Consider the following 71,809-nt stretch of genomic DNA (forward strand, 5'->3'; position numbering starts at 1 on the left):
CAGTGCTTTCCTTTGAAGCAGTGTTAGCAAAATAGAGAATTCTGTTGAGATTTTTTTTTTTTTTCCCCAATTTCTTCCCAAACCAGACTTTTCCATTTTTTTGGAGGTGATGTGCTTATGCCAGACCTTCTTCCCTGCAAGAACTTGAGGCAGAGAAGGACCTGGGAGTGATGGTGGATAGTCGGCTGAATATGAGCCAGCAGTGTGCTCAGGTGGCCAAGAAGGCCAACGGCATCCTGGCTTGTATCAGGAACAGTGTGACCAGCAGGGCTAGGGAGGTGATCGTCCCCCTGTACTCAGCTCTGGTGAGGCCGCACCTCGAGTACTGTGTTCAGTTTTGGGCCCCTCGCTACAAGAAGGACATCGAGGTGCTTGAGCGGGTGCAGAGAAGGGCGACGAAGCTGGTGAGGGGCCTGGAGAACAAGTCCTACGAGGAGCGGCTGAGGGAGCTGGGCTTGTTCAGCCTGGAGAAGAGGAGGCTCAGGGGTGACCTTATCGCTCTCTATGGGTACCTCAAGGGAGGCTGTAGCGAGGTGGGGGTTGGTCTGTTCTCCCACGTGCCTGGTGACAGGACGAGGGGGAATGGGCTTAAGTTGAGCCAGGGAAGTTTTAGGTTAGATGTTAGGAAGAACTTCTTCACTGAAAGGGTTGTGAGGCACTGGAACAGGCTGCCCAGGGAAGTGGTGGAGTCACCATCCCTGGAAGTCTTCAAAAGACGTTTAGATGTAGAGCTTAGGGATATAGTTTAGTGGGGACTGTTAGCGTTAGGTCAGAGGTTGGACTCGATGATCTTGAGGTCTCTTCCAACCTAGAAATTCTGTGATTCTGTGAACTTGGCTTTGCCAAGGAGGAGGACCTGAGCTAGATATCCCAAGCTGTCATGCTGCAGGGATGTACCCCAGCCATGGAAGTGGCTGCTCCGGGGGCAGTGTGAGGGGCTCAGAGTGCTTTGTCCCTCCTAGGACAATTTGTAGCTGTGAAATGTGGCATATGATCCAACACAGCTTGCCACAGGAATAATGACTGCATGAAAATACACTGAAATTGCATTCATTTTATTCACTTCTGATTTTTTTTCATCCTTTCTTTCTCGGTCTTTTTTTTTTTTTTTTTTTTTTTTTTTTTTTTTTTTTTTTTTTCCTGTGGGGTTCTTACTCCATATTACCAGTGCCTGGCCATATTCTAGTGCCACCAATTTCCCTCGGGTCTCTCCCTGTGCAGGGGTGACTGTGCCACCATCCCCATCCACTCCAAAGGCGGAGGGAAATACCCTGCTCACCACAGCACCCCAGGGAATGCCAAACACCTATATTTTGAAGCTTTCCTGTAAATAAGCTGGTGCCTTAATTAATTTGTTGAATTTGTTGCATATTTCCATGCGCACACTTTGCTCCCTGACCACAGCAGGGTGTTCCACACAGCAGGAGGTGGGACAGAGGCAGGAAAAAGAAATATTTCACTGTGCGTGGCGGTGACCACTGCCTTGCTGTGGTTGATAGATATGATATACACCAGATAAACAGATATATACCAGAGGGCCCCAAGGACAAGAGCTTGGTCACATTTATCCCAGGTCAGATTTGGTGCCAGAAATTGTGTCTGTAAGTGATGCTGAGTCACAGTGTTGGACAAATCTTTGGATTGTCTCTGCAGGCCATTGGTGGTAGCTGATCTATCTCAGTATTCAGTGTAAACTCTCTCTTCTGGTGCTAGGAAAATTGGGCTACCAGTGTGACACTTTTAGCAACCTCAGGCCTGCAGATGCCACTTCCAGCATTCAGCTGAGATGACTGTGTTATGGAGAGGTTCAGCCTTCCTGCTATTTTTCCTTATTTATAGCTTTTTTATTTTATTTATTTATTTATTTTTTTTGGTGTCCTTTATGCTAATATTCAACATCCTATGCCAGATTTTTCTGTCCGGTTGTAATTGTTTAACACACACGCTTCTTTTTATTCTTGCTTATTTTGCACTTGGGTTCTGTCAGGCAGGAGTCTCCACGCCGAGGTGTCTGCCCCAGTAATTGCCTGGGCTGCATTCCAGGTTTGGATCATAATTTTGGAAGCACTTCAGGAATCACAGTGCCCACAGAGGAGTTTTGCCGTGTCTTCACATCCAGCGTGTGCCTGGGTTTTTGGGGACTGTGCTCCTATCTCACCACCTGACGTGTGGTTGCCATTTCCATGGCTCAGCCCCAAAGCTGCAGTGCGGTTCCCTGGATTTGGGACCAGGCTGCTAAGGACAGAGGGTGTGTGGCTCCCAGCGAGTGATTTCTGGCTGCTGCCATTCAACTTGCTTGTCTGCTCTTGCTCCAGCAGAGACCCAAGTGATGGTGATGGATTTTCTCACTGAGCTGCTGTCTTCAGAGCACATTGACTAGGTTGTACACTCATGGTGCTTCTCAAAAATTTCATTTTTTATTTCATCTGCTTTTTGTTGCTTGAGGTAGGTATCACTGGGGTTTCAAACTGCTTTTTAAGTCACTGGCTCATTTCAGGGATGCTTGTTTTACTTGGTTCTGTTGAATGGTGCCATACACAGCCTCCCACCCGATCCCTCCACACCGAGTCCTGGTGATGCTGATGCAGAAGGCAGCACCCACCTGGGAGGTGGCCCAGGAGAGGAGGATGGGACAGGAGGGTGTCAGGAGCAGGAGCATCCCCATTTGTTCTATTTATGATGTAGACTATGAAATTTCTTTCTTGCTGTCAGCCACAATACATCTGTAGCCTTCTATTTAGAGAATTATTTTATTCCAGTCTTTGCTCCCATTCCTTTTCATCAGTGCCAGGTGAAAAATGTCCTTTTTTGGGTGTTCTTGAGATCCATGCATACGACAGAATTGCCCACTGCCTTTTGGCTTTCATCATAAATGAACCTGTGCAGCAAGTCCTTGATCCATTATTTCAGCACTATTTTCTGATGTTCGGTTCAACTCCTTTTTCAGACCTTTTATAATTTAATAAGTAACCAGAAGCCTTAGCACTCAGCGGGTTTCTGAGTCTGGCATCACAGCAGATAAAACTAATGCACTCCAAGAGGTTAGGCTGGGTCTGTTTTTTTCCTGTATCCATTCACAATGCCAGCAGTGTTTTCTAAATACGTGTTTATTTCTGGTACTGCATCTTACATTGTTTTCACATCCACCCTTATCTATAGAAACATAGAACACAAACCCAGAGTGAGAACAGCCCGCTGCAGGCTTTCTAGCAGATGCAGCAAACCTGTAGGTGCGTCCTCCTGAAATCTGCCGTGAATATTGAAAACAAACCAAACGAAGAATTTAAAATGCAACACTGAACGTGCACTGAAGCTGCAGGGTGTGACAGGGTTTCCGCATCCTGCTCTGCACTACTGCAGCTGTGATCGAGGTCCCAGCCCCACTGAACCCCATGCTTATAGAGCATGATGGAGGTATCCCAAGCTGATGTTAAGCACTCCAATTCAGCATCCAGAAATATGTTTTATATATAGAAATGTCTATAATGGGTCAGATAAAAACCCAGCACCCCACTCCTGCCAGGGGCCAGGAGGAAGGGTGGGCACAGCCACTGGTGGTCCCGTGCTACAGGACGTGGGGTGGTTGTGTTGTGAGGGAAAGGCAGAGCCCTATTTTTGAAGAAGATCCAACAGGTCTTGCAAACTCTTTTCTGTGCACTCCTTGTTCCCTCCAGCTGCACCCTTGCAGCTGCTCTGTAGTTTCACAGAAAAAAGGAGAAAAACTGACACAAGACTTACGTGGAACAGCTCTTTCTGAGCCATATATTTACTGGTGCACTGAGTGAGGTCATGCCAGAGACACCCCTGGGAATGAAGCTCATCACATCTGCTGCTGTAGGGACCTGCAATAAAGCCGACCCCGAGAGAGGTTACAGCTCCTGCAAGCCCTGCATAAAACATATCTCATGCATGCTGTTGTTCAGAAATGCTGAACTTCCAATCAAGATCATGTCTGTTGGGCCAGACGAGGTAGGAATATTCATTCCAGCCCCACCAGTCATTAAGAAATTGGGGAATTGCACCAGGAGTCAAGAACAAAGTTTGTTGCATTGTCTTTACAAAACAGGAGCTTGATCTTCATGAAGAAATATGATCAGAGCCTATCAAGTTTTTTTTCCAAGATACTTTGAACAAAATAATTGAGCAGGAAAACCTCTCGGGCCTTCATTTCTCAAAATATTAAAATTGTAATGTAAATTATCTTATGCCTGGAGCAAAAAAGCGTATAAAATGTCAGGGTTGTCATGGTTTTAAATATACAAGCAGTCAATCCTTTGTCAACTCATATTGGAATTTTAGTCATCCAGATAAATTGTTCCTTCACATAGACACACACATATAGACACAAACATAAGGCTTTTTTTTTTTGAAAAATAATGAACCTGCTCCTCAAAAGGTGTTATAGAGACCCGCAGTTCACAGCTTCCAGAAACATCTGTGAAAGGAGCTGGCTAATATCTTCAGAGCAAATCCACCTGGGTGTGGGGAACATGTTTATGTAAAAAGATTTGACTGTGTAAAATGATTTCTGCTACCGCATCCATTTATACTTTTGTCTTGGTGTAACTAATGGATACAGCAGCCGAGCGTGGTGGAGAAACATTAAAGAAGCACCGACTGGCTTGATCCAAATAATAGATCTTAAAAAAAAAATCCAGTTGTGAGCAAATCTTTGAATACAAAACTTGTCTCGGGGTGGATTGTGATTCAAACGAGGCACCCCGTGCAGACAAATGAAACATGTCCGCCTCCTCCCAAGGACACGCTGGGTGCAGGCGTGAAGGTGGTGGTGCATGGAGCAGTGCCGGAGAGCCCCGGGTGGCTGGGTGGGCCGCTCAGCCCCACAGTGCTGTGTATAGTGCCAGCATAGGGAGCCTTGCTGCTGCTGCACCTGCCTGTTGTGTCCCGAGGGAGAATGGGGAAAACAAGAACTGCGTCTGGGTACAGCTGGGATGGGGGTTTCTTAATTAATTTATATGATATATAAATATATTTCAATATAATATATATTATTAAATATATTATATAAATCATATTATTAACATGGTATAATATAACATAACACAATGTAACATAACATAACATGACAATATAATATAAATTATTTTATTATATATATACACTATATACTATATGTTACATAAATATATAATATATTTAAATATAATTCATTTAATGTAGATTGAAGGTCTCTACAAGTACTTTATCCCCACCAACAGAGTTTTCTTAGGATCTGATTCATGTGCATGCAGGTAGACGTAATGGAAGTGAAGGCATCCCATACACTGAGTGTGGGATGATTTGTAGTTTGTTCATTGTGTTTTTGTGAGTCATTTTTGGGGACTAAATATCTGTTCAAGTATGAAGTGAAGATGCCTACAAACAAATCAGTGTGTATGCAGAGTCAGTCTTGCATGGGTATGCAGTGCCTGGGCTCAGGAGGTGTGGGTGGAGAAAATTTAAAAATTTTGCAGGAGGCTTCTTGTAGCTCTGTTGGACATTAAGGCAAAGGTGGATGAGATCCCTGGGACTCTTAACCAGCACTGGTCTGATAAGGATAGAGCAATGGTGCAATTCATATCTAACAAAAACTGACATGGGGGCAGCTTATATTTCACCTTATTTTAGGGGAACACTCTTTTGATATCATGTCTGCATTGCTCATTTGGGATCTCCAGTAGGAGAAGGTGCAATGACTCCTGCAAAAGTGGTTCCTTCCACCTCACTGCTGTACCAGCAACTGGAGATGCACGCACAGAAAACACTCCTAGGAGCCCTGATCATGTTGGTTGTATGGGACACACTGCTTTACAGCTGGGTTAAGTCAAATTCACACAGCATAGACAGCTCCTTGTCCCTGATGTCCTGGCTAGGCTCCCAGTTTCCAGACAAGGGGCATTCCTGCTGTGGCTGGGATGGTTTGGCTTGCTTGTGCTCAGCTTCTTATTCTGTTTTTCTTTTCTTTTTCATTCCAAAGTACAATATCATTAACACTGACCACATGCAAATATCTTTATTGTGTAGGGTTCCAATTAAAGCTAGTTTATGTTTCCTCTTGTGTTTAACTTCTCCTTTGACGAAATTCTGCATCTGGATCTCCTGTGTCTCTTGCTTGGCAGTGTATGCATCACAGCAGTATTTGGCCCTGCTTTGCACTTGTTTGTTTACAGTATCCCATCCACAGTAATCAAAGGTCTGATTTAATCTACCTTTCTTTGTGTTGCTGATTAAATGGGAGAGTAAGAGAGAGAGACCACAGCGCATGACCTTCTCATGAAAATGGAGTTGTTAAGCACAAAATGGTGTTATTTTAGTTGCACTCAAGCCCAATGATATTAATATTTTCCTGTGCTAAGAGGCATCTTGGAAAAATTATAATTTTTTGGAGGTATCTCAAAAGTTTGACCACAGAGGAAATGGACACAGGTGGTTTGGCTTAAAAGTCAGCCTTTAGGTGTGTAAGGTAGCATATGAGCAAACCCATCCCTGAAATGCTTCAGCAGCGGGTTGCTGTCCCTGCATCGTGTGCCCTGACCAATGCAGCCCCTAATCCAGGGGACCAGTCCCAGAGCAAGCACAACCCAAACCATCCTGCCACGGCACTTTTCTGCCAGCATGGGCAGTTTAAACCTTCAAAGCCACTAGGTAAATTTGCTCCTTAGCAAAGCAGTACGAGCAATGACAACAGAAATCACCGGAGTTTTTCTAAACAGGACGATCCTGAGCAGGGCAGTGTTGACCTGTGCTCAACACACCATTTGCTAGCCTGTGTTGATGCGTTATTGAACCGGTTGTAATTATCGTGTCAAAGAAAGCCAATTTGTACCCTGGCAGATTGACATCTGGTGCTAGATGGCAGCAGCCTTTCCGTCAGTAATTGAAATGATTGTTCTTAGTGTGCATTGTCAGAAAATGACATTCTTGCTGATATCCATGAAGTGACTTATATTCACTCTGGAACTAAACAGATATTGTCAGGCCCAAGCTGACAAGTCATTTTCCTCTCTTGGGAAGAAATCTCTTTACTCCAGCAATAACGGCCGGGTGCTGCTGGAGGGGGCTCTCAGATGAGGGTGTTTTGTTGCCCCCAGCTGCTGGCTTTGCCTGCATCTGCATGTGGCATCCAAGGAGCCTCCCATCCCTTTCCTGTGGCTCCATGGCTTGTTGAGAGCCCTCTTCTGGTGTCAGATTTTCCCTGGCCTGTGAACCCAGTGCCATGGCCCCCTTCAGAGCCATTGGGAGGGTCCTGGGAATGGTGGGACCAGGTCACGGTGTCCTTGGTTTGTTCTTCCTCAGACTTTATTGGTGAAGCAGCAGCGGTGAAGCACAGGCATGAGATCTACAGTCAAAGTCTCCTTCTAAGTTGCATATTCCCCCAGCTAATGATCAGAATACTTTGGCCTCAGTCACTTGAGGAAATTTGGAAAAACGTCAGACTTTTCTAATTACACACAAGTTGCTTTTTAAGGAACGCTTAAAGATTTTTTTAATTGCTCACAAGGTTTTATCAAAACGTCTGTCAGAAATATTGTTCTTTTTTATTTCCCTAGCAATTTGTTTGTGTGTTTTATTCTTAATTAATTATTTTATTTAACTATTTATTTTTTTACCCCTAAATAAATCAATTAGTTTGCAATGTTTGTGAAATTGAATGAATTTCAGCTTTTTTGACTCTTTGCTGTTACAGGTGTGACCATGTAGTGACGGGGAAAGCAGCACTCCCAGGGACTCCTCCATCACATGTCCATCAGTCAGCCTCTGAGGGCTGAAACTGATATTTCTGAACATGGTGTGGGCTTGTGAGTTTTTGAAAGCATCCAAAGCACAGAGAATTACTTTAAATTGTAGCCAGCCTACCTGAGTTTCTCCCTAATCCGGTCTTCCTAGATATTTGCACTCCTTTTTCTATCACCATTTGTGTCAGTCTGGTTTTAAGGAGGAGTATGCTGGATTGATGCAGTTGGCGTTCTTTTCTTAGGAAAGGCTAGGATATAATAAAAAAAAGAATTAAACACATAGTTTCCTCTTTGCTTTAATTAGCCCCACCTCCAGGCTTTTAAACCTAAGTTATCTGCATGTCTTCCTGCAGTTGTCAGGAACACAGGGAGAGCTCTGCCTCTCTTTTATGAAGTTGGACATACTAATTATTTAAATATAAGGTACAGGAATGATCCCCTTTTCTCAATGCAGATAGGTACTGACATATCTGCACCACGCAGCTGGTAAGTGCCAAGAGTTCATTATTGACACTTCGTATTTGTTCTAAAATATCAAAGCTTATTCTTGAGCACACCACTGAAAGTACAGGGGGAAAATCTCACACAAGACAAAATAATAAAAATGGTTCAATGATCTGCAGGACCTCCATGGTTTAACAAATTGAGAGGAGACAACGTGTCAGAAAGCGCCAATTGCCACAGGGCAGATATCTATATTTCATTAGTTATTATTAAATGCCGGAGAAGAAAGTCAAGAAGTAGGAGAGAGTGATGTAATTTGCCACCAATTACGATTTCTGTATTTCGCTACACGATGCATTTAAAACAACAGAGCTGCTTGGATGCTAAAATGTGCTATTTAAAACCAGCAAAATAATATATGAGGACAGGGCTAGTAGGAGTGAAGGGGCCACAAAGTGCAGAGAGCTTTCAGTATCATTACCAGCTTTCTCGCTTGAGCAGCACTAAATCCTGTAGTAGTGCTTTTTGGGCTGGAGTACTTATACTTCTTCGCTATTTTCTGTTCTCTGAGACTCTCTTTAGATATAACAGGGAATTAAGCATGGGAAAGCAGGGAAAAGAGCATCATCAGAGCACAAAAATCATGTTTAGCACTTCAGTAAGAAAAGAGCAGCCTGTAAAGAGAGAAAATGACAGAAATAAGCCTGTGGAATAAACCAGTTATGTGTTGTGTCATGGCCTGGGCAGAGCCAAAGTGCAGGCTGTTAGCTCAGGCTGCTAGCTTTAGAACCTGTTGTGCTTTATTTATTTATTTATTTATTATTATTAATTCATATTCTTTTACCTGGAACATGCACACCACACAGAAAAGTACACACGGGGGAAATCTGTATTCTTGTGATAAAAGACCAAAAAAGAAACACAAGTGCTGTATTACTCCAGTTTCTTGATGTCTATAGGTGATTGTGAACACGGATTATGATATAGCACACCCCGGATAAGCCCATAACACCACCTATTTGGTGATACCAGGGGAAAATGTCCTACAGGGCATTTGCAGCTATGGTACGAGCTCATAATGGCTCATAGCAGCCCCCTGGGAACCTATAAATTGGTTTCAGGGCTTTCCTCTTTGATGGGAGTTTGTTGCAGCTGGGATGTGTCCTGCCAGGCTGCAGGTGTGGGCTTTCCTCCCTGGGCTTTTTTGTGTTGTCTCAGGGCAGGTGGGTGAGCTATCAGCTCTTGTTGATTGCTGGGAGTGGGAACGTACCCACTGTTTGGGGAAAGTTATGTCTGAGCAGGCTTTGTTACATCTTGGGGACCTGCAGAGATGGTGGGACCCAACCTACAAGCAAGAATCTCCCCTGCATGTGGTAGGAAAATACAGCTTTATAAACCCTTTGTGTGTGTGTGTTGTGGTTGACTCAGTGGCTTAGTGCTTCTTGGTTTTAAGTGATACTTATCAGTACTAATATTCTGATAAATCCATTTTGGGATTGTCTATTAAGGGGTGCTTGTAGCTTCAATGCTGTTGTCCTGGAACACTGCTGTGGGCTCTGTGCGGAGATACTGGATGCTGCACTGATAAGGGTGGGATGCAGGGGTTATCCCTGTATTATTTGGCGATGCCTCTGCTCTGGGTGTTTTCTATCCTTGCAGGAAGAGCAAAAGTCCCCCTCTGTGACCGCAGACAATTTTGTTGTGGGTGCTGTGCTGTGCTTTCCTTGAGCTGTGGTGTAGTTTCAGAGTTTTTGAATGCAGACCAGGGTCTGACTGTGATAATAACTTCATTGCATCTCTTTGAGTCTGTTAGCTGGGGGATAATGTTGTCTTGTGGCTCCACACGGTAATGTCTTTATTGGTTGCTGCTTGAAGTCAAGCTTTTGCAAGTTGTCTGAAGGCTCCTCTTCAAGTGTTGTTTCAAGTGACTTGGTACAGAAGCACAAGATGCCAGTATATGGGTTAAATGTGGACAAGTGTAATATTGTCAGGAGTATGAAGATGTCTTGTGAAAGAGGATTTGATAAGCACATTCAAGGGGATCTATTTTTTTCCTACCGTATCTGTTCTATTTTGCCTTGTAACAGGGCTGCAATTGTAGGCTTGAACGAGAACATAGATTTTCTTGCCAAACAAATCCCAGCAATTTTCTCAATGTTGCTTTTTATCTGAGGACAAGATAAAATTAGATGTTCGATCCCCATGTGAACTTGCTGTGTCTTCTTAGATATCTCTTGTATGACTGTGGGAATCATCTAAGCCCCAAATTCCCTGGCATAGTAGGAGCTCCCCATCTATTGGGAAGTGCTGCTTGGTGCTGAGAGCTGCTGTCCCTCCCTTTCAGCATCGTTTTAACTGCCACAGCTTAGATCTTGACTGGCTATGAACACGTTCTGGTTTTGTCAGTGATGATTCCTGCCTAGTCCCTTTTCATCTGTCATTGCCTGAGCACTTGACAAAGGATGCCAGCTTTATTATCCTTATTTACAGCTGGGAAGACCTAGGCAGAGGGCTGGAACATCATGAGCAGCCGTGAAACTTTTTCTGCTGCCAGAATAAAGATACCAGGGTTTGGCTTCTGCTCTAATCAATCCCATGTCAAACATACCTGAGAGCAGCCCTCCTGTTTCAGGGGAAAATACATCCTGGTGTTCTTGTTTGTGTATAAACTATGGCCGTCAGTAAGATCTCCCACCAAGATGTTTTGATGTTTCTTTTGGAGAGTGTTTATAAAAATATGTGGCAGTCTGACTCCAGCTGCTGTGGTTAAGGGCAAGTCCATGCCCCCCAGGTGGGCCTCAATTATTTAGAAGGATGCTTGCCTGTTCTGGGTGATGGTGAGTTATGGAGATAGATTGGCGACTCACAGATAAGCATTTGTTACAGATAGACCTTATCGCTAGGATAGTACTGGATATATTACCAGGTAACGAATGAGGGAGAGGTGTACCAGAGAGCTGATGATAGCAGAAGGCAGGGGAAGAGTTTATAGGAACTTACACAAGGTAAGTGTTTGCTGAAAGGAAGAGATTTGTTTAAAGAACAATGTGCCAAGCTCTCCATCCTATGATGGAGCAAAAATCAGAAAGCACAGCTTAGGCAAGGCAACCTTAAATCAGCGTAGGGGATGGCACTGAATTTCATCCCCTTCTCAGTGATGTTTTTGCACTGCTTGGTTGCAGATAGGTGTCTGGGCCAGTGTACTAGGAGAGAAGTCTTGGGCTGAGATGAGAAGTAGTCACCTCTTGTCCCAGCTCCTGCTTCTGGCAGGTATGGCTCCAGAAATACCCTTATCACGTGGCTTCCCCTGTTCTCAAGATTAACTTCTTGTTTGCTTGGATAAGATTTGAAGCTATAATGTGAGATTATAAAATTGCTTGGCCTTGGAGATATTTCTTAGCCAGAGTCATCAGCTTACTCAAATCCTCTTTTGAGCTCAGCTGTAACTCCTTTCCCTCCACCCCACCCACTCCACAATGGGTATCTGTGCGCATCTTTGTCTTGTGTGCGATAACAACCTCGCGGCACAACCCCCCTGGTGTTTTATCATCTGTGTTTCTCAAACTGACATTTTTCTTATGAAGGCTTTGGTGTTTTGAGGGAGACATGAAGTACTTTTTTTGCTTTCTTCCCCCATCCAAGGTCCAGTAACACAGCAGTTCACCGCCAGCAGCAGGCTGCTTCGTTACACGTGGCAGCCTCCTGCTCTCACAGCATGCTATCTGCAAAAAGCACTCCTCAATCCTATGAAACAAGGGCACTCAGCACTTCATAAAGCAGAACCTTATAACTCTACCAGATACTTGTTTGAAACTGTTGCATGCTGTATCTAGGTATGATTCGATGTATTGGGGCTGTATTTCTTTATTAGTCTGTGTTTTTAGCAAGCTGAATAGCTCTTGGGCTCAGTGAAGTGCCTTCCTCTGTGTTACAGCCTCCTTGTGTCTCAGCTGCATTGCTTTGAATATTCTTTTAAAGGAGGACAAGATGATTGGTGTGGCTTTATGACAGCTTTGGGTCTGTCGAGTACCCTGCGCTCTTCCAGTTTTTCTCCCACCCTGTCTCAGCTTTGCCAATTCTGCTCTAACCCATTGAGAGTAATCGCTAAGATCTCTGGAGTGAGCTAGAATCACCTGATGTTTGACTTTAATTCCTAAACACAAGGCATAGCTGTGGCTATCCTAATTTCCACTGGTTTTACATAGCAGAACATCAGTTCCTGAAGGCAAGCAGTGCTTCATTGTAAGGGAAGTTTGGGGACCTACACTGCAGCTGTGCAGTGAGTGGAGGAGCAGCTTTATGAAAAGGTATCTTTTGGGAGAGAGAGAACTTTAAAGCTTGTCTTTGTCAATGGAAAATGAAAATACTCTATAGGAAAAGAATATTATGTTATTTCAGTGATAATATGTTGTCAGTGAAAAAATGCTTGTATTAAGGTGTATCTGTTATCATTGATCTATTTTTCAGTACTTATTTTGAAATATTTATGCTGCTTAAAAATGAGAATCCCCCAGAAGACAGAATACTGGTTCCTCTGGCAGTACTATTTTGTGTTTTCTTTGTACAACATTTACTTTTTTTTTTTTTTAAACTTTTTGCTGGGAAAAAGTTTCTGTAGGACTTTGACCAGCAGCACACTGGAAGGTCAGATCCCTCCTCTAGGGATGACGCTGATGGCAGGGCAGGCTGGAGGTGTCACTGGAGGTGTCTGTGTCCCTGCCCAGCAGCAGAGATGGGGCTGATGTGGAAAGGTGTGTTGCATCTTGCAGTGCTCTTCAGAGATGCTGTTGGCTGTGCAAATTGGAAAAGGTGCATTTGGTGGATGCTGTTCCTGAGCTGAACAGTTATGCCTTCATCCTGGGTGTGTGACAGTGGCCCTCACTCTGCTTGGGGCTTTCTGCTCCTGCCTGCAGGGATCGGTTTCCCCCAGAAGCTTTGGGGAGATTTCTCACACGTCTCTGGTTTGCATCTGCTGTTTTGCTTAGGAATTGCCTTGGAAGGTGCATGGTAAGACCTAAACAGAGGCAGAGGTAACTGTCCTTTAATGAGAAGCAGAGTCTAGGTTGTGGAGAAAAGAAACAAAAAGAAAAATTAGATCATTTGGCAACTTAATTAGATGCTGTGCTCCCTGAGTATATCAGTACCCTGTCGATGTCATTGACTATGTGGTGCCATCAGCAGCTTTAACTCTTCTGGTATTGAAATGATCCGGTACAGGATAGGAAGGAGAGGGCTCAGCTGCACTGCTGTCATTGGAGAAGCACAGGGAGAGCAGAGAGGGCAATAAATTACAGCTGTCTGCTGCCACCAGCGGCTGTGCACTATTAAGCCGCTAATTTTTGTCTGACTTGGTAGGAGAGCAGTGCTGCTGACTGCTGCATTCCTGGATTTCAGGCTAAAGTACTTTCCATTAACAAAGATGAGGATATATTGACTTGAACTGGAAGAATAATTGGCTCCTGTGCATTTAATTGGCTCCTCGCATTCACCCTTTGGTGAACTGATCTGCTATAGGGAGATCGTTGTCTCTTCTTGGTTCTTGATGACTTTCTACTTCTTAATGGTCACCCTAATCACAATGGATGGTGGAATATCTTCTCTTTTTGCCAAAGATGTGGCTAGAGCATCAGACTGCATTTTGCACACAGTCTTATAGTGATGATGGCTAATTATTGCTATGCCCAGCTGTAGAAATGGGTGTTTTGCTTTTCTCCATTGGAGAAGGAACTTAATTACAGAGCTGTGGATGTTGTGCTCACAAGTGCCAGCATGTCCTACATGACAATAGGAGATTTGTTAGGAAAGCTGCTTTGTAATACAGGCAATATTCCCTCTCCTCTGCCCAAGTATTAAGTCATTGAGCAACATAAATTTTAACCTATTACGAAAATAAAAACTTAGAAATCAGCTCCAGTTTCACACACTTGCAGTCATGGCTCAAAATTCAGAAAATAAGCTCAGCCTTGGCAGGCTTATAATATGATACACGCTCGTTGTCAACCCATTTAATATGTGTTTATGGTTATCAGCTCCAATAATAGTGACTAAATAAGCAATTAATGATGATGAGTTGGAATGGGCTTAAGACAGAAATACAATGTGAGTATTCCAAGTCTTGAAAATTAAAATTGTTTCACTCTAATTTCAATAGTAGTAATAATGAAGTGCTTGAGAGATTGTGTGTTGAGCTGGAATGCAATGAATGCCTCTATGCCTCATGTCACATCCATAAATGCAATTAAAGACTGGTATCAAACTGAAATGAAGAGTGGAGCAGATATCTGTAGCTCCTTTGGTTTTTGGAGGCAGCTTCAAATGGAGAACTGGTCATCAAGTTTGGACACAAATTTCTGTTTGTGGTACTGGGGATGCAGATGGCAATAGGGTCTGTGCTGGGGGAACTGGAACTAGATTTTGGAAGGGTAGCAAACTCTACTTTCTGTCATGAAGCTTTGGTATCTGTCCTTTGTGGCTTTTAAAGTTTATTTTAGGATGATTTATTTCATAAAATGGTTTATCAGATCACTTCCTGCATTCTTACCTCTTCCTTGATTCTTATCTGTATCTTGGCAGTATTTGGAGTACTGGCACAATGTGGTCACAGCTGATTATGCCTATCAGCTGTATCTTGTTTCCCCCACATATGCTTCCAACCCTGTGGTGGTGTCCAGGACCAGGCAGGCCACGAGATTTACCCATCCTTTGTGAGTCCTGGGATTGTGGGAGCTTCCCCAGCCTCTTGGAACACATCAACCCCAACCAGAATCAGATGGAGAACCTCCACCTTGGCCCCAGAGAGAGCTGGGGGGGGGTTGTGACTTGAGCAAGAACTGCAGTAATAAAAATCCTTCTCTCCTGCCACCAGCTTCTCCTCTGGTTGATTGCTTTTGACACTCCAGCAGCCCAACCACCCAGTCTCACCTGAACAGCAATGCCATACAGCTGGGTCCCATCAGATAACCTTCTGCAGCTTGGGTGATTAGTGGGGGCTTCAGCATCTGGAAGACTGGCCACTGCCCTATCCAGAACAGATTGTCTGATATCTGCCACTTAGACCTGGGCCAAGAATATAACATAACATCAGGTGTCCACTTGCTGTTTGACATCCTCTTGTTCCAGACCAGCCAGCACCTGGCAGTACAGCAGTGAGCAGCTGGGTGCTGTCCCCCCTTCCCAGTGCTGCTGTGTTACCAGGTGATGGCCCAGAGAGAGGGCTTAATTGCAGAAATAAAAATGAGTAATAACACAAATGCTGAACCACCACCGATGTTGTTTCATAGCTGAGCTCTATGAAGACTTGATGGTTAGAGAGTAAAGATGCCCTTTGCATGGTTGTGACCAAGTGTAAGCTCTGTAGCTGCGGTGGCAAGGCCAGGTTGAGTATTAGCAAAAGCAGATCAAATCACACTAGTCTCCCGTCAACCTCATACCAGTATCAGAAAAGAGCTGAGAAATGCTGGTGCTTAATATGGAACAAAAGGCATGTGGCTCCTCAGGCATGTTATTGACTCTAAGTTTGGTCTCATTAACACACATCTCATTTATATATATACTTTAAAGGAAATCTTTTAAAATGTTATTTGTGCTCCTTTTGGACTTGCCAGGGCCTGCTGAAAAGTGATGCATCCCTAAAATGATGACATATTCCAATAATTCATCAGGCCCAAATCACATCCTGATGATGTATTATATTAATACATCATCAGAAAAGCAGCTTTCTGATCAGTGGAGCTTTAATGATGTATTTGTGTGAACTCTGAGCAAAAGGCCATCCTTCTGCTGATATATTACTTAATGGCATAACCAGACCTGCTTGGCAGATGTGTGCTGTAGAAAGCAAAGAACCTGGATTTCCTAATGTGAGCTGGAGATAGGAGCCAAAGTTGCATCTCCTATGTGCGCAGTGAAGTCAGGACAAATGCGAGAGTAAAGCTCCTCTGGAGTCTCTGTTGTCTGCAAGCTGATTTAGGGACTTGTACCAGCTGAACTGAAATGCAGGCATTAAATGCTACTTGTGTTTGCTTGAGCTGGGTAAAAGGCATGGGATAATAACTAGCTTAAAGGCTGTTTTTTCTTGCGGCCTGGAAAACAACAGAGGAAACTCTGTTAATCTTGCATTTATGTGCTCACTGGTCTTTCAGCCAGATGGTGTGGGAGGTGTTCAGTACTGCAATTTATTTATTAATTTATTTATATAGTATTTAATTCAGCCTGATAAAATGTTTTTCTCTATATTATTCCTGTGATGTTTCTTTTAGGGCAGTTGAATTGCATCTTCTGCATGTCTTCTGTGTTTTACAGACCATGCTAACTATCACATATAAGCTGGGACTAGTCTTTGAAACACTTTCATCGTCATGCTGTTGTGTGCTTCTCCAGAAGGGTACTGCCCCTGGATGACTAGTGCACTTTGCCAAAAGACAAATTTCTCTTGGTAGTACTCCTCTTCTAGGACTGCTCTATTATTTATAAATTTTTAGCAATTCTTCTCCAACTCTCAGAGTTCAGAGGAGGGTTTGTATATCTTCCTGCTGTGTCTGCTGAATTATAAAGAGTAATGTTAATCCCAAGAGCAATTGGAAACTTCTGTCTAGCACAGGAGTGACTCATGGGGTGGGGAGGAGGCTGACAAAACCTGTAACACTGATACTTCAGTGGGACTGTTTTTGGCAGATAATTCTGCTGTACTGGGCTTACACGGCAAGGGGTTGCAGGGGGGCCATAGGGATGGCCTCTGTGAGCAGAGCCCAGCAGCTGCCCCATGTCAGATCAGAGCCAGCTCCAAAAGGGAACTGCTGCTGGCCAGAGCCAAGCTATGAGCAATGCTGCTTGTATCTCTGGGAGGGCAGATGCCAGAAAGGGGGGAAATAAATGTGCTACAGAAGCTGGGAAGATAGGAGTGAGAAATGTAAGACCCAGCCCTGCAGCCCCCAAGGTGAGTGCAGCAGGAGGTGCTCCAGGCAGGCAGCAGCAGTTCCCCTGTGGCCTGTGGAGAGGCCCCTGGTGGAGCAGGCTGTCCCCCTGCACTCATGGGTCCCACATGGAGCAGATCTCCACGCTGCAGCCCCAATGTGGGTGGAGGAGCCCCCGGTGGAGCAGGTGGATGTGGCCTGGAGGAGGCTGCGGCCCATGGAGAGCCCCCGCAGGAGCTGGCCATGGGCCAGAGCTGCAGCCCGTGGAGAGGAGCCCATGCAGGAGCAGTTTGCTCCTGGGGGATGGACCCCGTGGGATGGAGCCATGTGGGAGCATGCTTGAAGAGCTGCTAGCCCACATGGGGTCAGTTTGGGAAGGACGGCATCCCGTGGGAGGGACCCCACAGGGAGCAGGAGCAAAGAGGGACCGTGAAGGAGATGAAGTGTTCTGGACTGACTGCAGCCCCAGATCTCCCGACACTGAGCCAGTTTTGCTCATGACCGTAACTGGTGAGTGATCTCCATGTCCTTATCTTGACTCTTGAGCGCTTTTCCAGCATATTGTTTCCTACAGTTCCTTTGTGGAGGGGGAGTAGGAGCAGTATGGAGGAGTGAAGCTGAAACCATCTGTCCAGCCAACAAACTTTCTCCTGCCTTGGGGTTCAGCTCTGTCTCTCCTTGTCTCTGCTCAGGGTCGCTCCTGGGATAAGTCATGATCTAACAGCTGTGTTCAGCAGCTGCCTCACAGCAGAAGCACATCCCGTAGTGTGTGGTAGGCAAAGCATGCCTCACGTGGGCTGTAAGGGACCTTGGGGCCATCTCTTGTCAGCTCAGAGCACCAGCTGATGGGGAATGTGTGGAGCATTTGTGTTGGATTCGGCTGTTTTTCTACCAGACTTGCCACTTTAAAGTATGGCTAGTGACCATGCAAACCCTACTGGTTTTCCAGGAAAGCTTTTCAGTTTCTTGGAGATAATCTTCTGAACTCTTTGCTCCATGGGAGCTCACAGCAGAGGGATTTTTCTTGTAGGCTCCAGGCCAGGTAGTAATGACACAGTAAAATAGAAGTAACACCAGCAGCTGTGTGAAATCTATCTTAGTTGATTTTGATTGAGCTCACTGTTGTGAGGCACTACAATGCCCAGAATCAGATCTATATTTCAAAGTATATGGAGAGTTCATGCCCCCCCCTCTGCTGTGTGATGTAAAGAACCATGTCTGGAGCCACACTTCTCATTCTTTGCGTCTCCCCAGATGGGAATCTGCGTGTGACATGGAGCTGTGTGCTCTGCTCTGAGCTGATCCTGGGAGGAACTGTACATAAAGGCTGTGTTGTAGACACCCGAGTGGTGTCTTTTGTCTGGATCTAAGTAGAGAAGAGGGGATGATGGGCCCTGGTTGAAGTCTTGGCAGGTGACATTGATTTTTTTTTTTCCTCCCCTTGTCAACTGATGCAGTTGCTCCATCATAGAAGGCCACCGGATTTGGTCAGGCATGATTGCCCCTGGTGAAGCCACAGTGGCTGTCTCGGATCATCTCCTTGTGCTGCATGTGCCTTGTCGTTGCTTCCAGGAGGATCTGTTCCATGATCTTTCCAGGTACAGTGGTGAAGCTCACTGGTTTGTAGTTCACTGGGTCTTCCTTTGAAAGGATGGGAGTGATGTTTCCTTTTTTCTAGTCATCAGGGACTCTACCTGACTGACAGGACTTTTCAAATATGATGGAGAGTGTCTTGGCAACTACATCAGCCAGTTCCCTCAGGATGCTGGGATGCATGTCATGTTCTCAGTGTATTAATGTAAATGTTCTTAGTATACTGTAACCTGTCACCAAACATCAGCTGAGGTGTGACAGCAGGCTATATACGTGCTCTTACTGTGCAGCGAAATCAAAATAATACCACTTAGTTCTTCGTCATTGCCGGATAAGCTCAACAGCATTGTTTTTCATGTGGTGTTGGTCAAGGTTGCTTATAAAGGAAAAATCACACTAACTCAGTAGCTATATGGTAATTTAGAATTGTAGAATGGCCATATTGGAAGGCATCCACAAGGATCACCGAGCACAGCTCCTGGTTCCACAGAGGACCACCTAAAAATCAAACCATATTTCTGAGGGCGCTGCCCAAATGCTTCTTGAACTCAGCTTAACAAGCTCAGGTCAGTTGTGTCTCAGCCTTGTGAAACAGAATTGTTTTTTGGCAAAGCACAGGTGAACTCAGACTTATTAGTATCTATTGTCCCTTCAGACATATCATTTTTCTTGAGAGGTACATACAGTGTCCACTGAACAGTGCTTTGAGTGTGTGCCCAGGGGTGTGTGCTCCCCAAGCCTGCAGTGGGAGGTGGCCTTTCCTCCAGCTCTGGAGCTTGTGGGTGGGATGGAGTGCCCCAGATATATCTGTGTCAACCCATGCTTACTTGCTGGGGTGGCCTCGGCTGGTTAATCATGATGAGGGCTGTGTTGAGGCTCCAGTTAGCAGCAGACATGCCGTGTGGTCTGGTGGTGCTTTCTAGAGAGGCTTCAGATGTACCCTAGCAAAGGTAGTGACATCCACCTTGCATCTGGGCTTGCTTGAGGAAAAAGCAGAAGCTGAACACCCAAAGTAAAGAAGGGCTGCATGCTGTCGAGTCATCTGTATCAATGGTAAGCACAGATGTCATATGGGCAAGCCTGGCTTCCCACTCCTGTGTGGCAATGCTCTCTGAAAAGCACCACGATGGTCCATCTGGAGGTTGTGGTCTAATGGTTGTTGCAACCATGTTCCATCATATTCCTATAGAAAGAATTATATTCCCTTTCTATTAAGAGCACTTCTGAGGACAAAAATGATTGTGAATATTTTGGGAGTAGTCCAAGCTGACAAGATTTCTTTAAAAGACTTTCTAAAATGTGTTTAGGTCTCTCTTCCTTGCTGGCAGTTGTTTGAAATCATGAAAACCAGACCCAGATCCTGCCACGAGGAACAGATGTGGTGATTTCTGTGCCCTTTTGCCAACAGGGGAAGGAGACAATGTGAAATGCAGTTACGTGGATGTGCAAATGAAGTGCATCTCCATATCTCAGCTGGATAGAATCACTTTACAAGTTTATGATTATTTGTCTGAGTGTGGACAAGAAAACGTCCTTACTCCTGAACCTGCTGACGCAATTTCTCTGAACTGAGCCAAATCCTTGTGTGGAGTGGGATTCACTCACCCTTCCTTAGATAAGTTTTAAGTGTCTCTACGTAGACTAGTCACCTTGGGTTCACTTACAGTCAATGGAGTAGAACAGTTGCCTTCAAAGAGTGATTCATCTCCTCTTCCAGCTGACGTCTAAGGTAAATCAGATAAATCACCCCTTGCTACTGACTGGCTTTGAACTCCAAGAGTGAGGAAGAGCAGCAAAGTTAGAAGTGTAACTGTTGGTCATGTGAAATTGAGATGCATCTTACCTGATTTTTAAGTTCCATAAATATCACAGATACCATGGCATTTTGTACCAACAGAGGTTTACAACATCTCTTAAAAAAAAAAAAATGCATCAAAGCCTACCACATCTTTTTTTTTTTTTCCTAAAGCTTCTCCCCTCCACCTCCTTATGTGTTCTCCCTAGACATTATCAGCAAAGTTTTTCTCTCTTATTAGAGGCTCATTTTTCTCACTAAACTGGCTCCATGGGCTGACTAGGATATAATTGAGCCAAGCAACAGTTAGTGTGAGTAACCTATGACTGAGCCCGGAGCAAAACAAGAAGGGAGAAGATATAGCTGCCACTGAGTAATTCCTGTTCCTCAACAAAACAGGAGATAAAGGAAAGGTAACAGCTGGGTGATGAGTAAGAAGAGGCATTACCAGCCTCAAAGAACTGGGAAGATAATTACAGGGGGTCCTTCGCTCAGAGCAAAGGAGAGCTGAACATACCCCTTCAGTGGAGGGTTCAGATTCTCTGTATGGCAGGCCGTTGAGGCTGTGCTTCACTACTAGTACTACTACTACTGCTTTGAGGCTGTGCTGTCACTACTTATTCTGCCCAGCTTTGTGTGTATCCCAGAGAGCACCTCTTAGAGGATGACATCTTTTCCGTGGTGGTTGCCTGATGCTCACTCAGCACTGTGGAAAAAAAAATTGCATCTGATGTTCCGTTGGGCTCTGAAGTTCCCTGTTCAGCTCGGATGGGAGGCATTGAACATGCTTATTACATTGCCCAGCCATTGCATACACTAACAGAACGTCTTCTGTATTTGTATATATTCCATTAGTAGATCTAAGGAGCAGTAGAAAGTCAGTGCAACATCAAGCCAGCTGTTTGAAGTTGTTTTAATGCTAAGTCAGGTGTCATAATACAACTGGTTGTTTTCATAGGTGGTCAAAGAACCTTAAGAGGTTCAAAGACTAACAAGAGGTTAGTCTTTACACACACTTAATGAAGGGACCTGGCTTGATCTGTGTGAAACAAGCTGTGAGTGAAGCACAGTCAGTGCAATCACACTTCCCTGTAAAGTACTGTCAGGAAGCCTTGGGACAGCAATATTGCCTGTTGATTTTGTTTTCTGAACGCTGGGAAGGATTACACAGGATGTATGCCACTGTCTGGACATCATGGCCACCAAGGATGGGCTGATTTCCATTGCAGTGACATCTGGCACTCTGGGAGTACCTCCCACTGCAAGGCTGAGAATCATTTGAACAATCGGAATGATTTAGGTTGGAAAAGACATTCAAGATCAAGTTCAACCATTGACCTCACCTCCTGAGCCCCAGGGGGGACTTGTCCCCTAGCGCCACATCCACACATCCCTTAAATATCTCTAGGGAGGGGACTCCATCAGTTCTTTCGTGTCTCATTCCAATGCTTGATGGCCTTCTCCATGAAGAAATCCTTAATATTCAATATAAACCTCCCAGGCACAACTGGAGACAGCTTCCTTGTGCCTTACATCCAGATGTGGTTGGAGGGTTGCCTCTGTCATGCACTTGCATGCAAAGAGGTGCCAGAGGGGCTGAGTGACTTTCTACAAAACAAGCTCAGCTACTACATGATATCAAAGACACTTCAGGCAGTGGAAGAACAGTTCTTGTCCAGGAAGAAGAACACCAACTAGGGACCTGGGAGGGTGGGCATGGTCAGCACTTTTGTCAAAGACAGTTGCTGGGCACTCTGTCTCTTGTTATTTCCACTACACACTCTGTGATGTGTTTCACTTGTGAACTGAATTCTTCAAAGCTCACACGCAATATTGAAGAAAAACCAGATGGGATATAAAGTTAAATGAAAGTTTTTCTTATCTTCTTTTTATTGATGACCAACAGATGGTGGGAAAAAGATTAGGCAAGTCTTGTAACTTTGGTTTTGAGGTTATTCTTCAGCTTTTAAGTAGGAAATCAAAGCTTGGCTCAAAATATCCTTTTCACAGTAGCATATATTGCAGTGTAATGTCATGACAGGCTAATTGCTGATAAACACTATGAGCTAGCAATGATGGATGGGGCAGAGAAAAAGGATGGAGCAGATGACCTTGGAGCATTCAAAGGTAAAAAGACACAAGGGCTCAATTATTCCTTTCCCTGCACTCCCTCTGGTACCTCGATACTTGGTAGTACCATTATAAATTAAGGCAGACCTTGGATCTGTTTCCCAAAGCAGATTTTCTGTACACATTTTTGGGGGGAGTTGTCTTTAGGGAATCTCAATGGTAGGCACAAAGTGTCAGTAACCTACAGGTTGGTAGAATGATCTCATAACAAATCTGAAGAGCAAAGAACTGCTAATGGTCTTATCACACAAATTACATCAATATTGAGTAAAATTGTAATATACAGTGGGTCAATCCGGATATTCCTATGCTAGCAAACTTCATTATTACTACTCCGTGTGTTTTACCTTGGGGTAGATTTTTAAAGGATGCTCTGTGAGTGTAATAGCAGGGTTTTACCTCCTGTCTATAAAGAAAAACAACAAAATAAACAATAGCCCCAAACAAAAACCAAAAAAAACAACCCCTTGTTTTTTTGTAGGGATACCATCCTGAAAATTGGATTTTGGCAAGAAAATATTGAAGGGATAAAAACTAATTTTATGTATTTTTTTTTAATGTAGTAATTATTAAGTACCCATGCAAAACTGATGCCCAGCATCTGTTCCAGTTTTTTCACCAGTACACTCCTTGAAAACTTGTGCCAGGAAGGGTCCCAGGAGCATGCTTGACCCAAAGGCTGTGAAATGTCACTGAAAGCAGTTGGGACATCAACTTGCTTAAATGATTTGATGGAAAGAATCCTGTTGATAGGAATAGATAACACAACAGTTAAGACTCAGCATTTTGTCCTGCAAGTGATGTCTTTTAATTTCCTGAATTCAAGTTGACAAATGGATCTGTACCACGAGAGCTGTTGTGATTGCTTCTGAAATGCTTTCCCAGAGCCTAATGCACCTGCTCGGTGAGAGCCTCCTAGAGTACAGTTTTATCTAATTGTGACGAGGACAATTATGAAACGCATCCATTACTTAGATTGCATGAGTCCTGTCAAAATTGGGATCTATTATGTGGGGAATGATACATGCATCGGATACTTCTTTTTTTAGCAAGCTCGTTGGGAAACCATAGCAGATGAAAGGTAGGGATTGGTAGGAGAGATACATAATGTGAGGGAATATAGGGCTCACAAACACTTTGCTTTTATGCTTCATCAACAATTTTATGCTTCTGTCTCTGTTATATGATAAAGCTTAGAGTGCTTTAATTAAATTAAAGACCCCAAGATGGGACTTGAGTAAGAAATGTATTTATTAACATTATACTGACTGTTTACCTAGCTGTGATTCTGAAGTTTTAAAAAATGTTAATTACCGGGTTTCCTGGTAAAGACAACGTGAAAATTTATATATTGCTTGTAGAAGCATATGTTATTTTACAGCTTCTATAACTGTATGATCCAGGTAGAAAAAATATCTTTCTAACTTAAAAAAAAAAAAAAAAAAGATATTTGAAAGGCAATTCACAAAATGATTTTAGTAATACATATTAAAAATCATCTGTGTTTTGTTCAAGTGAGTGCTTACTTGTGACATTCTTGAAATAAACAGTTGGTTAGAAAAGTGGAGTCACATACAATGTGCCGTAATCATTAAGGACTTGATGGATATATATTCAATATAATTCAAAGAAAATTCTGTGTCTGAGTCATGACTTGCGGAAACCTCAGCTGGTTTCAGTGCAACATCGATGTGCAGGAAGGCAACAGCAGCAAAGTGCAGGTCTGGAAGTTTGTCTGTGTTGTTAATGACCTCAAATGGAGCAGAGGAGAGCGCTGACCCCACCTCAGTGGTTGTGCTGCTGCTTATCAGGCTCAGCGTCAAATAAACCTTACGAAGATTTAAAGCCTTGGTGCTAAGGGTCCAGCTGGAAATGCATTTCTGTTACGCATTTATAGCAACGTGATATTGCCTGTTAACCAAACGGGATTTAAAACACTTGAGCCATTGTGAGATGCAATTTTCATGGTCTAATACTAATTTTCATTGATCATTTTTATGACACAATCATTGTCTTTGTAATACTTGGCTTTTACTGCAGACTTGATGCCACCACAATTCGGCAATCTAATAATATGTGAGTTACTAATGGGACAGCCTCAGGGTCTCTGCGTCGCCATCCTTTAGGGCTGGTGTGCACCGATCATCAGCCTCCTCAGCTCTCAGGAACGCCTGCTGCATTCGGAGTTCAGCTACAAAATATTTATGGAATCTGATACAGAGGTAAACTGAATTCACACATTCGGGATCAGCGCTTTCAAATGTGAACAGAGGTGGTGTGAACATGGCTGTACCTGGAAGGGAATTATTTTCTCTCTCGCTGGAAGAGATTTAATGTGAACAGTAAACAACGAGTGTATATCAAATGCCATAGAGGAAACGGAAGAGGTTTTAAATCCTAGAGTGCAGGTGACAGTTTTACTGGGACACACACAGGTCAGGAAGCTGTCTGATATAAACTGGCTGGAATTGAGGAATTTATAGAAATGCTGGCAGAAAATCCAGCCTCACCGGTAGCTTTGGAGGTGGTCGACTCCGTGCACATGACCGGTAGCACTTAATATGCTCTCTCCATGTATATAGATAAAATCTGGGTGACAGCTGCGCTGATATAAAAGTTAAATCTCATTAATGGACACCGTATTTTCTTCTAACAGTCTGAAGTTTTAAATGTTGTCATTTACTTCTGGCTGGTGTAAGGAGGACAAGAAATGCATGCATTAAGGTTTCTCTGCCGTCACCCTTCTAGGCATAAATATGTGATAGGAACTTTTACCGGCTGGAATGGCTTTTCTGACAAATCATTAAATCTTCTTTCTCAGGAGTTAAACATTGCATCTCTCCTGGCCCTGGTGAATGAGTGACAACTTCTCCTGGATGCTAGTCAGAGGGAAAGCAAAGGGCTGCATCCTCCCCCTGGCATGTGCTGGCTTCGTGGGTGCTGCACCAATTTCCATCGACAGCTCCTGGCCCAGTGGCTATGAAATGCTCACTGGGTGAAAATAGCCGAATGGTTTTCAGGAAGGTGCCAGAGAGAAAAGCAGGCGGTACATCCAAAACAGTCCTTCCCTTAATTAGTGCTTCAAGTGATGCCAGGCCGTACGATGTGTGTCCCATTCTTTAGGATTAATGAGCAGCTACCATTACATTTTTATCACTTATGGCTTGGCAAATATGCAGGGAAATGAAAATGCTACGGAAAAAATACAGCTTAAAACAAGTGCTATTTACTAAAGAGATAATTGGTTACATGCAGCCTCAGGTGGAGGCATTACAGTGGCTGCTTTTAATCAGTTGTTCCAACATATGTTTGCAATCCTGATGTATCTATGGGACTATCTTGCTGTGACCATGACTAATTACACACACCAATCATGCATTGCTTTTGGTTATAAACCAGCTATAGAGCTAGAAAGTGCTGATACAGAGTGAAGCCTGGAGTTTCGCAGGGCTCTGAGTCTGTCAAATTAGTGTGGCAGAAGTCTCTGTCCTGAGCTTAGAGCTGCTGAACTTTAACTTCTCTGTAGCATCTTCCTCACTTCAGCAGGTGTCTCCATGGACCAGGTACTTGCAGCTTTATTTTTCACCTGCTCTGCTCCATCTTGCTCAGCTCTGGGTTTGTTGTTTGTCTCCTGTGCATAGGCTTTGGATCTAGGGCTGCTTAAGGCAGAAGTCTGCAGCTATTAAAATCTTGTCAGGGTGTGTGTGTATTTATTTATTTATTTTTTTTTTGTAAGATCGAGTCCTGAAGCACAACATTTCAGTGGAGTGATAGTCTGTGGTTCATTTAATGCTTTTTTTTTTTTTTTTTTTTTTAAAATAGGTCTGCTTTGTGGAAATAGGCCCAGGATTATGAGCAGGGTCTTGTGTATATGTGCAGCACCCTCGATTGTAATGCGTGCAGTAAGCACAAATGAGAGCTTGTTGCTCGTGTGCAGTTTTTTTTAATATCAAAACAGATGGAATCTATCACGATCAGCTTTAGGAACAAACTAATTTAGATCCTCTCTTTTCCTTTAAATAACTTGGGGGGGGGGGGGGGGAATAGAGGATTTATTTCACATAATCCTTCCAAGCAGAAGATTTATGCATATATATGTATAAGCTTTGTTTTGTGAAGATTAAAAGCTATTAATAAAGGATCAAGAACACTGAAGTTAGCAAGTGGCCGAAGGAGAAATCCCTTCCTGCAGTGTTCTAGCAGCAAAAGTTGCTTGCCCAGATATTGCAGATGCTCGTCCAAGTCCCTCTGCCTGCACAGAGCTGAGCCCGTGCGTCCCAGGATGGGGATAACCATCACTGCTGCAAAAATACCTGGTGAGCTTGTGCATGCTTGGTCTCTTCTGCTGACCTGGAGTTAATAAGTGAAGAATCACATTTCAGATGAGAATAAGGCTGTGCATATTGTTTCGGGTTGTCTGTAGGGATTGAAATCTCTGATGAAAAAAGCAACACCTCGAGCAGAGGCTGCTTCCTGCAGGTAGGATGGAAACTGGCAGCACCCCTGACTTTCTGGTAGCCCAGGGAGGAGGAAAGTGTTTTGAGTAGGAGAAGAAGAAGGCAACAGAAATTGCCACAAACAGAGGCTGGAATTAGGTTTTGTTTTCTTTATTTGGAGGAAACAGTTCAATGACTGACTCACCAGATCTAAGACTGGGGGCTGTTGTGACTGTGGTCACCACCTTCACGTTGGAAGGAGCCAAGCCCCTGCTCTTCTTACTCTCCCATTTCTCTTTTTTGACCTGAGAGAGTTTAGCAAATTTTTACTGAGGTTTTAGCAAATTCAAGTTCAATTCTCTAGTAGTTTCAAAATACATCCTTTGGTGAATTTTCTCAAAAAAATTTCCTTCTTTTAGTTAGTAAGTGAGCATATAGTAGTGATTTAATTTTGAGAAGCCAGTAGGCATAGCAAAATCATGATCTGATTAATCTAAACTAATCAGCACTGTGACAACTTTTTTTTCCCCACACTGAATGCAAATCCTTGGTAACACAGAATTGAGATGCTTGAATGGATCTAGAAATTACAAAATAAGAGCATGTGCAAGCAAAACAATTACACGCCTATGGACTGAAACCCCTTCCCTCCCTGATGAGTAAACCACACAATCTGAAACAGAAGAGGGAAGGCACTACCAGGCTAGCTTTTCAGCTGCTGTAGCTAGGTCTCTTTTATCAAGAAAGATGTTGATCTGTGCCACCTGAGGGCATAGGGGAAGGAGGGAAGGTGTATGAAATTTTTATAAGCTTTCCCATAAACACCACAGTTTGTCTCTGTTTTTCATTTGGAAGCACTAGGGATTCACGTCAGAGTTTTGTGTTTGGGGTCTGCAGCTTGACATCTCAGCTGCTCAGAGAAGGTGCCAGTTTGGCTCTTTTAAAGGTTGACTGTGTGTATATAGTCTTAGGTAGATTTATTCTTATATTAAATGATGACAGGTTAAATTCTCTTTCAGCTTCTCTGCTGGCCAGGACTAGTGGGATCCTGTAGAACAATGATTGGAAGCAGGGTCGAAGCGAGACATGCTGCATTTTCCAATGAAATGGAGGAAGATTTCATTTCTATGGAAGATCTGAGATTCAAGAAGAGCTCGGTTTGCTTTTTCCTTTCCCATCTGTGAAACAAATTACCTGAGAAACCTCTTAGTTTAGACTGAAAGGTGATGCAGCAACCAATTTGAATAGATCAGTGACCCCAAAAGAACAAATATAATATTTCAGAGGAGGTTTCTCCCATACATTGTTAAATGAAACCCCAGCAGTGTGTGTGAACTGTTCAGGGGGACCCTTGGTACATACCACTTCAAAAAAGGCAAAAAAAAAAATAAAAGCCATGATGGCAAGTACAGGTAGGTGTTGAAGGGAAGGTGCTGTTTCCACCTAAAGTTTAGGTGCAAGCAAGTTTTTTTTTTTTTTTTTTTTTTTATTCTTGAAGCATCCAAATTCATCTGTGGAACTGGAGTGTTGTGACCATCTATCTGTTGTCACTCTTTCAAGATGTCTTTCTGCCTGTAGGTAGGAGCTTTAATGAGTCAAGAGGGAAAAATGTTGAAGGAATGGAAGTGAGTTCCCACTTGCAGACAGGGCTGTACCTCCTGCACAACTTCAGCAGCATGGAGACACTGGCTCTGCACTGCTTTATCTCCCACAAGGAGTTTCCATCATCCTCAAGCATGGGGCAATCCTAAGAGCTTGTGGATAATGTCTGAGAAGGGTGAAAGCTGTGCTTTCTGTGTGCTACTGCTGCAAAGCTCTCTCCTGATCTGCTTGGGCTCTGGATCAGGCTTGTCCCCTGCGTTTTATGAGTTGTGCCACTTAGGTAAGCCTGTTGCTTGGGTGTGTTTTTTTTTTTTTTTTTTTTTTAACAGTGGAGCTTTACAGGGCAGGTGAGTGAAGATGTAATTGCATATAGGGCAAGATATAAAAGGGGTTGAATGGAGAAGTTTGTGTGTACACGTACATCTACACAGGGACTGGGAGATGGGGGGATTCTCCACCAGAGATAAAGGGCTGGAAAAGGATCAGGGTGCGGCAGAGAAAAGGACAAACTAAAGATGGTATCAACCAAGGGCAGGGAATAAAGGTTCAAAATATCATGTTGGCCAGAAGTGTGATGATAATAGAGCAGATGTGCTGTGTGTGAAACAAAGCTCACTCACTTCTGGCCTTGCTCGATCCCAGGAGCTCAGCCCCAGTGTGCGGCACTGCTGCTGCTCAGGCAGGACTGGCAGGTGGTGCTAATTAGGCTGGTGTGTTTTATGATGGTACTATTAAGCAGGGTTATTTATACTATCATACTTCTCATTTTATCACTTGCTGACTTCAAAGCATTCTCCTTTTGGATAATGAAGCTGGATGTTTTCGTACCTTGCAATGTCCCATTACTCTATGAAGACACCGACGCCGGTAAGGTACGGCGAGCTGACAGTTTTATTCATTGACTACCGCTAAATACTCATAGTCTGTATGGAGCTATTATGTGTTGTACTTTAGATAATGGGCTGTAAATAATAACAAAATCGAGTTGCTGAATGCCCTTATAGGTGACATTAAGTTTCATGAAGATATACGTAAAAGCCATGCAGAAATAATTTCTGCAAGACAGCCTTAATTTTCAGCCTCAATTTCTAAATATTGCCTATTATGTTCCATGGCCTCTGGAGATTTCATTTTTATTCAATGGTGACAAATGAAATTTCTTTTTAAGAATATCTGTTCACCAAAGAGGCCTGCATGGTATTTCTGTGTCATCCTGGGAGCCCTGGAGCAGCCCACCTGGCTGCCTCACCCCCGTGCAGCTGAAAAGCAGGAGCTTTTAACGCTAACAGCAGAAGATTGGTGAAAGTTGCAAATCTGACCCAGGAACATTTTATTCTTTTCCCTACTAAATGCTGATGGACACTCATTACCAATTCTCAGTAGGAGTTATCAGCCTAATAGGTTTCATTCCTCTGGAGGGGCTTAAAAAAAAGTTTGCTTTCATAGGTAGCTTCACAGAAAGATCCTGACAAGAAGGAAGCCGCGTTGAAGGCTGTTATGCCAGTGGAGATGGCTGCTCCTGCCTTCCTCTGCTGAGTGGCTGGGCTGTTAGGAAATGCCACATTGCCGTGTACTGCTTGTCCTTGCCTTCATACTCAATCTTTATTACTGTGCAACGTTAAAGAGAGATCTTCAAATTGTAGCTGGTAGCAGCTCTCTAAACAGGGCTGTTGGGATTCAGTAAGAGCAAATCTGCCAAAGAATATGAAAGTAAGTGAATAAGAGGAGGAGGCAAAAGAGCTGAGAGAGGAACAGAGGATGTGACCGTGGCCAGTTGTGATCCTGCTGGCCTGGAGGTGTGTGTAGGCAGAGTGTGTGGAGCCAATGCCTCCAGCAACACAGCACACTGGACAGGGTGAAGGTGTGCAAGGTGAAGGGCTGTTCTTGGGAACATGGGGCTGGAAGATCTTACCTGGTGCTGGCCTTCAAGGAAGTGATATCCCACAGGTCATCTTTAGATAGATTAGTCCTCTTTTGGAAGTGTCCTGGAGAAGGAAACAATCTTGTGTGTTACCCAGATGAGGAAAATCCTGACCTTGCTGACTTGACTGCAGAATTCCTCCCAGCTTCACTGGATTCAAGGTTTTACATCTATGAAATTTCTCCTATATAGGCATACACACATGTATAAACAGGCACACATCTGTCAATTCATCTATACACACAATAACACACATCACCATCTGCCCATTGTTTTCTCTCTAACCCTATCCTTGAGGGACCTCAGATCCCCCCCATAACTAAGTTCTTGTGTCAAACACTTGTTTAGTTTGGTTTCCCATACATTCCTGTCTTTCTCTCGTGGGTCTCTTACTTTCTTATGCGATGTCCTCATTTTCCAGTTAATGTAGTAGTTGCTTGTCTCTCAACTCCTCTTCCAGCCATCTTCTGCCTTTGGTACCCATAAGAAGGCGTCAGATAACTGAGTCTTGCTGATGAAAAGGAAACGTCCAGTAAGTCTTTTGTGAAATACAGCTTCTTGCAGTAGGTTTAGGTGCTGTTCCAAGGGTGAATGGCTTTGTGCTGCTTCAGGAAGCAGGTGCTCAAAGTCTTTAAAAAGTTGTGAATTCAAATAAAAATAAATCTTAAACATTCTCTGATGTTTTGTGGAAGGCTCAAAGGACTGATGGCTCTGTGAAGCAGCTGAAGAGCAAGGAGAACAGTAGAAGAGGAACAGCTGAACAGCAGAGAAGTCAGAGTAGTCATCTCAATGAACAACCAAGCTTTGCCCATGGTGAAATAGGATCTCATGAGAACAACATTTTGTGATTTCTCAACTTCCTATCCACCTACCACACTTTGAAGCTAACACTTTTGACTTTTCTGGAGCTAAGAACACGTAGCATAATCCTGGTACAGGAGAAGGTTTCTTCAGAATGTGATTACTGCTCCGTGCCTGAAGGGTATGAGAAAGTGTCCTGAAATGGCATGGCCTCAGCTCTGGCCCATCTCCGGGAAGTCCCAAGTGGTGGCTGAGGACAGGGTGCTCCTCCCGTTCACCGCACGCCAGTCTTACCTCTGCTGGAGGCCAAGCAGTGCAAAGAGCAATTTGCTTAACCGTGGCTGGTGAACTTCAGTGCCTCCATGTAAAATCCATGCACGTAATGACTTCATGTACGTTTCCAGAAGCTAAAGCCTGAGATTTGGCTCATTAAAATCCAAATGGCGCACTAGTAAAATGAAGTCTACCAATATACCAGATTTGTGCACTGGAAAGTGGGATTCAGTCAGATCTCCCAGTCGTTTATGAGCAATAAATACTCAGTAGCTCAGAATACATGCTTTCCTACTTTGTGCAGGTTCTGGAGGGAAAACCTTCTGTTGCACATGTTATAAATGGCTCAGGATTCAAATTAGGATTAAATAAAAAAAATAGGATTTATTGAAAGAATATAAAGGAATAGAGGTAAGCAAACAGCGCTGGGTGCACCGGGAGTCTCCGCTCCACCAGGACGCACACCAGTTACATCAAGCAGCTGATTTTTATGCTCCTAGACTAATACATATTCATTACTACTTCTAAAAAAAATAGATTATTAAAATTAGCTTCCGGGGTGCAGTCCCTCCTACTGGAGCATGCGCAGTCTCCTCTGGGGTCTCTTCTGGGGGTCTCTAGGGGTCTTTCATGCTGAAGGCTCGTAGTCTTCCTCTCCCCCTTTGTACTTACTGGGCACCATTCCAAGTTTATAGAACATCCTCTTCAAGTCTTGTCTCCCAGCCGTCCTTCAGCTTCTTTCTGCTTCCTCTTTATCTCTCGGCCCCCCCTAACCAGATACCAAAGATCCACATAGTATCCCATAACAGTCACTAGTTGTTATCAGTTGTTCTGAAACTCCCAGACACACGAGTAATTAAAACATTCTTCCCCAGCCATTCACAGACACATCTATAGCAGTGTTAGAAATAGAAGCCCGGAATAACAAAAGCAAACAGGTTCATAAATTTGAGAAGTGATAAATTGACTAGAATGAGGGGGAGACTGGGACACACTGCATCTGTGGTTCAAGAATTAAATTGCCAGTGCAGGGCCCAGAGGCAGACAGGATTCAAACAGAATTGTTCTTTATGGATACGAATTGTTAAAACATTCCTCACACACACAAGGACAGCTCTTGCTAGTGCTGAGGACACTCTTGTGGGCAGCATTTGGTGCAAGTGGTGTTAGATGTGCAGCACTGACCTGCAGCAGCCCTGGGGTTTGATGTACCACTCTTCTACGCTAACTCCCTTAAAAGCAGCTGGAACAACCCATGTGCATCATCTTGCTTGTGTGTTTGTGTCCTGAGAGTGCTTCCTGCAGCTCAGCCGAATGTGCAGAGCCCCTCGGTGGAGAGGGGAGCGCCACCAGGGAATAGCAGGGAGCAGCTTTTCTGCGGTGGAGCCGCCAAAGTGGCTTTGTTCCGAGTGCTTTGTTTCAGTGCTTCCTGAATAGGGATGATATTACTCGCAGGCTGAAGAGCTTTGCTGTTTGGAGCGTAAGATGGTTTAGAATTGGGCCCAATTTATATGGAATGGGTTTATTTCTGCAGTAATGGCTTCTTCTAGGATAAGAGGCTTTATAGCCCTTCCCTTTGGAACCGTTGTCGCTCTGACTAGGCTGTCTAGACAGCTCGGTTTTCAGGCATATTCACCACACCGTGCCTCTACAGCGGGTAATAATATGTCAAAGCCATAATATTGCCAGCTCAGGCGTGCTCCGAAGGGGGAAGTGATTCTGTCTCTTCTTTTCACAGGGAGGAGTGGAAAAAGTCCAGCTCCTGTTAGTGCTGTGCAGGAGGGGAAGGTCCATGGTCTGCTGCTCTTGTGGTCTGTGGTTGGGGGACTCTCAGACCCGTCTCTCCCTTAAATGCACGCTGCTTTCCTCGGGAGCACTGCAAGAAGGAAAAGAGCAGGGCAGCTTTTAGCTGTCTACTTCAAATAATGCGTTATTTAGAACAGATTTTCTTCTTGGGGGAAATAGCTGGTGATTATGCTATGAGATTAGTTGCCCTCAGGAAAAGCTTATTCTGTTTCCTTACCAGTTCTGGATTCCAGGTCAGACAGAAGATCTTCACAAGCCTCATCTTGTTTTGTGTGCCCTTTCCTTCAAGGACACTTCAGAAGCATGGAATGGTTTGCTGTGCATGACCTGGCCGAGCTGAACAGCACGGTGAGGTGGTGGGCGATGTTTTCCCATGCTTTGAGTTCTGTAAGTGCATGTTTTTACTCCTTTGACAGCTTGGTGAGAAAGAAAAATAGTGTAGAGGCATGATTATTTCCAAGTAGGTGCCCACTGTGCCCTTCTGCACAGCCTTTGTGCTTTTAGGGAGTGTTCAAACAACTTCTTTTAGCTTATATTAAAGACACTTGGAAATGAAGTACAGAAGACACTATGCAAATAGATTTTGGAGGAAGGCTCCTGTTTTCTAGACTACTTACAAATATACATTGCACAGCTCTGGTCAATAAAATTAATCATGGATCCAAAGTTTTACCACCTGCAATGGGATTTCTGCACTTCCCATAAAAACGACTAGTAGAATTTAAGATTTGCAGGCATGTGACCTGCAAACCCCTTGGGGAGCACAGAAATGCCCCAAAGCCTTTGGATACCAGCAGTGGACTCTTGGCTGTAGAACAGGGTGCAGTCTGGAGTTCACACATGGGCTGGGTTCCCAGTGCTCCCTCAGTACGTAGTGGGGGGAAAAAGTAGGTACTGCTGGGATATATCCCCTTTTAGGCACTGGGAAAGTGGATGGTAATATTGGATGTGATCCGTCTATTCTGGATCACTGACTCGAGTATCTCTGCCAAGGAGACTGTGGCACATAATCCCTTTCAGAAAAAATCTGACTGTAGTTTAAGACTCTACTGCTCTTCAGAGAGGCTGTTGCAGCATCTCTGCTTTGGTGGCTAAAAACTTTAATTTCCAGTTAACTGTATTTACAGGCACTTTCAGATCATTTGTTGTTATGCCAAAATCACTGTTTTAAATGCATATTTTTTTTTTTCTAGTAGTGATGTTCTGAGGTTGTTGAGGCTTTGTTTTGTAATAAAAAGCAAAAGAAACGTTTGTGGTGGTTTATAGCTAAAATGAGGTGGAGGTGAGACTTCAGGGCATCTCAGAATCTTGTCGGGAACCAAAACAGGTATTCAACTTAAACATAGCACTTCCTTTGATCTGGGATACACGGACTTGAGTTGCTAAGGTCCTCTCTGATGGTCTCTCCTGGCCAGCTCTCCTGTATGCAAGGCAGAAGCAGAGGCAATGTCCTGTTGCTTAACGATGCAGCCAAAATCTCTGAGGTCTCTTAAAGTTCAAGCACTTCTCAAACAAATATCTAGTGCTTGATTTTGGTTACCAGCAGAGATGATGCTGTTGCCCAGCTATCAAGCCTCTGCCTATTTAAGGAGTACATTAACTGAAGGACATACATAAATCCCTTTTGAACAGAATCAAACCCACAGTGATTACACAAACCCAGTCATCCACTCCCTGGCATCCCCTGGGAGCACCAGCATCTGGCGTCGGCGCCTGCTCTGAGCAGAGATGCTCTCACAGCCTACAAACCAGCATCCTGTGCTACCTCTCTGAGTAATACCAGGGCTAAGGATTGATCTGGTCCCTGCTTAATGTTCTCTTAGTGAAAGTAATTAAAATTTTCCAAAAGTAAACCAAATCAAGCCAATTAAACTGTAATGTGATCAAGGCTTGACTGAGATTTATCATCTTTTCCGTGGCTTGAAATGCTGGCAGCTGGATGAATGCAGCAGCAGCGATGAGTGTGCACGTGTTAGATGGGACTTGACTTAAAGCACAGATCTGCCTGAGTAACTCAAAGCAAAAAAAAACATGTTTGAGGTTTCTTCATTTCTTTTCAGCTTGTCAGGGGATGTGAAGTCCTGTTTTTTTTTTTTTTTTTTTTTTTTTTTTTTTTTTCTCTCCAGGTCATGTAACTGTATACTGTATGTCCAAAAAGAGCTGGTACAGAGTTCTGTATGGATGGAGTGAGTCTGAAGTAGGAAGTCTTCTGTACATTGGTAAGAAATGGTTGCACCTCCCCTTGCTGCAGGATGCCTACAGGCAGGTGCCACGCTGCATGGTCAGTTGTGTGGCCCCCTATTGCACCCCTCTGTGCAGCTGAATGGGGCAGCCAGCAAAACAGACTTTGACAAACAACGCGTGTTGTTTCTTCTGCTTTTCTTATGCCTTCGGGGGTGAGGAGGGTAGAAAAGGTATTTCAGAAGCTTCCCTGAAATTAGGGAACTCCTTCCTCTTCTTAGTGTTTTGTGTTGTAGATCAATATATTTTAATTTACATTTTGAGGGTACCTTTAAAAAGGAAAGGTTGCGGATGGTTTTTATCAGAATGAGGAGGCTGAGATCCCTTACAATGCAAAATCTAGTCTTTCAACACGACTTTCTCCATGGCATCTGAGCATGTTGCTGTTTAGTTGGAATAGACTGTGCAAGAGTGTGTGGCCTTCTGATTTTGAAGGACAAATGTGTTTTTGTTTGAGCCTGAATGAGGCTACAGCTCGTGATGTCCCAGACACATGCAGGAGTCACCTGCCTGCTGGTGCCCTTCCAGGCCAGCGGTGGCTGTGCCCAGGACCCTGCAGGCACGAGGAATTGCCGGCTCTGAGCACAGTCCTTGTGTCGGATTGGTGAAAGGGGTGAGAGAAGCCCAAGGTGATAGTACCGAATCCATATGCAATGTAGGATAACTGTGTGTAGGACCTGTCCCACAAACGCCCAACCAAAGCCTGCTGAGGACACTGTGTGTGTTGGCCTCAATGTGCAGCTTCTGTCCCCTCCCTCCCATCTGGTACCTTCCTGAGCTTCTGGGGCATCTTCCGTCTGTGCTAGGCACCTCACTCGTGGCTTCTTGTGTCTAAAGTTAGCTCCGTGTTGGAGGAGGTTGGTTTTCAGCTCCTCGTTCCTTAAATACCCTCCAGAGCTGTGGCTGTGAGACGTTAACAGAAATTAGACCTGTCAACTGCAGACTGTCTGAGCGTTACCAGGAGTCCAATAACTTGGATTAACATTTATCTGCCAGAGGTGCTCTGGGTTGTCTGAGTGCCTTCCCTCCCTCATGCTCATTTTGGTGTGCTGAAGGTGTCGGATGCAGCTTTGTCCTTCCTGCGCAATGACCTGAGGTGCAGAAGGGTCCATCCCTCCTTTTCCAGTCCTGTTATCCTGAGGAATTCAGTGCCTTGAATGAGGCACTGGCAGAAGAAATTATTTAAACTTAATCAGTGTTAATTTCTTCAATGTTTATTGGTATAGAAACTAGAGCGAGTGTCTCCTTCTGCCCAAATGTCCACCCAACGCTTGGTGTAAGGCTTCCAGACTAACTAGGTGATGCAGAAAGGGTTCAGCAGCTCTGAAAGGCTGGAGGAATGTCCAGCCCCAGGAAGACCTTGTGCACATGATGATCAAGTGGTGACGTGGAAGAGGCAAATTCCAGTTTTTCCATGAAACAAACCCATTTTGCTGGATAGAGCTCTGACTCTGAGCTTTGGGCTAAGCAAGGGCAGCTCAAGAAAGAGGGAGAAGATGCTGCAGCTTTCTCCAGTTCTGCATTGCTCGGGGATGTGTGGAACTGTTCGGTCCTGCCCAAGTTGTGGTAACCCTAGGTGTGCCCTGAGCAAGTCTTTGGGAACCAAGATGACTTTATTGGTGAAAACACAGCCAGTAGAAGGCCTTTGCTCCTTTTTGCCTGTGTGGTAGATGTATGAATATTATGAAGATCTGCATGTTGGATTTCTCTCCTGTTATGCAAGCAGAAATCTAGCCTAGCCGAAATTTACTGGAGTGAGACTGCTCTCTTAGCTTGGTACCGGTTGTTCTTCAGTCCTACTCAACTGCCCTGTATTTCTCTATTAACTGTATTTTTTTTAAACTATATTTCTACATTTCATGCTTCAGAACTTGTAGTGAGCATGCAGAGCAGGGAGCTTTGCCACATAAAATATTAGCGAATTGCCGAATGCTCTTGAATGGAGGCTGGGATCAATTTGCAGCACGGTTCTTGAAGTCTGACAGCTCTTGGAGGCTTGCAATAGCCAAATGTGCGTGTAGAGCACAGCTCCAGTGTGTGCTACTGCTGCTGACTGATCATCTCAGCATGCCCTGGTCTCTTGCAATGCACTTGACAGGTATTCCTGTTCCTCCTAGTGAGTGATTAATGTCTCGTCTCATGCAGCCCACCACATGTGTCTGCTTCACGAAGCTTCATAGGGATAACAAGGCCTTAGACACCTGGAGAGGATTGTTCTGGGATGGAGCAGTGGAGCTCTGGGTAAGTCCTCGAGTCTGCCCTGTGCAGAAGGAAAGGAGACAGTGTCCTGTCCTGGCTGGCAGCTCAGGGGCAGATCTTGCTGCCCAGCTGCTTCCTTATCCATACGAATGTCTGAGGGCTTCCTGGCCATAGCTGCCAACCTGTGTTGGGCAGCAGGCTGTTGTCAGAAGTCCTGTGAGTTCCTGTCCACCTGTGTCACCCAAGTTGTAATTGGAAAGCATTGGATGAACCAAGATCAATGTTGTTGCTGTTGCTTTACAGCCAGTCCTCCCTCTTGTTTCTCTGCGGAGAAGACTTAGTGCAAGCCAGGTTATTGCTCTGCAGGGATAAGAATGTCTGGGCCAGGCAGGTGCATTGGCCTTCTGCTGCAGTCCCCGTGCATTTGAAGATATTTTAGTTCTGGAAAGAATCTGGATATACTTTAGGCAGTAAGATTTGCTTGTTGATCCACTGCCTCGTGCAGGTCACCGAGAGGCAGCTGGGGCAGAGGTGGAAGGGTCAGAGGGGTAAGGGCTGTGCCAGGCTAGATGGCACTTGAAGTGTCCCTCTTAGTACTGAGCTGACACCACCTGGAACTGCAGGAAGCCTCCCGACATCTCAGCAGTGCAGACACAATCCCCCAGATGCATTTTGCTGCTCCATCTTTTAAGGCTGACTGAAAATGTTGCTGGTGGGAGTTGTTTCCATCTGTTTACCAAGGGTATCCTCATTGGGAAAGCTGATTTTGGGGAGTGCTCAGTGCAAATGGAAGGAACTAATTAACTGGAATTAACTGGGATGCTCACATAAGTGTCTAGGAGCTATTTTTGTAAAGATGAATGCTACACTGGGGGAAATTAAGGTCAGAAGTACAGGAAAAAGTAGATACGAGAAGAACTGATAAATCTGCTGGTGGTGAGGGCTTGCAAAAACCCATCCACTCACTGAAGGACAGGCTCCTCTTGGAGTCCAGTATCCAGGACCGTGAGCTCGCTCAATAAATTGGTCCTATCCACAAACAGCCAAAGCCTGCCGGGAGGTCCCTCAATCACATTAGCATTGGGAAGGGGACTTGCTGCTTTCCTGTGCTGAGAGGTGACACAAACAGACCCCATGCCTTGGCCTCGGTGTGCTGGGGATGAGGGAGGGTGATGAGTGTGGCTGGTGGGGAACACAAAGAAGCCTTTTCTGTGCTGACTTTATCAACAATCTCTCCACAGGAATCCCAGGGCCGTACTTACCCCATAACCTCATCCGCAAATACCTCCTCCACGTGTTGAAGGCAGCAAGAAGGATTGTCACACCAGAGTTGTTGCTCTTTGTGGGACAGCCACAGCATCCTACAGTGACCAGAGAGCCTCCTGGAAGCAAGCGGGAGAGGGAGCAGTGGGTGTGATGTGAAGGAGTGCTGGAAGAGTGACCGACGTGATGGAGAGCAGCCCTGTCATGCTGAGCTCTCAGGATATGTTTGGGTAATCCTAAAAGACTGCTTGGAGAAGCAGAAAGACACAGGGAGATGAAGAAAGCAGGAGGCTGGCACAGCTGGCTGTGGAAATGATCAGAGGTAAAAAGCTCTCACAGAGGAAAAGCAGATTCTTGAAGGGAAAGGAATGTAGAAAAGTAAACTAGACATGGTGAGCAGGAAAAAAAGAAATGTGCTCTGTGATGTCAGTTTTGGAAGACTCTAGGTTTTGTTTGTACTTGCAGGCTTTCAAAACTTGCTTTGCTGTCTCTCTGCGGCAAGGGATTTGCTGAAGTGACAATCACACTGGCTGCAAAACACGCAGTTAAAGCTCTGTGTGGCCCTAACAAGCTGTGGCTGCCAGGACGTGAAAATGTCCTATTTTCTGGCCATGTTTGGGGTATTCCAGAAGGCTGACGCCTATTGTGAATTATTAAAGCCAGTGAATATAATGTCCCCCATTTCTGTGACCAGAGTTCTGGTAGAAATTAGGGAATGGTTGACCCATGCCACTGTAGCCATAGGGAAGATGTTGGAGAATATTAACATTTTCTAAGCAAAATCATCCAGAACAGCAGAAGAGATGCCAGCAGATATAAGGAATGACACAGGTGAAGGGTTGCATGGTCAGAACTCCTCAAGAACTGTTGTTGAGGAGAGTCAGGCCCAAAGCAGAGACAGCTGAACCACTCAGGAACACTTTCTGTTATGGGGCTTGGAGTAGATAGTTGAAATGAGGAGATTTGGGTTCTGGCTGCTACAGGCAGTTGTCTAATCCCTCTATTCCTGGGCTACACCTATGGTAGTTTAGGTCAGGAATATTTTTCCACCTCTTTTTCGAAGCATTTTTCCAATCCCTGGCTGTGATGTGATGTAAGTCTAAAGGTAGGGGGATAATTATTCAGCTGCCTATGCAATCTGTTTGATCTCCCTCGTCTAATCTCCATTATCTTCAAAAACACGCAATAGGTGCTTTTGGTGCAGCCTGTGATCAGAAGCCACGCACAGAAAGCAGAAAAGTAGGGCACCTGGCCATTTTCAAAGGGAAACTGCAGTCTGTTCCTCGACTGCATCCTGATCAGAAGCAGGCTTTTTCCATCTACAAATGGACTTTCATCTCCCTTTCTCCTTACCCGTCATAACAAACAGCTTTTTTTTTGGTGAAGCTGTCATGGCTGTTCAAAAGGCTTCTGTATCAGAAGTCTTGGGATGAAGAGACAGCATCTGGGGATTGCCTGCGAGAGCTGTGTTTAGCGCGGGCTTGAGAGGTTTTGCTCTTGCACTGCAGTTTTAAAAATGCTTGTGGGGTAAAACATTTTGATCAATTATTACGATAATGACACGAGAGTGTGGAATTATGAGCATAATTATAATTACCATTTTTATGCACAGTTAATTAATCATAAAATACTACATTATAGAATTTTTCTGTTTAATGAAATTCATTATAGAGGCCCCCGAAGCCTTAAATTTAATGTTAAACAAATTAAACCTGTGTCCGGGGCTAGGGCTATTAGCACAAATGTGGCCTTGGATTAGTTGCTCCAGCAGGACACAGCGAGCCATTAGCCAAAGGAGCAACCCTTCCTGACCACAGGTACCTGCTCCAGAGGGAGGTGAGCTGGTTTTTGGTTACCCTGGTGTTATCTTGGGGTAGCTCATGTGCTGGTCATTGAAAAGGGTGAGTTGGTGAGCCTCGAGCCCAAGAGTTTGGAGGAGAGCTTGTGCTGGCAGCAGGAGGCTGGTTCCCTCAAGGTGCTGGAGCTAAGGGGGCTGGAGGGAAACCTTCCCTCATCTTACTGGGCGTAACTTCTTGTCTGTGGTCCGGTTTTCAGCTCTCCCATAATGCTGTAATGCAAAGAGAGCAGAGTGTGGAGGCATGGTTAGCTTGCCTTGCAGAAATACTTTTACTACTAGATACTGAACTTTACAAGTGCTGCATACCAAAGACTTATGAGGCACCTCCTGGAGCATGCTTAGGGTGTGGAAATTCCCAGTGATTTCAGTTGCACTTCTTTGAAAGAGGTAAGGCTAATTTTTGGGATGGGAAGGCCAGTTGGCAGTAGGTGGCAACCAGCATCACTGTCATTGCTTTGCAGTCAAATTTCCTCCAAAGGACTGTGCTAATTGAAGAAGGCTGTAGATAATTCCTTACACAGCAGCAAATTGAACGGGCATCTCTGTCTTTGTGAGCTTGTTCTTTTGAGGTAGGTGCCAGTAGGCAGGGGACTGTTCACAGCATCATTCACCAGCGTCGCTCTGGGATTAAAGGTTTTTTTTTTTTTTCTTCCCTTCCAGGCACTAGTGCTATATTGCACCTCTGCACATGGCCCCGTTGGTCCATTACAGCTCTTTGCTGGAAGGCAGCTGGCGTCCAGGTAGCTCCATTGGAGGTGTCCGTAGTGAGCCAAGCAGCAAAAGGGCCACAAAACAGTGAGTTTCTGCGTGGGGAACTTAATTTCTGATTTGGGGACTAATCCAAGCTGAAGGACAAGTGTCGTCTTCCCTTGTTTTTAGGCATGGGTAACGTTGTGTCTGAACCTGGGCAAGTTTTCTAGATGTCTTTGTCATTTGGCCTGTCCTCCCCATTACAGGGCACAAGGGGGCAGCCCCGTTTCCAGATCCATTTGGTTGTTCTCATCCCCGTGTGCTGCAAAAAGCTCTGAAATGAGCACATTTGGAGATGCTGTTTGGTTTTGTTTTTACCGGTGTCTTTCTAATGGAAAGAGCTCTTTGGAGGTACTAAATTATCAATTTTCTCACAGGTACCCAGAGTGCTGATTGTTACGGTTGTTTTTATTGATGTCTGGTCTGGAAACAGATTGCAGGTTTTGTTGTTTTTAATATAATGCGACGTGTCTCAGCATGCAGCCACGGGAATGTAATATAACAGGGAATCGGCCTGCTCGGAAAGTGCAGCCGTGGGTTATTGCCCTTTGGCTGGAGACAGGCTTCATTTTTTTTTTTTTTTTTTCTCCTTTGCAGCTCTCAATCAAGGAAAGTAACTCAAACCTTTGGCAAATTCTGTGTTTGTAACTGCATCGTTGTAACACACACCAGCACCATACTAATTCATTCTGTGGGTATCCCAAACCCATCTCATTCTTGTTTTGACAATCTGATGGTATATGATACAATATCTGATAGGAAGTTTAGAGGCAGCTCAAGCTTTCCTCCATGCCTCAGGAAATCTGGTTTTATCCATGTAAAAATTTTTGGGCAGCACAGGTAAACTTCTGATGGTGGCAAAAAAATTTTTGAGGTGGAAATGGGAATGTTTGGGGGCTGGGAGGTGCCAGTGGTTATTGGGGTGGCTGCAAGGTTTCTAGAGGGGAGCAAATGTGATGGTGGGGGCAGCAGCAAGGGAATGTTGGAGGAAGAGATCTGACAACAGCCAGTCTGGACAAGATGAGGGCAGGGAGAGACCTGGAAATGCATCTGTGGAGCTTTGGAGGCCCAGCAGGATGGGAGCAGGTACTTGAGGCACTCAGCTTTGCCACCCACTGCCTCTGGGAGGGGGGAAGAGTGCCGTGGGTACAGCTCGGTGCAGTGCTCAGCCGTCTTGAAGCCAGCACCTACAATTGCTGATCTTGCACTGGCTTTTGCGAGCTGCAAAAGAACATGAGTTGTTAGCATGTGTCCTTTCACAGTTCTTCTGAACTCTTTTTCATTTTTTTTCTCCATTGTATCAGAAGGGCTGCACCGATTCCTTGTTGGAAAGGAGAGGGAAATGCTGAACTTGTGCTGTTGAAGCTGATGTCAAAACCTCGGTGTTTTCCAGTCAGTGACAAGGCAGAGGCTGTGGAGAAGGATTGCTGGCACCTCCTCAGGGCAATGCAGTCTGTCTGTCCTGCCTGCCCCCAGCTGGGTGGGCTCAGCCTGGATCCCGTTGGTGTGAGGGGATGGGGTGAGCACACAGAGCACTAACAGCACTGCCATGTGCTTAGAAGCACAGGTGTGCTGGGGACGCAGGTGGCACATGCCTGAGGCTGCTTTTGCCTGCGTGAACCTGATATTTGTTGTCTTTTTAACCCGGGGTTACCAACGAAACAAAGATTAAGTGACTGTTTGCTCTTGCTGTGCTCCTGCCTGTCTCTCTGTCCCTGCTGGTAGCTGCTGTGCTGTTTGGCCCTAAGATACGATGTCGTTAATTCTGAGAAGCAGCACCTGAATGGGAGAACAGGATCCTAGCAGATTGCTCATTTGTGAGGCTCCCGTTTTATTGGGCAGCAGGACACCATTTGCTGTGATGCTGTAGGAAATGTGCCTAAGTAATGCATCTCCTGTGGGGGTGATGGGGGAAATCAAGTCCTGGCTGTGCATGCAGAAGTGGTTGCCTACACGTTGCATCAACCTCCTTGTCTTTAAAGTAATGCAATGCTGTCAAAAAGCATAAGGATGGCTTCTCTACGAGACAGCCCTGCTCTCCAGGGGTAGGGTATCCATGGTCTATCCAGGGAGTAGATGCTGTTGGAATAAAAGGAGCAGCTGCTGCTGCTGACTACATTCATGAAGAACTCTGCACTGCTTGTAAGGAGCAGAGCAGCCCTCGCAGGGCTGAACCACAGCCCTCTTCATGCTGCCTGGGTGGCAGGAGGGCTGCTGGCTGTGAAGAGGATCCTGCTTCAAAAATGTTTATGGTGAGCCTGCTCCTTTATGCTGAAAACATTTTTGTTTCCTATTCTGGGCTTTATTTTTAGCTGCTCTGCTGTGAAATCTGTCTCACTTAAATAGACCCCGTTCTCTGTTTTCGGTGGTGCTTCTGGCATAAAGTCAATAAACTTATTAAAGAGGAATCTCTGGAGGATTTCACAGAACTTTCTGAGATTGACAACAGGTGGAACAAATGCATTGTAGGTTATATTTAAACCACACTGATTCGAGGCAAGTGTTCACATAGGAAACAAACTCATGGCTATTCCCAGCTGAGCACTTACCCACAGACGGGGGGCACTGGAAGGGGCATGGAGCCCCCTGTTCTGTGCTTCTGCACTGTGGTGTGGCCAGCTGGGTTCCTGTTGTTCCTAGGGACTGCTGAGAGACTTTGTTGGGTGCAGTGCTGGAGTATGGTGTGATAGGAGCTGAAGTAAACCTCATGATGACCCCAGTCCAGTGGGAATACCTACAGGAGAAAGACAAACACTTGAACTTGCAGCTTATTCTTCAAAATAGAGCTATAAAACCTTCTGAAGGCATCCGGAGAGGTAAAAATTTATAGCTCTGAATATAAAACATTCTAAATTCAAGTGAGATACTGACTTCAAGACACTTTTTTTTTTTTTTTTTCCCTCCACTGTGAGCTTTTTCAGTATCATATATGCTAACTTCCTGCCTTTCCCTGTACTGCAGGAAGGGTGCTCACCATTTCTGTGCTCTGTTACAGGTGCATTTTCCCCTTAGATTGCCTAATTGGTTTATATAATTAACTTAAACCTGGAGCAATTGTTCCTAATCTGTGCTTAGCTTGTGGTTTTCAGCCTGTGTCACACTTGAAAAGAAGCTTCTGGGCCTGTGAGTGCACTCATTACACTTTCAGCTGCATCCAGTTGATTAAATACGAGGTGCTGCTTCCTTCTGAAAACCTTGTCTCTCTAATAAATCTTCGGAGGCATAAAGCAGAGATTCTGCACATCCTAATGCACGTCGTGCAAGGAGCAGGGATTTTTGAGTCTGTAACATTGGTTGGGTTAGGAGCTGGTAATAGGGTTTGATGGACCTACGCTGACAATGTTCAGGAGCCAAAGGAAACAAACTGTGCTGGCAGCTTGCATTTTTCTCTTAGAGGGGACTACGGTGATTTCCCTGATACTGCTGCACTGGCATGTGAAGCAAAGCTGTCTGTTATCACTCACGCTTCAAGTGCTGAGAGAAACTTTAGAGCCCGCGATCATCTTCTATTCAGGAGCAGAGGTAGTTCTTGCTGTGGGAAATCTCCCTGGGAAATCTGTCTCTGAGATCTCCCAGCTCCTCTGCCAGAGGTGTTCTGCCAATTTGAGGGAAAAGAATCGTTCTTATAAATAAATCCTGCAGCAAGCATCCGAGGTGAGGGACGCCGGGAAAAAGGTGTGTTCTTGGAAAAGTGAAAAAAGTGCAGAGTGATGGGGTGGGGGAAAGCATATTGAGCCACCCTCTTTGTGAGGAGAAGGCTAAGGCTCTTGTTTTAGGGTAAGGGCTGCTCCTGGCCTAAGGGTGGGAAGGGAGCTCCTTTGCCAACACCCTTTTATTTGCTTCTGGGGGCAGAGATGGCTCTGTTTCAGGGTGTGAAGTAAGGCACATCCCCTTGTTCACTCCATGTAGCGCCTGTGTGATCCCAAAGTGTGATGTCCAACATGGGTGGGTACCTCTGTTTGAGGCATAGTTGTGTTTTGCTGTGGTCACAGCACTTTGATATTGAGTGGGCAGCATTGGGGTCTGCTGCAGGGTGAAGGTTGCTTGGTGCTTAGGAGCTGTAGATATATGCAGAGGGCTCCTCTGGTGATGTGAACACTTCCAGCTCCTTGCTGCTGCCAGGTTTCTTTGCAGTGTGGTGCTCCTCCACAACAGTAGGGTTGTGAGCCTGGCAAACAGGGGAGGCCAAGCTGGTGTTCACAGATGTTGCACTGAGGTTTATGGACAGATTTCCTTTGACATCTTCTGTTCAAAAGAGCTTCAGGTCCTTCTTGCAATGGCTGGTGGCAGAAGTTGACCCCAGGCTGGGACTGGGCAGCCCACAGGGGTTAGAGCAGCCCTGCGGCCCCACACAGGTGCTCAGGAGAGGAAGATGTAGATGTGCTTTGGAGTTGTTTGTTCTAAATGCACCAAACAAAAACATTTTTTACCATAACTCCCTTCCAAGCAGAAAAATGCCTTGATAAACATCCTTGTTCTTCACCAAAACTGTCAGTGCATTTTTCGACCTTCCCAAAATCTATTTCAGCACTGAAGATGAATGCAAATAATTTCCACGTATAACATTTTTATTTTCTGGGAGAAACAAACATAGCTACTGTGAAGGGAAGCCTCGCTTGAAATCGTCTCTCTGTATACCCTGAGCATGAAGGCCAGTACTTTATAAGACTCACAGTATTGGTAACTTGGCAACTTTTAAATCATGAAAGATTTACATAAGTGCTGCAGAGTTGGAAATGTTTTATGACATGTTCATTCACACTAAATCAGGCTCTGCCTTTTTAGAGTTTTCTTTCTAGACAGTTATGCAAATGCAAAAAGACAGGAATGGATTTAAAATGATTTTCAGCACTGGCAGATTAGCAGAAAGTGACAGACTGCCACAAAACACTGCCATCTCTGCTCCTGCAGACTTCCAGCTCTGGTAGGGATAGGATGGGCAGCAAAGAGAAGAAGGAGGAAGAGATTAAGGGTTTTAGTTTTCTTGTCGTTATTGGAACCTTTATGTGCTTGGGTGGGATGATGAGTCTGTTTCTGCAAAATGGCTGTTATGAAACCATAAGGGTTATAGAGAAACCAAATTCACACCTTGTCCGAGCCTGGTGTGTAACTTCTCAGGCTGAGAGAGTTGGGGGTGTTCAGCCTGGAGAAGAGAAGGCTGCAGGAGACCTCACAGCGGCCTGACAGGGCCTAAAGGGGCTGCAGGATAGCTGGGGAGGGACTCTGTGTCACGGGGTGGGGTGATAAGGTGAGGGGTGATGGTTTTAGTTGAAAAAGGGTAGGTTCAGATTAGATATAAGGAGGAATTTCTTTACTTTGAGGGTTTTGAGGCTGCCCAGGTAAGCTGTGGATGCCCCATCCCTGGGGGTGTTCAAGGCCAGGCTGGATACGGCTTTGAGCAACCTGACCTAGTGGGCCCATGGCAAGGGGCTGGAATTAGATGATCTTTAATGTTCTTTCCAACCCAAACCATTCTATGATGATTGTTTACCCATCTTTAACTGAAAACGAGCTAGGAAACTTCTCCTTGTGGTCATATCCAAGGGCTGGATCCCGCAGAGCATCTACACTGATAACTCTTTCTTGTTTAAGTGGCTGCACTTATTTTCTGCTCTGGATATAGGGGAGTTGAACTAGCTTCTACCACATGATGGGCACAGGGCAGAATTACCCTGTCCTGTTGCTGCCCCACCCCAAATCCCCCAAATTAGAAGTGCGGTGTTGAATACCCCTCATCAAAAAAGGCATTTCTCAGAACATTGAAAAGCTCAGCTCTCCCTCTGGTCTTCTAAAGGCTGCATTGCCCATTGTATTTTCTGTGTGCTTTCAACTTGCATGCATCTGCAGTTCTTAATGGATGATTAATTGGCTTAACGTAAAAGATAAATTCATGGAAATAACCTCCTGTGTCAGAGCCCTGCACCCTGCCGAGGTAGGCTACTCATCATACAATCCCCATGGATATCTGATATAATTTGCAAAGAATAATGCCTAAAAGGACTCGAGTTGATAGGGTCTGGTCTCTGTCACCAGCCTGGCTGTCCATGACTCAGGTGACGTGCTGAGGACAGAGGTATTTGTACTTGCAACCTTCACTTTGATTTATGAGTCCTTTGCTATACAATCATACATTCTCTGAAGGCCAAAGAAACTGAAGAAATCCAGAATAGCCCCATAGATAATTGGCTTTTGAATTGAATTCTTTGTCAAATTTTTTATTTGGGACCTACTCAGGCGGACTGAATCACTGTTTTGCTTTGAAAACCATGATATATATATATATGTGTGCGTGTGTGCATATATATGTGTATATATATATATATATATATATCAAGTCACTAAATAATAGATGTCAGAGCATTCCTATTTTCTTTGGAGTACACTTACATAGCTCTTACAGGGCTTTTTTGGCAATGTTCAGTCAATCTGCGTGTCCATTAGCCTAGCTCAGCAGGGAACTTTGAGGAAACCCTAAAAGCACAAGATTTTTTTGCCTTGTGTTCCCACAGTAGCCAGCACTGAGAGATCCTGGCTGGCTGCAAGGCCTGGGGATTGTTGTGCTTTTTGAAAAGTTCTCCTCACTTTCAGGACACTTTCTGCTCCCGGTCTGCTTCCTACCTCACACGCCTCAGAATCTGCAAGATTTCTTCCATGTTTTCAGAGTTGTGTTGCCAATCTCCAATCACAAGTTCATGAATTATCCACTCCTCCAGTACAAATTATATCTCTTGATGCTGATATTTCACCAACCTGCTGCAGTCCAGGCTGGTTTCTCTGTTCCTATCAAGTCCTTGCCTGTCTCTCTAGTATCTCCTCATAGGCATCCAGCTCTTGGCTCAAGCTCACTGAGTGTGAAACCAGCTCCTCCACCCCACATCTCTGTCACCTCCCTCTTTAGTCCCTGAGCTGTGCTACAATGGCCTGAGCAAATACACTCTGGGGAGGTGAAGTTTTCTGCCGCAGAAGGCAAAAGCCCTTTCAGTAACACAGGAGGTGTCACACAGAGTGTGTTTTTATGGCTATTTTTACAGCTCTTATTATACCTTAGATCTAGAACAGATCCTTACAATTGCTCATAATTGCCGGTCTTTGGCACTTCATAAATCCTCTTCCTCAAAATATGCAGCTGGGGAAGAATAACCTGCCCACCGAGTGACACTCTTACTGGAGGGAAAATAATGAGAAACATGGAGTGTGGGAGCAACAGGCTTTCTGGACAATTGTAAACAGCAATCATGCTTAAAAGCATCATCATCTGATGGCAGAGCATTCAGCAGCAGAAAGAGAAACGCTGTGTTTAATGAATTAAATTGTTCATTGAAAATAATGGACCATTTCTGACTTGCAGGTACTTAGTGACTTGTTGTGATGTTGTAGCCCTTCATCTGCGCAGGGAGCGAGCTGCTTCTGCACCTGCTTTCTCCAGAGCTGGCTGCTTTCGTGCCTTCTATGCCTTCTATGTCTTCTAATTCTGTTCATTCCATGGAGTTGTCTCAGGTAATTCTGTTGTAAAATAACTGCTGTGCATATGCCAACAACATATGTGGAAAACAGATATCTTTAAATATTTCTGCATCAGTTCTCTCAGGTAACTCCTTGTCTCAAACTTAAAGAAGGTCTTGGATTAATGGATAAGACTCGGGCAGCACACTCATGGTTCAAGCAGGGAGGTGGATCCTCATGTCCTGTAGCTTGGTTTTGTTTCTACACCAGTGCAGCAAGCAGGAGTACCACATTTCCCCTGTCCTTTTCCTAGGACCACGTTTTCCCTGTCCTTTTCCTAGGACCAACTCCTTATGCTTGTATTTAACACAAGTCAACTCTTCAAAGCATTGAGGAAATCTTAAGTCTCATAACTGGTTGAGAATATGTAACAGAAGATGAGGTTCTCCCTGGTGAGAAGAAAAGACACATACAGGCTATGGCCCCTTGCTGCGGGCCACCCCCAGCAGCCAGCCAGGTACCAGGAAGAAGCTGTCTTCTCCTTTGGGTGGCTTATCCTTAGCATGGGCCTCCTTGGGCCATTGTCTTTGCGAGGCTTTTATGGATTTACATGTAAGCACCTGAAATTCCAGACTTCAGGGGTTTTGTGGTGTGTAAGAAAGGTGATGCCGTGAGTCTTTGTCCAATACCCCATGTCCCAGGAATGGAGCTGGGATTGGTATGTGAAGGCAGATGCAGGTGGACGTTTAACCAAAGCACTGCTGATGGTGATAGATTTCCATCTGCTGGGCTGCGTTTTCCACCCCAAAAGGCTCTATGGAGAGTGGCGTGATGGCTTATAGTGCTTGGGGGAGTCCCTTCTGCATCAGCAGTGATTAAAGCACCCTTCATGGGAGCTGCTGAGGTGGAAAGCGCTGCGATTACCAAGCTGATAGCCTGGGATTGCTATTGACAGGCAAATTGGGCAATTCTCCTCTGGCTGATTAGACCAGATGTGCAGGACATTTTTAATAAACTGCAAAACAATTGAGATGATTTGATAACAAACCTGGAGAGAATGGATTAATAATTTAAGCATCAAGCAAGTATGGTCTTTGACAGTCGTGTTTTGCAGCAGGCAGGGTAACACTCCCTGTCGGCGGCTGTGCTGCCCACCTGCCCCAAATGAAACCTGGCAGACCTCATCAGCCCGGTGCCTGGCACTCCAGTTAAAATACATATTAAAAGAAAAAATAATCCAGTGCTCAGATGCTGGATTAAGCTCCTTGATTTGTCTGATGAATTAAATATTTGTTCTGATGTGATGAGGGGTGCAAAGGGGCTCACTGATGCAGGGGTTGGTCGAGGCATTGATGGAGATGCAGAGGTGCTCATCACAGCCAGGCAGAGAGAGAAATGTGATCAATTAATGCGATGTGCGGTCATCAATGCCATCGTTGTACCTACTGCAGACTGAATCTGTTAGGATAGATGGGGTGAGCTGTGGGAATGGCTTAGGAAAAGGCGGTTCTGCTGTGGTGGAGAAGTGGTGCTCTCATTCAAAACTGGACCTGCTCTGATTTGGCATCCTAACAGACTTGCTCCAACCCGTTTCTGTCAAGGTTGTATTTGTTTTTGAACATCACTGTTGTTTTTTCTTGGGCGTTTCTTTTTAAAATAAGAGTAGGCATTCTAATAAATGCTGACACAGAGCCAAATATTGGACTGTTCAAATCTGTCAGATTAGAGAAAAGCATTAAAGAAATTAAATTTCATGAAGGCTTATTACAAGGGACAATTAGCGAGAACCAGAATCCTTATCAGGTGGCAACTGTGTCTTCAAAATACAGGGGAGCACTGATTTGGGTCGTTAGACCAGAGGCTGTGGGGCAGGCACCATTAAATTTATTTATTGCAGAGCTTGTGATGAGAAGGTAGGTGGTAATGTCTCAGAAACCCCAAAATTATGAAAGTATAGTGGCCATTCTCTGCAAATCATCCTGTACATTTTTAAGGGATGCTCTGTCTCTTGCGATGTTGAGTCTGTATCTGGTGCAAGATGGTTCCCTACGTGAGCTCCCTGGGGAGGATATTCTCCTTCTGCTTGGATTGCTTCAGATCTCACCGGGACCATGTGTTTAAAGCACCCCAGTGCAGTCCAATTAGAGGCACTTTGCCTTTGATGGCCTCGAATAGAGGTATTTAACAGAAATAATTTAATAGCACCGGTGGACATTCAGCCGTGTGCTGTGCCAGTCCCTTCAGAGGTCTGGAGAACAGCAGGAGGCTGTTGCTGAGTTCAAGTAGCTTATTATTATCTGTACACGAGGGCTGTGTTTCATTTCTGTGCAAAAGGCAAGAGGCAAAAAGGCATGTACTTGGCTTCTTCTTACGAATTTAAGGATAGGAGGCAGCCTGCAAGCTTCTCTAGGCATGCTGTGTGTTATTTGAGCAGGAATGTTTGTTACTTTTCTAAGTTATTCTTACATGCAAGAAGTTGAAGTTACTCATGCAGGCAGTTCAAGAGAGGAGGTGAAATGGGTTGTGTGTTTATCCAGAACAGTAAGTCCTAGGGCTTTTGGTATCTTTGTTCAGAAAACTTATTGTTTTGGTCTGACCACTGCTGGCCATCTATGGTTCCCTTCTAACTAGGGATTTTGGTAGTGGTAGCTTGCTTGAACCATGCAGTGTGGGTGGCAAATGTGTTGGCTGCCTATTTCTGTGTTTTACCAGCAGACTGACTTCATAATATAACACAAGAGCAGGAGATTGACCACATTTGATTGGGGTTGATGGTGGTGTGTGGCGTCTTTCCCAGAGTCTTGTTTTTGGCAGTGAGTCCAGGGAACAAGACAAACAGGTGTTGATGTGTCCTCAAAGTACTATTCAAGACTCCAGGGCATTTACTTGCCCAAGATCTGTCCCCCACCCCTAAGTCTTGCCTTTGAAGTGTAAACTTTTAGCATCCCCAAGATGATTTAGCAGGTTCTACTGTTTATCGATGTTTGCAAATATATATACATATAAACCTACTGCCTGCCTGATAACTGCCATGTCCCTCTGGATCCTGTGGGTTTTTGGGTGTTTCTGTGCTCACCGAGGGCTTAGTGTGGCAGCACATGCTGGGGTAATGACGGACTAGGAACAGGAGATCTCTTGCTTTGGGCCATTGCTGCCAACTTGTGTAGTAATTTGGGACCCAAAGGATGCCTAAGCCCAACCAGCTTCATGGCATGATGTTAGCCAGGCAGCCCTATTGTCTTGTCCCTGGGTTTCTATGAGTTTTTTCTCATAGAGTGGGTGCAGCTGGAGAAAATTAGCCATTAAGCCAGCTTGCTTTTAGCTTATGATTAGTTTGATTTTTTTTTTTTTTTAAAGTTATCTCTGTTCAATTGCTCTTCTGGGAATCTCTGCATTAACACACAAATTGTTTTTAAGAATCTGAAGTTAAGAAGTTCTCCAGGTGCTTTTCAGTAACGGTGCACACACACTGGATTATGTAGGAAATTATGATTTTCAGATGCCAAGGCTTAGCTGACACAATACAGTTCACAAAAGAACAACATGAATTAATGGGATTATTAGATGAGATATCTCCAAGTACCATACAAGTGTGCTTTGGGGAGCACTCTGGCCATTGAGAAGTGCAGGAGATGCCTCCCTGCAGGGCTCCGTGCCCAGGCAGGGCTTTCCCATGTCCTCCAGGGAACTCCTGTCAGGAGCTGCAGGTTGGATCTGTGATCCCAAATGAGCAGGGATAAAGAGCTCTCCATCCTGTACATGCAAGTACAGCAGAGAAAAGTTGTTTTTGAAGTGTTTTTATAGTGGTTTTGAAGAGCTGTCTTGGTTCTCTACCTCGCACATTGCTGCCTGTTAAAGCCAGTTGCCTTAATTATCCAAGTCCAACTCTTCAGGACTGAGAGGGTATTAAAACTAATAAATGTAAAACATCTCTCTGTATCTTTCTCTGTTTCTATAGTGCTGGGCCTATGGATGAATCAATTAACCTCTCTACCTCATTTTCCTCATCCATAAAATGAGGCTAATAATTGCTTACATCACAAGAAGAGCTGAGAATGAATGTGCCTGGAAGGTGAGAAGTGGGCTATGAATAGTGATTGTGGTGAAACAGTAAAAGGAGAAAACCTGCCTCAAACAAGAATTTGTTTATGATATCCCTTTTAATGGAAGTGCTGGCATGAACTCCTCTTCACTAGGTTATGGAAATTTAGGACTGGAGAAAGTTTCTGAAGGAGCCATTTAGCTCGTTTGCATTTGCCTTGATTTATTAGCTGTGTTTTATCCTTCCAACATCTCCCTGCATCTGTGCAAGGGATCAGTCCCATGGTTTAAATATTTTTGGAAGCAGAAACTAGCAGGTCTGAGCATCAGGCCTTACGCAGAAGGGGGTTTCCAAGGGTGCCTGTTGTTTTCAGCCTCCACTGAGCTGAGCACTGATTTTGATGTGAGCAGCATGACTGCATGGCTATAAATTGGAGCAGGATGGGGCAGGATGGGTTTGTGCAGTGCAGATGTGCTGTACATCTACACCTCCCCATCCACCTTCTCCTAACTGTGTAATTACCTGACTTGCCCCCATGGAAATATCTGAGTTTTTAGGAGTCTTTATGGCAGTCACAAAAGAACTGAGTTGTTTTTTCCCATATAGTTATCTGTGTGATGGTGTCTAGAATGGATGCTACAGATGTTGAGAATCTGACGTATATTTTGAATTTGAGTGTTAAGCAATATACATGTAAGGTCATTAAATGCCCACAGAACTGATGAGAGTACACAGTCCGAGGTGAAGCTGCTGCCATGCCCACAGGTTTCGTGCTCATGCCATTTCCAGCCCACCACGGGAGGAGCAGTGGGCAGGGCTGAAGTCGTCAGAGAACAAAACTCTTCCGTCTGTCTTTCCGAACGCTACGTGTAGAAGTCCAGGTGCAATTAGGCTAAGAGCACTGAACAAATGTCTCTAAGAGAAAGAAGAAAGGGTGACTCATGGTATTTGTTCTCTTACTGCACAAGTTTGTATCCCTCTGTCTGACAGCAACATCAGAAATGTGAATCACTTCTGCATCAGCAGCAGCTGAACTTGGGCGCTGCTGGCAGCACGCTCAGCCGTGTCCGAGTGAATCACCGTCACGGAGCTGTCGCTGCCAGCCCAGAAGAGACGTACCCAGGAATTCCAGGCACTCGATGTGAATATTAATTCACAATCAACAGCATTTGCCCAGCTTTGTAAGCAGAAAAAAGAAAAATTGGGGTTACCATCAACAACTGCAGCTCCTGCACTGTGGCAAGGCTTTGTGGCTGGTGCTGGAGGGCAAAGCTGGGGGTGAAGGTCCGTGAGGAGGCTCCTGAGGATGTTGCATGGTGTGTAAGCACGACTGCTTTGTGACAGTTTTTCTTAAAGATGATCTTGGAGCTTTACAAGCCTTGAAAAGGCTCTGTGTTCCTGCTGAGGCAGCACAATGCTGCGCTCGGCTGGATTATTGGAGGTACAAAGCAAGGGTATGGTTTGCAGAAACGCTGAGCCTCCGCAAGTCTCTCGGTCTCCGTGTGGGCGCTCAGACAACTAGGCACAAATGTCTTGTTTAGGCAACACCCCAAATTTCTGTGAGAGCTGGAAACAGAAATCCAGGAGCCATGACCCCTATTCTTGACATTAAATCCCGGCCAAATTTCTTTTTGCTACATGTAATAAAATGACCTTTAGCTCAGGGAGACTGCAGGATTGACAAAGCTGGTTTGTGGTGGGTGCTTTGCTGAAGATGGATGTTACGAGAGTTTTGAGTAGCAAGTGCTGGAGCCCTGATCTGCTATGGGCTGGAAGATGTGTGGCCAACACCCTGCGGTTGTGGCGAGCGCAGTCCAGAGGGCTTCCTGGGGGCTGCTCCTTCTCCTTTGGTGGCAAAATGGAAAGGAAACCTCACCTTGAGCAGTGTGTCACTGCACACACTGGTGTTCCAGACACCACAGTGTGTGGCACGGCTCCTTATGAAGCTACCATCCCGTCCACATATAATTTTGCACATTACATGCTTCACAGGGATACAAGATCAAGGCAGGGAACTGCACTGACAACAATGTGGTCTGAGTGCCTGCACTGAAGCTAGAAAATGGCTGATGGTGAGTGTGTACCACTACGTCTGCAGTTAATTCTGGTCAAGTACTGGAAATAATTATATAGCCGAAATAGTTTTATATTGGGAAAGAAATAGCTCTTTGTGACATGTATTGCCTCTGGGCATTTGATTTCTTTAAGGGCTGATGCCACCTGAACCTGCAGGGAGCAGCAGGAGATGTTGGATGTCTGAGCTGGGGTGAATCGGTGGCAGTCTCATCTCCAAGCTGGATTTCCTTGGGTGGAGCTCAGTTTCTCTTAGGGATTTTGTGCCAAGTGTGAAGCTAGCTCAGTCCCTCACAAGTGATATATTGGCAGCAGCAGGGATATAACCGTGATTGTGCTAAGCAGCAGTTGCTCATATGGGATCCCTGTCTCGGTGCAAATCCCCGAGAGTTTTGCAAAGTTCCCTACGTGCTGGAAGAAGAAGCTGACTTTTCTATTTAAAGCTGAAGTATCATCCTGCTTCCTGTCTTCCAAATGTTCCCTGGGAAGAAATAAGGGAAGGAAGAACTGCCTTTGCCATCAGCTGGTGCAAAGCCCTGATAATCTGTTTGGCTTTGGTGCTCCGTGCTGAGGTGATGGCTTGTGCACCTATTCCCCCATTTCAGCCCTTAGGTGTGGATGCAGCTGGGTTGGGCAGTTGCAAGGTTGGGGTTTTGGGAGTCCCATAGCTAATATCAAGGGTCCTCCACCTTGGTGGGGTTAACTCTGGTGGCAAGAATTTTGTACTTTGTCTGTTCTCCTTCCCATGGGGAAGGTACAAAATGCAGTCTGATTTTGGGGCTGCTGGAAGGAGGGGTGAGAACTGGTGAGCTGCAGAGACCCTGACATAAAGAAGATCAAGATGCCCACAGAGAGATTTAGCTTCTGGAAACTTATTTAACATGGCTTTGAGTTGCAGAAAGCATTGCAAAGCCCTGAATCCTTCATGTCTTTAAGTGATAAGCTATTTTCTTGCCAACTTTATGTATCCAAAAAGGAAAAAAAAAAAAAAAAAGAGGTACCATTATTGTGATTACAGATAACACTCAACATCAGAAATGGATTTAGTAGAGCAAAAGGAAATGAAAGGTGTAAATTAAAACTCGATAATGATGAAGGATTTGCATGATACCAAATGCTGGGATACCTATTAGCCAATAAATAACCCTTGTGCTGGTTACCTCTGGGAGCAATGTTTGCATTTTAGGATAATTATTTCTTGTCTTGGGGCATTTACTAAGGAAAGACCTTTACTAAGACCTTTACTAAGAAAGTTAACAATAAATTTTTATAATTAAACTTCAAGATGAATTGAGACTTTGTAGGTGTAAATCTTTTAATTTGTGCCAATCTGTAATGTTTTGTTAGCACAATATCAACTAATTTATGGAAATACATCATTTATGGACATTTTCATACAAATGAAACAAAACTGACAATAATGGAGCGAGTAGCGTATTCTGATACTCCATGGATGTGACTTATTATGGAGCACAACTTCAGTTAGTTTTAAAAATTAAAAAAAAGGTTCTGACTTTTTTTTTTTTTTTTTTTTTTTTTTTTTTTTTTTTTTTTTTTTTTTTTTTTTTTTTCAGGAGAGGAAAGCTCATGTGAAATAGATAGGAAAGCTTAAGAATTAATACACCCATCACTGTTCCACTCCCCCTGAAAAGCACTGCGTGCTCTGGATCCTCTGTGTCTAGGTGTTCTTGGAAGTGGGCATGGGAGAGCAAAAGCCCTCATCCATCTCATGGGGATTCCTTGATCTGTCTGGGTTGGTTTATCCTGTCTCTAGATTACTCTGTGCTAAAGGCACAATGGCAAGCAAACAGCAAGAATTGCAGGGCTCTCATAAAGAAGTCATCAGCAGGCTGTCAATGAGGAGGTGTGGGAAGATGTTTCAGGCCCCTGCACCCAAATGAGGATGTCTTTACCCACGGGAGGTAAATATTACTGCAGGAGGTGAGATGGATGTACTGACAGACCCACGTTGCCACACTCCTGAGAAATCCTGGTGACAGGACGAGGGGGAATGGGCTTAAGTTGCGCCAGGGGAGTTTTAGGCTGGATGTTAGGAAGAACTTCTTTACCGAAAGGGTTGTTAGGCATTGGAACAGGCTGCCCAGGGAAGTGGTGGAGTCACCATCCCTGGAGGTCTTTAAAAGACGTTTAGGTGTAGAGCTTAGGGATATGGTTTAGTGGGGACTGTTAGTGTTAGGTCAGAGGTTGGACTTGATGATCTTGAGGTCTCTTCCAACCTAGAAATTCAGTGATTCTGTGATTTACATGGTATTTAGCTGTTTATTTTTTATTTATTTTTTTAAAATTATTATTATTAATTTCAGGTTTTCTTACAGTTCCCAGACCAATTTATTGGCACAGTAAAAAGAATAATCTCTTTGGCTGATGCAGCAAAGGCATGTGAGCATTCTGCTGCAGCCAGGTTCAGTGCATCCCTGTCACTTCATGTGGACCAGGAGGGAACCTTTGGTGCTTTCATTTAGTAGCAGGGATTTGTCCCAGCCCACGGAATATGGCTTGCATTGAGATTTTAGATACTGTTGTTGTTTTTTTTTTTTTTTTTTTTTTTAGCATTGATTGTGCATGGCCCAGTGGGGAGGTCCTGCTTAATGACAGATTGCATGTATGACACATGCAACATGTGGTTTTGTAAAAAATAAAGCCTGTTCCTAACTTAAAGGCAATAAAATGAAGCTAGTTCAGTCTAGACCTGTAGGAAACGACCTTCTGCAGTTGTTGCCCCAAGTCTGAGCTCAAATAGCATTGTATGCAAGGGTTATTTTCCCCAACTCTGAACTGTGCTGAGAAAAGAAGGGATAAAATCGTGGAAATACCAACAGGAACTAACAGGTTGTAGCTTAGATTTAGGATCTGTATTTCTGTACTAATTTCACTGAGTGGGAATAAGAGATGGTACCATCCTGGAGGAGTTTGTAAGCCTCCGTCCTGCTAATAAGAGCAGGTGTGAAGGAGCAGTGAAAGCCTGTTCCCTTGGCGTGTTGAGGAAAGAAATGGGAATTAAGTCAAGATACTCAGTGGTGGCTTGTTGAGCAGTTTATTTTTGTGTGCCTGAAACTTATCAGGTGTCTCTTTTGGGACTGCTCATTTGGACAGGGCATGTGCTCTCTGATGCCAAAATGAAGGCCCAGGACCACCCAAAATGAACTTCCAAACATGATTTCTGCGGGGATGGAGCGATCCAGCCCTGCGCTGTTCTGGTGTGGTGGGAGCCCCATGGCACCTTTGTGTTAGCAGGGCGCCCAGGGTGCCACTGGGCTTCTGCACAGCCTTAAAACAAAACCAAAGCAACGACAACAAAGAAAAAGTGGAGAAAAAACAAACTTTTAGCTCTGTGGCATCTTCCTGGTGTGGGCACTGCACAGCAGAGGAGCAAGCGACAATTTTCTAACAGATTGCCTGAGAGTTTGTGTGTCTGGAGGTAGGGAAGGGAATCAGTTGGAGAAGAGAAACGTGGAGATGACAGCTGGTTAGGGCTTTTGAAAGAGGATCTCAGAGTCTGCCCGGTGTCCTTCGTAGGAGGCACGTGGCCATAAACACAAAGTGAGCGGCTGGCGTAGTCCCTGCAGGGATTCAGATCTGCAAAACTCAGCCAAAAGAGAGGAAAAAAAACAAAAGGCATTGCAAGGAATTCAGAGGAAGTCCAGCAAAATTTGGAATGGATAAAAGGTAGCAGTGCAGCAAATCCTGCAGTGAGCAGAACAATGAAATGGCGTTTATGGCGATGCAGAAACCAGCGTTTTATTTAGCAAACGGCAGCTGTAGAAAACCCTGCAAAGCTAAAGGTAGTTCTGCTCTTTGGGATTGCTTTACAATTATCTTCCTTGTTCTTCTCAGAGCGTTTTAATTAACCTTCTGTGCCCTGATCCCACACCCACCCTTCATTTGTGGCTGTGCTCGCAGAGTCATGATACCGACTAACTGCACAAACGGGAAGGGAGAGCTCCTCTTTTCCCTCCACAAGTGAACTCCTTTGTTAGCTGCCCATTGTTTGTCAGAAGATTAAATTATTATTTTTTTCTAACTTAAGGAATGAAGAAAAGACCGTTCCCCTGTGGATTGGTCGTCTCATTTACACACAGCTTCAATAAATAACGCGTGGTCTATGAAATAAAAATAACTTTAATAAGCAGCGTGACAAGACAGTACAGTGAGGCTTTTTTACTACCATATATCTTAAATTGCTTTCTCCTAACCTGACAGCCACTTCTCAGTTTGTGCATTTAAATGCAGGTGCTCAGTGCTCAGCACTGACTTCCACCACGGGCTGGCTGCTGCCAGTGGACGTGGAGCATCGCCTGGGGTGCTGCAGGGGAGGCAGGACCTGGCTCTGGCAGTTTGTGGTGTTAGATCTGACAATGTAAAAGTGAAGGTGTGAACTGAGCTATGAGGCTCAGAGTGGTTTCTTTTTTTCTTTTTTTCTTTACGTAATGCAGCTGGCTTTGTCTGGGTTCAAGGCAACATCAGAACACAACTCTCAGGAGCAGTAGGTGAACAAATCCTCTGGGCTTTTAACAGCTAGTTTGTTTTTGAATGATTCATCAGCCGGCCTTGTAGCTCAGGGCTTCTTTTACTTTTTTCCCTTGTGTTTTTTCTTAGTCAGATCCCTGGTCCCTTAGAAACCTGTCCCTTGGATGCTTGCATTACATGCAAGGCAGCTCTGTGCTCTGCCACCCTTGTGTGGCTCTTGGGAAGTGAAGTTTCTGCGCTCGCCTTCTGTAGCTGCATCCTCGTTAACATTGCCCGAGGAGAGCCTTGGGATCGTAGCCACCTACCCGATTTATTCTGAGCAATGCTCAGTTCTGGTTTCAGATTGCTTCTCCTGATCACCAGTCAGTCATGGGCTGGTTCCTGGTGTTGTGAAGAATAAAAGCACTGTGTTACAGGCAGCAGCCTCCTGAGCTGAAGTCTCACCAGCATCTCAGGCTGAGTTCTGTCGGGCTCATATGAGCAGCCTTCCCACTCCATGTGCAGAAATGTTTGGCTATCACTTATGCCTTTGGTAATTTTTGTTTGTTTTTCAGTCCAATGCTTGCTGTTCTGCACTGCTGATCACGCAGTGCCACTTTTGGGTTGTCCCTTCTCGGTATGTGGAATCTGGGACAAGAGCCAGGAGTCAGGAGCACAGGCAGACCAGGGCTCTTCATCGTGAGCATCCCAGTGGGATGCATGCCCAGCATCCTGGTGGGAAATGTCACGGGGACTGCTGAAGGCAGGTGTGGCAGCACGAGCACAGCCCTTCCCTCTAATGACACTGAGGTTTCTGGGTTCTACTTTGCAGCTGCTTTGTTCATTTCCACCGTGTTTAGGAAAAAAAAAAGTGCTTTTTTCATCCATTGATTTTTGTTCCTATGTAAGAAAGAGCCCTTGAACTTGCACTCACATCTTTTGCATTGAGGCTGCGTTTTCACAGAGAGCTGCTGGGTGGTTTTTAGAAGGGTTGGTACTTCTGAGCTGTAACCTTTCTTGTTTGAGGAGTTACTGCCTCTGGTGTGTTGTCCACAAACCAGACACCATTTTCCACCCCTTCCCTGCCCAGCAGCTTTAGTGTCCATCTCTGGGGCTTGCTGGCTTTTGTTACCCAGGAAAATTGTGCTGCACCACAGCAACTTTCCTTCTGCAAACCCGTTTGTTCCTCTTGGTTTTGGCTCCTGGAGAGGTAGTGGTCCCATCCTGCTTCCCCTCAGGTGGCTGAGTCACTCTGCAGCTTGCAGTGCCATTCCTAATTCTGTTTCTTTCTTTATTTTTGTCAATGATATATTTATTTTACTGGGGGATGTCACCATTTGTCTGTGTTGACCCTGGCATTTTGTCCATTACCTCTGGAGTTTGACCACAGGAAAGAATTAAACAGCTGTTTTACCTCCTGTAAAACAAAAACCAAACGTGGGATTCTTCGCTGTGCATCAGAGCTGCTCTCCCAGTTTATTCAGCTCCTGCTCCATCCCGAAAGGAGACCATGTACTTAATTCAGATCTTCTGGAACAGTTCTCAGCTTCATCAACAGGGTACCAGGATTAATGATGATATAGCTGGGAAGGTGAACCAGCAGTAGCTGATAGGGATAAGACTCACAATTATGTTGTTTTTAGATATAACATCTACGGCTGGTGTTTTGACAGGTTCACAGCAGGGAAGGAAACCTTTGGGAGAGGTTGAAGGGGGCTGAGTTGCCTTCTGAACAGGCAGGGGACAGGATCTGCAGTGCAGCCTGGAAGCTGAGCCCTCCCTACTGCGGAGATGGAGTTCTGCACCACGTATCCACCTCTCTCCATGACGCAAGTCTCTCCTAAATTATTTCAGCCAGTCTTGCTGCTGTAAATGCCCCTAGAATGTGGCAGGTTTTTTACCATACTAAAACCTTATTAGCATTGCTATGACATCCCTGCTATTAAGTACAAGGGAAGTAGTTGATCGCTTCTGTTTAGATTTGCTCCTCACACAAGTGAGTTTTCTTTGCTAAACTGTGTTTCGGTGCAGTGCATTAAAAAGTGGGATTTCCGCAAAGTCATTAGTGGCAGTCAATTTTCAAGAGCATGATGTCCAGGGAGGCAAGTCTCGTGAATGATTTTCTGACGCTGTTTTTAAAATTCTTACTCTGGGAGAAGGCCCATGGGTATCACCAGGATCTTCTGCTTCAACTTTATTTTAACTCTTCGGGGAGGCTGGGCATTATGTGATGTAAAAGTCAAACTGATAAAGTCAGGGCGAGAAGGAGATTGAAATGAAGCTGTTAAAGCTTTGACCTACAAGAAATGTTCTGACCTCATCAGGAGAGAAGGCATAAGAATGGTACCAAACTGTTTTCAGAGTGTTTTATTTCATTGCAAAGCTCAGATTCTGACTTTATATTCCAATTTAAGTGGAAGTGTAATGTTAAAATCTTAGACTTCCTCCTAGCAGGAGATAGAATATCAGTAGCTCTGCGTCTCTTAGCGAACTGGACCTACAGCCCAATTTTTGACAATCTTTTCATATTGGTGTCCACCCCCTCACTTCAAATCACTTTTAGGAGAGCAGATCGGTATTTAGAATAATCAGAGCAATAACATCCCTGGGCGCTTTGATCACAGGCAGGCACGGACCTCTGCTACTGCTCTCCAGCAGCCCATCTCTGATTTTGGTGGTGCTGTAAATGAAAGGATAGTGAGGTTAATTACACTTGAGGATAAAGATTCATTGATAATTGGGAGCATTTCTTGTCGCAGATATCAAAGCCTTGTGAACACCCAGATGCATGAGGGATGGGAGTAAGAAAAGTGTAGTGCTTATGAGCCTTATCTGAGGGGGAGTTGAGGCTGGAAACTCTGTCTGTTTCTCTGGAAAACACTGAATTTAGTCCTAATTTATATATGTCTGATTTTCTTTCCTGTGTAGTGTTTGTGTGTGCAGCTCTTTTTGGCTAGAAGCTGATCACATGCACTAATTAGTGAGCAGGACCAAGTGCTGAGGCAGAGGTTTGTCGGGGTGAAATGTTCATCTCCCCCAGGGAGGATCTAGAGGACCTAGAAAACAACATGATTGTGAAGAATGCTTTCCCTCTCCCCAGCCATGCAGCACTCAGGGAAGTTCGTCCTTAGTCTCTGCAGCTGGTGATTTTGTGTAACAAGGTCTAGCGTGGAGATGTGCAGTAAAATCATCCAGGCTGAGGGATTCTTGAGTGTTGTCAGACTGGCAGCCTGTCTTGGCTCTCCGGTCCTCACACCCCACACAGAGGGATCCCACACATCCCTCTTCTTCCCTGCCTTCACGCCAGCCCTTGCCCAATGCCATCTTTCTTCTGGGTAAGGTTTCTTCCAGCACCCTACTTCATTTATTCTAATCCCAGGCTGTTTTCAGTGGAATTAGCATTCTGCTTTTTTACCCAGAAACACTCCAACTTCATGTCCAAACAATGAATCTAAAAAAATAAAATCACCTTATTGGGCCTCTAAGTGGAGGAAAATTTATGTTCTGAGCTTTTCTAATGCAAGAAAGAAAGCATCATGGTGTATTTTCCAGTGATTTTTTTTTTTTCTGCATTTAGGTGTTGGGTTTATGGAGAAAGAGTTTTGCCTGAATTGTGTAGGTCTTGTGCTTAACTATAGGCTGGACTTAGAGAAAATGAACTCTACCAGTCCAAATATTAGATTGAAAAAAAAAAAAAAAAAAACACAAAAAAACCACATCTTTTTGTGCATAGGTTTCTCAAAACCAGGTGGGCATGTTCATGGAAAGGGACTTGTTGAGAATGAAATGGCTGCAAGTTAGTTTTGGCTTGCGTTTCCCCTCCCTTCCTCCTTTCCTTCCTTCCTCCCAGTTTTGGATGAGCTGCAATTGGTTTAATTCTTCCTGGTTGACCATAAACATATCCTCAAGCATACAAATACATGCTGATATATGCACACCAAGATATTTGTGCACCTGCCCCTGCTTTGCTTTGTAACAAAGAGTTAAGAACCAATGAAAGAAAGTAATGAACTAAGGGAAACCAAAGAACAGATATCTGAAATATTCTCCTTTTGTACCTAGGTCACTAACTTAATTTTCTCCTCCAATTGAATAGATTTTAATTTCTAGGAAGTCTTACAGATATCTTGAATCTTTGTCAAATTATCATTATGTTGATTTATTAGCTTCACAAAAAACGTTAGCTCCACCGTGCAGAGGAACCAATCATTTCTAATGGAACCCTTTAAACAATTCTTTTTGTTCAGAAGGGAAACGGTAATGTACGGCGCCGAGTCTAATTCTCATTAATTTGTGCCTGAGCAAAGAGATCTTTTTTATGGAGTAGGAGACTTTATAATATGCCCAGAGATGAAATCATTTGGAGAGATGAGGAGCTTAGTGCCAATGTTCTTACTTGATCACAGGTGATATAACCTTGAACTCCTTTTTTTTTTTTCTTTTTTTTTTTTTTTTTTTTCCTTCACCTCAACCAATGCCTAATTGTGATATCGAGGAGTTTTTGGGATTGCTGGGTGTTGCTCCATCAGGCCAGTTATGGGCTCCTTGTTACAGAACGGGGGGAACCCAGACCCATTCATTCCCACCCCGTTTTGCCCTTTGGGTCCCTGCATCTGTTGGATCCGCCTGTTATTTACGTCACCCTTCACAGAAAATGTTTCTGCTGGTGAGCATCTGGTACAGCTGTATAATGGCAGGTCTTATTTGGAGCGGGGCTTGCTGTAATGACTTGATGTGATGTAATGGTGTCAATATAAGAAGTGATACCATGTTCATTGCCGTGCGTTAATCATCACAGAGCATGCCTGCAGTGTGGCAGAGAGCAACCCTGATGCTCTTAGACTGCAAAAAGATCACTCTACCAACTCCTGTTTTGGAAAATATTTAATACGTGCTTCCCACAAATACCCAGATTTGTTTCATAATTATAAAACGTATCTGGAAATTTACAAAATACCTAAGATTAAGAATAAGTGATAGGAACATTTTCCTGTGCTTCCTCCTTTCCTTTCCTGCTGGAAAGATTTAAAACCCAGAGCCCCTTCTGGCTATTAGCTCCTGCTGTTTCAGGTTTGAATCTTCTGTGTAAATATTTCATGTTTTGTCTTTGCAATATGTATTTTTCCAAAAAATCCTTCATTAAAATTTAAATTGCAGTCCTGAGTACAATTTGCTTTGCATATTTGGCATACGCTATACTCTATTTAGCATAGCTCGTGAAGGCTATTTCTCTGCTTTTAGGATATTGGATGAGGATGTATATGGAAAGTGATTTTTCCTCATTTGCCAACTGCAGCATTTTTATAAATTTTTCCAGGCATCTGGCTTTTGATACTGCCCCAGACAAGAGCTTGGACATTAATAGAGAGAGGTTTTAACTCACTTTTGCAGGTCAGATTGTTCCTCTGAAGTTAGTAAAATCTAGGAGCAGGCTTAAAGCTGCTTTATTTATTTATTTTCAGTAACATTCTCTCTTTTAACAATCCATTCTTTCAGTCAAGTCTAGAGCAGCATATTTTCTGTTATTCTAAAGAAAATGTATAAATAAATAAAATCCTTTTCCAATTCTTTTACCTTTAACTGAAGGAGCAATCCGCTCGAAATGACGTCTGAAGCCAGGTACTGCACAGCTCGGGGTTTCATAAAGACCTCGATCCTTAGTAAGGTAGAAGAAGAAAGCAAGGCAGCACTTTTGAAGCTGAAATAATCCTATTTTGGAAGACTCCTTTTGTTTAATAGCCCATACGGTTTCATTAAGCGTAATTCCCTCCGTCAGTTGCTGCTGTCAATGAGATTACCCTGTGTGGCTTTGGGAGTTCAGTCGCTGCAAAGTAGTGAGCAAAGCATAAATGGTCTGCATGGGTATTTCTGCAAAGGGGAAAACACAGGCACATTTCCCACTGTACAGATGGGGACACGCCGATCCCCTTGTGAAACAGCAAACCTGGGTACAACCACCACAGCCTGATCCAAGGCAGGGGCCAGCAGCTCCAGGACACATGCAGAAGACCTGAGGGATCTTACAAGGTGACACCGAGCTGCTGGCCCTGGATTTTACTAATTGCTCTCAGCCTTTTACATAGAAAATAAAAGTGGTAGGGTAAGTAATTGCTGAAGCTTCACCCCATAATTCACACCGTCCCTCCTGCGTGCTGCTTCTTTCATGGTGTGACCCAGCAGCAGAAATTTGGGATGAAGGAGACTGTCCCTCTGGCCACACACACTCAGTATGGCCGTGGCTTGTTGATGGGTAATGTGTGGCTTGTTGATGGGTAATGTGTGAGCCTCTCATATTGTAATGGGCAAGGGTTCATCCTGGGCACCTTATGTGGGTCTTACTCCTCAGAGGTACCTGAAGCTACCATTAAGCAGGTCCCAGAGGTTCCCATTTACCCAGGCTGGGAGGAGGTGGACCTAGAAGGTATCTCAGGTGGAGGTGGATCCTTGGTGGGACATCCAGCCGTAGCTCCTGGTTCTTGCCTGGGGCATGTGCAGGTCAGTGTAAGCATGGGGCCTGCTTGGTGCCTCCTCTCTGCCCTTTTTGCAGGCTGTTTCACACGTGCTGTTCCTACAGGCAGCGATCACAGCTTCATTCAAGGGCTGGTGTGAGAAGCAAGGAGGAAAAAGATTGGAAGGAGGAAAAGGTCGGTGGCAACGAACTGAGCAGAAAGAGCAGAGGCCTGGAGAGGAGGCTGGTGTGAAATAAATGACCATGCTCTTTGTGCAGGCTCGTGTTGGGGGATGAGCAGATCCTTCTGAAACTTTCTTTTTGGGTAGATGTCCAGGAGCAGGAATACTCCGTACCTGCCATGTTTCCTCCAGTCATTTCATACAGCTCTGTTTCATGTTAGCCTGTTTTCAAGGACAAGACTCTGGCTGAGATGGTTTTGGTCTTGGGTCTGACTCAGAACTGCTCCAGGGCCAGGTAACCCCGCTGGTGGAGATGGCAGCAGATGTGTGACCAGAGGGACAGGGAGGCGTTTGGGGAAGTGCTTATTGATTGCTGCACCGGTTATGGTAGGCATGTATTCCTACAAAACATTGTGGTTCAAGAACCGTTATTTTCTATTCTGTATCAATTTGGGATTGAGAGGCAGAGAAGAGAGGTAAGAGAGGAGAAAACCTTCAGACTTCGGTGCCAGCGTAGCTCCCTTGCTACAAATAAAGCTGATTGACACCAGCCTTGGCTGGAAATTCCCCCAGTGCTTCCCTGCTCGAGCTCCTGGCTGGGCTGCAGACAGGTTGCTGGTGCTTGGGGTTTGCTCTTCAGGCACCAAGCCCTGAGCAGCTGGGATGGCTGCTGCCGTTTAGCACCCGCGTGTGGTTGCAGCTCTCTCCTGTGGATACTGCTTTCTTCTAATGAGCCCAAGAGGGGGTTAAATCAGCACATCAGGGAGTTCCTGAGGATGTTTTGCTTTTTTGCTTGCCAGCCAAGCTTTGTGCATGCCCTGCCACTGGCTCTCCCCTGGTGGTGGAGGCGATGCTGTTGGCTTGTGGAGCGGCAGCGGGAGGAAAGGAGCCCATGGGCCCACCTCTGCCACCCCATAGGGGCATGGTGCCCATCGTGATACATCTTGGTGTGGAGAATCAGCATCTCTGTAAGCCCTTGGGGCCACTGTTGTGTTTTGGATGTAATTGGGCACATTGCTGCTTAATAGCAACTCCTTCCCATGGGTCTGGGCCTTTTAAATCTCATTTGTTGCTCTTCAGTCCCACTGCTCAGGATCTGTCTGTTTTGGGTACAGAGGAGGTGTTTGCAGACGGGGCAATGTTGGCCTCTGTGCAAAAGGAGAGGCTGATATTGCCTTGTAATAGAAGGAGGTGTAAAAGGGACTGAAATCCTGCTTCCTTTCCTGTGTCTGCCTTGTTATGTCTTGGTGCAGAATGATGTTTGGAGAAGAAACAAACTCCTTGGTGGGTTCTGCGCAGCACCGAACATGTTCTCCTCCTGCCCTGGTCCTGCATGGGTGCAAAGCATTTCTGCAATAACACTGAAAAACACTGGTGCCCTAAGGAAGCAAAGGGATATTTTTAACCAAACTACCCAGAAAGACCAGATCTGAATTTCTCAGAAGCAGAAGCACCCGCTGTTCTCTCTGGAGCTCCGAGGAGTGTGTGAACATGAGGTGCTGCAGGGGAGCTCAAAATATTCCAGGACACGCCTGCAGGCACATCCCTTGGGAAGGGGAATTTTTCTTAATGAGGAATGAGTGGTGCAGGAGACTCAGCAGGAGAAAGTAGCCACTAAATGTTGACATTTGTTTGTAAACCCTCTTTGGTGGTATGTAATCACATAAGGATGATTTGTGCAATATGTCTGAGGAGAAAACACTATTTTATTTTTTTATTTTTTTTAGCTGGCATTTCTTTACAGTTATTCACAAAAACAGATTTTGCTGTGTGGGCACACGTGGGAAATATTGATTTCAGCACAGAGCAAGTAAATAGGTTCTGGTAACAAATGCACTGCGACTGGTTGGGGCCTGGATGCCTGAGCTGTGGGCTCGTGGCTTTCCTGGGGTACCCAACATCCATTTTTTTTTTTTCCTAAAAGCCTGGCCTCTTTCACCTCAAACTTTGGGTGACCTGGCTTGCTCGTGTTGCCTGCTCTTCCTCTGGGTGTCTAACTGGTACCTTGTGCTGCACCGGGTTTTTCACCTCTGTTGTGTTCCCACTACCTTGAGCATCTCTGCTGCCGGCCCAGCTCTGGGGCAGAAGTGGCTCTGGGGTGGAAAATCTCCGCCTTTTCCCCTTTGTGGCAGGACACAACATGAGATTCTATTGCTGGTGATTTCTGCTCAAATTTATGTTCATAAACCAACTCAGCACTCTCAGAAATCCTCCCTCATCACTCCCCTGCCTGGAGGAACCATTTGTGTTTGTGGGGCTGTGCAAACAGGCCTGCAGCAGCTCTCGTTGTGCGTGGGGACAGCCCCAGCTCCCCAGCCCTCATGAGAGCTTTTCCCATGGGGAAAGCTCTCACCACTCTCTCATTCAGCCAGAAGACACCTGTCATGAACCTCTTACCAGCTAATGACTTACTGGAGATACTGCAGAGGAGAACACCATATCCAGGCTGTTCTGAAGCTGATAGCCAAGTGCTGTGTGAGCTGAGATGAGGAGGGGCAGCAGGAGGATGTTTGGGGTCTTTACTTGAGGAATCCAACCCGTGCTGGGCAGACTGGAGGTGGTGGTGGAGGTGCATCCTGGCACGCCTGATGCTTCCCCTGTGGCGAGGAGAAGAACCGGTGAGGAATCAGCTGGGTGTGCAACACTGCATAAATCACAGGGTTTGTTGTGGAGAGATGTGGTGCTAGCAGAGGAGACAGGGCTGGAAGAAAGCTGCCTACAGCACAGGTACACCACCAGGGAATCCCAGTCCTGAAGGCAGGAGACAGAGCTGGGCACAAGCACACCTGGGTGCCCAGGAGCACCAGGGCTGTGGGCAGAGGGTGCTTGGCTGGGGTCTCAGTGAGGCTGGCCAGGGCCACGAAGCTCTTTGGGTGTCCTCAGGGCACTGGTAATGAAGGCAGAGCTACGGGAGCAGACTGGCTGCCAGAGACTGCCGAATCCATCCTCCTGGTGCGCACCCCACAAGCCTTCACTGACACTGTGTGATGGGACAGGAACGTGGATGGGCACAGGCATGGGATGAAGCAAACAATTCCTGCCCTCGTGCAGGAATGGGGCTGTTCCCACCAAAGCCAAAATCTGAGGTCACTGCTGGCTGTCTTGGCACTCGTGCTCTTGCCGACTCCATCCCTGCCTCGCTCTGTTGCTGGCAGGTTTCCTTCTCTCCAGCAGCTCATGGTTTAGCTCCTGCCCGTGTTTTTGTTTGTGTTCTTGTGAACCAGCCAAAGCTTGTTGCTGCTCTCCTGATCCTGAAGGTCTTTCAGCCGGAGAATTTGCCACTTCCACCTGCTTCGTCTCATCAGCCCTCGCGCTGCTTTAGGCACCTAGCCAACTTCACGGACCAGTCTGCCAGTCCCGTGCAAAAAAAAAGGTGGTTGAGTTTCTGGGCCACTGGAAATTGCTGCAGCTACTGCTGCAAAATAACATAATTTAAGCTACTGTATAATTTTGGCTGGCTGACTTTGGGGAAAAAATAAAATTCACACCAGCAGCTGGAAGGAGAGGTGTCATGGAGATGGATAGTGCCTTCCTGGGTGCCTGGGAGCATGCGGGGTACAGGGTTGGTTTCCTGCTGCGGGCTTGGGCTCCACAAGAGATGGCTCAAGCATTTGTGCAGATGTTTTGGAGAATGCTTCTGTCCTTGTTTCTTCCTTGGGAGCAAGTATTTCGTCTGCACTCAGGAGGGAGGCAGAACCCTAATCAGGAACCGAACAGTACACACATGAAAACTCCCCAGTTGTGCCCCTAGTCCTTGGTTGCTGGAGCACAGATGTAAACTCATCACTGTTCAGTTTATTTAATCCCATGCTGTTGTCTTGTCCAGAGGTAGCAATGAGAGCAATTAATTAGAAATATATTTAACGATACAAATCCAAGTGATGGAGCATCTCATGGCAATGGCTGCTTCTGGAGGGCGTGCAGTAACTGCACCACAGCAGAGGACTTGCTGAAGGGCTCCTGCTCATCAGCTGCCTTGGTCAGGCTACAGAGAGAAGGATTTTAGAGGTCTGCATGCATGAGAGTTCATTTTCAGTGATTTCAGCTGGAATCAAACTTCTGTGGTTGTGTAAAACTGTTCACAGAGATCTCATGTCACCTATGTTTAGGCTGCTGGGAGGAAGAGGGACAGTTCTGCTGGCTCTCCAAACCAGCTCTGGGATGGGTAAGTGAGAAGAAAGGGCTTGGTGTCTGAGCTGCCCTCCTCTAGGATCATCCCCATGTCCTCACCTGAGATGCTGAAATCTATACTACTATTGCTATCTGTATCTAAAGAGAGAGAGCAGAGAGATCGTAAGGGTCCTCCTAACCTGGGTACAGGGCTAGGGTTGTGTTAATGTCATTTGGCTAGTCCTGAAACTTGTCCTTCTCTGCCTAAATCAGGCACAGGCAACCCACCAGGAAAGTCAGGGAATCAGCAAAAGGAAAGCAGTACGGGAGCTCTCTGCATTTGTCATTTGTCACACGTTCCCGTGGAGCCGCTAGCTTAGTTGTGCTCATCGAGATCTGGAGCATCGCGTTCTCCAGCTGAAGGGAGCATCCCTTTTGTGTTAGTCTCTGAAGTTGTTTTAACTTGCATTGACACAAATTAAACAGGAATCTTGCTGTCTATTGATTTTGTCAGCAATGTTTTTTTTCCCTCCTGAAGTCATCTTTAAAGACTTTACTTTTATTAAACTAAATGCTGCCAGTTAACTAAAGTCTTTGTTTTTATAGACTCAAGAGAACAAGATCTAACATAAATTAATCATGACTTAATTGACTGAACTAATTCAAGTTCTCTTCAGTCCACTGCACAGCAATATTCCTGTCTTCCCAATGCTGTAACTGAAGGCTAAATGGTACATTGCTTTAACAGCATCAACTTTTTATATCTTTAACACAACATTTCTACTCTGGACAAAAGTTTTAATTCCTGGGAATTAAGTCCACAAAACATTTTTACAGTTAGGAATGCTGAAGCGTGCACCCCTTTTTGTAACACAGACTAGAGCTGACTTCAATTTCTTCCTATTATCTCTTTTTTTCTCTCTGTGCATAGACTAAATTATTTATTTGGTATTACTATTTCAAAGGAAAACCAAGCATTAATTCAATTTACAACAGTATTCTTTCACCCTACAGAGCATAAAATGAAATGCAATGAATTGCTAATGCTGCCGATGTCAAGAAGGCAATGCGTTTAGTGAGGCTGCCTAAATCATTAATGCGACGAGCTCTTCCCCTAAAGGCACCACAGGCAGGAAGCAGCCAACCCATTGCATGGGTTTGGGGTTTTACAGTGAGTCTGGGGACAAATCCATTCGTCGTGCCCCATGGGAGGCAGAAGGAAGGGCTCTGGGGCTGCCTTGTGAGAGAGCTTGAAGAATTTGGGAGGGAGGCGGCTGGGATGCT

General features: G+C 44.9%; 1 long non-coding RNA gene across 3 annotated transcripts; it reads left to right on the plus strand.

The window, feature by feature from the left end:
- Window positions 1–9,346: 9,346 nt before the first annotated feature.
- Window positions 9,347–56,535, plus strand: LOC311437804. Of its 3 annotated transcripts, XR_014693720.1 has the most exons (7): window positions 9,347–9,553; window positions 35,576–35,668; window positions 37,836–37,931; window positions 39,131–39,474; window positions 41,472–41,579; window positions 41,671–41,805; window positions 53,162–56,535. It is a non-coding gene; the product is annotated as an uncharacterized lncRNA (long non-coding RNA). The 3 variants fall into 3 exon arrangements; XR_014693721.1 differs by lacking the exon at window positions 35,576–35,668; XR_014693722.1 differs by lacking the exons at window positions 35,576–35,668; window positions 41,472–41,579.
- The last annotated feature ends 15,274 nt before the right edge of the window (window positions 56,536–71,809 follow it).

This window comes from Aythya ferina (assembly GCF_964211825.1).
Source record: "Aythya ferina genome assembly, chromosome: 5".
Lineage (NCBI taxonomy): Eukaryota > Metazoa > Chordata > Aves > Anseriformes > Anatidae > Aythya > Aythya ferina.